This window comes from Lepeophtheirus salmonis, chromosome 1 (genome assembly GCF_016086655.4).
Source record: "Lepeophtheirus salmonis chromosome 1, UVic_Lsal_1.4, whole genome shotgun sequence".
In the NCBI taxonomy this organism is placed as follows: domain Eukaryota; kingdom Metazoa; phylum Arthropoda; class Copepoda; order Siphonostomatoida; family Caligidae; genus Lepeophtheirus; species Lepeophtheirus salmonis.
The window spans coordinates 1199387-1250371 of record NC_052131.2 but is presented as its reverse complement, the minus strand read 5'-3'; the positions used below and the strand labels follow the sequence as shown (position 1 = coordinate 1250371).

Below are 50985 nucleotides of genomic sequence, written 5' to 3'. Positions count from 1 at the left end.
GCTCTTTTCTGATGACAAATTTGTCACCTTTAATGCATTATGAATAAGCAGAAACGCCGCTACATCACAACCGAACACTCAGAAAATGTTTCAATTTCAGTTAGACATGTCTTCCGAATAACCAAATCAGCCGCAACTATTTTCTTGCCCACTGTGGAGTCCTGTTGTTATGGTAAGGAAAGAGGGGTTCAATGTAGATAAATGCATTGTACTTTTAGATAAGAAAGTGCTACCTTGGGCCAGAGAAAAGTTGGGGACGGCATTATTTTCACTCAAGACAGACCTCCGTTTCATCACGCCTCTAAGACCCAGGCTTTCCTGACGTACAACACTCCAGACTTTTGGAACCTCAGCATGTGGCCGCCCTCCTCTCCAGAAGCAAACCACTCAATCTGCGTCTGAATAAAAGAATGTGCTACTCCTTACAGGAGTGTCCAGTCTCTGGAGGCTTCCATCAAGAAGGAGTGAACCAAGCTCGAGTCTGACTACATGGTCAAGGTCTCCAAAGAATTTAGGACTCTTAACGAAATGAAACCAAATATAATGTTTATAGATGCTCTCCTGTTTTTAAAAAGTTTCCATTCCGAAGTAGGCCCCTCCAAAAGAATCTTGCTTGTCGGCACGTTCTATCTTCTATCCTTTCCCGTTTCCATGTTTTCCTTATGTACTTATTCATCTCGGACAAAATTGCACTTTTGGGAACTTCCACCTCCGATTCTTCTTGAATAGTTCTTCCATTCTTAGCAAGCGCATCAGCATATTCATTTCCTCTATAATCCCAATGACTTTTTATCCAAATTATTGTCAAATTCCTTTTCAGACACTTTATTTCTTCTATCACCCTAACTTGATAACCTGTGAAGAAGCCTTCATTTTTTGCAAAAGAACAGCTGAACTGTCCAAATAAAAAATTGATAGGCATTTGAACGAACTTTACCATACTATTCAGAGCACATAATACCTTTAAAATTCAACGTATTGTACAATTTTAAGTTGTCATACCCTTCCATGACACAGGTATCTTCAAAAGTTATACACTACCCATATCCAACCTTGCCATCGATTTTTGAACCATCTCTATAAACCTTGTGATATTTTTGAACTAATCGTTCCTCCTTGCTTTTCTATTTCAAGTGAAATATGTTGCAAAAAAAAGTTCTCAGTAACCTCTATTGGTGCTTTAAAGATATTCAAAATTAATTTCAACTCTTCTTGGATCAGCCAAGCCCCTCCTTTGCTTTTATTTGTAGGGATCCAGATTATACTAAGGTCTTCTTCCATTCTCCTACGGGTTGCTAGTGCTCGTTGTTTTATGCTTAGGTGTAAATGTTCAACATTGAGCAAGATTTCCATAGCTCTAGTTGGTGTAGGTATCATCACACTATAAAACAGTAGGCATGCTAATCTTTTTATACTTCTCAACCTCTCAATCTGGAACTCCTTCGTTATTATACACGGTGCCCATATTCCTGCTAAATCGATTCGACATAGGCCTTACGTATCCATTTAGCATATAGTGATTTTAAAAAAACCCTGCGTCCCAATCATTTTACGGGCAGAGAATAAAGCCCCATTTTGCCTTTTTTATAATGTAATCAAAATACGCTTTGTTCTGTTTATATTTAAGATTGGTGTATTCTCTTTGTGAGACCAAGTACGTAACTTTGATTTTGTTTTATTTTCACTAAACTTAAGATCAATTTATTCTACAGGTCTGCTCATTACATTCACCCATTTTTTTATGATAGAACCCATAGTTGACATATCTATTCCAGTCATTATCACAGCTATATCATCAGCAAATCCAACTGTCAATATTGGTCCAGACTTGGGTAGAATTATATGCTGAAAGCACAGTTCCACACAAATGGGGATACAATTCCTCCTTACGGACATCCTTTCGTTGGAGTAAATGAGGCTTTACATCCCTGTTGAGAACTTTCAACCATTCCATTTTTTTTTTTTTTTTTTTTTTAAGTACTTGTACCATTTGTTTGAACAATCATCAATGCCAAACTTAACAAAAAGCTTCTTCTATAGCTTTAAATGGAAGATTCTCAAAAGCTCCTTCGATATTAATTAAAAAAAACACTATTATTGCATGTTTTTCACGAAGTACTGCGCTTTCAGCCTTATCTACCACTTTTCCTATTGTCAAATCTGTGGGCTTTCTTTTTCGAAATCCGAATTGATTTATCATAGAAACATTCAACTTCAAGGACTCAATATGCCAATAAATTACTCTCTCAATTCCTTTTAATATGGTATTAGTTAGTGTGATTGGTCTATAGGCTTTTGACACACTGCAGTCAATTTTACCGAGCATTACTGCAGTTTTTTGGCACATACGAGAATTTAATTCATAATTTATACAACAAAGCAATTATCTTATAACACTCATCTGGTAAATTTTGGAAAACTACAGGGGCAAGTCCATCTGATCCAGCCTTTTAAAAACTTTTAAACGATTTAAAAACATCCCGAATCAGAGAAACAGTTACATCATTCGTCCATTTTGCGTTAATGTTTTCAAGCAACACATTCGGGCATCCTTTTTTAAATGTTTCATCTGAGCCATGTATAATTGAGTCAACAAAATGCCCTCTCACTAAATCATTTAAGGCATCCATAGCCAAAATCCCCCCATCTTTATTACTTAACATCCCCATACTCGGTCCATTATGGTCATTTTGTCTCTTTATTGAAACTGATATTGCTGTGTAAGAATCCAGCTCCGTGCATCTCCCTCCAATGTCTTCGTCTCTCCGGTTCGATTACCCCCTATATTCTGTTTTATATTTATAATAGTCAACTCTATCGTTACGCCATTGGGTTGTTCTTACTCTTTGCTCAGCTCTCTTAGTTTCGTTTCTCAATCTTGTCAGTTCTTCTGTACACCATGGTGTAACTCGTTCAGATTATTTTTTTTCGACTTTTATGTATTTTATGTATCTTGTTTTCCAATCCAGTTGTAGTAACTTTTTTCAGTTGACGCAGCTTCTTATTATACTCTTTCCATTTGATTAACCTTAAACATTAAATATTTATGGTTAGACATTGATTGTTTTTCGGAAACACGCCACAAAGAGACATTGGGAACCATGTGGTCGTTGTAGTCGTTACATCTATAATCGAGGAACCTTTTCCTTCGATAATTGTAAGCTCTCTCCCCTCGTTGTAGGTATATGTTCAATTCAAGTGATGCACACATCTCTTCTATTTGTTTAACTCTCTCATTTGTAGTTTGAGCACCCCATAATATGCTATGTGCATTAGTATCTATACCTATCGAAATGGGGGTGCGCTCTTCTTTACACTTTTGTAAGAATTTTTCAGACAATGGAAAGGTGCATTCTAATATTATATCCTCGTAATATGATACCACAACAATTCGCTGTTTCTTCAGCTTCAATGTTATTGTCACCATATTTCCATTACAATAATCAACAAAGCTAACCGCCTTTAAACATTTCAAACCCATAATAACCGCCCTTTGCTCGATCCTGTGGAACATTGATGTAAAAAAATTTCATAATAGGGATGATTATGAACCAAACGGCCATTTTTGTTAGGTGGCTCCGTAAGAAATGTCATAGCTATTTAATTTTCATCTACCATCTTACACAGTTCGTAACCTGTCAGGGATATGTTACCCATATTTATCCGTACACAATTAGATCCGAAGACAGTCTGTTTTTCTGTATTATTCGTCTTTTTAATTCGTTTCTTCTCTCCTCCAAGTGTGATTTTTTGTTTCAGTGAACTAATCTTCTCCTACTCATATTTATCTCAAAGTTATCTACATATAATCTGCAGGAATAATATTCCATAGCCATATGAAGTAAAATAGTTTCTTTCACATTCTGTATCATAGTAAAATAGATTTAAACTTGAATCACCGCAACCCTAGCTCTTTTGCACTTTGTGGGACGTTTCTTTACTATCGGGTGATAATCTTGTATCAGGGGATGATCTCTTTGAAACAGACCGTGCTCTAGGTCGTAATGTCAACATATAATCATAATAAATTTTTTTTGGGTTTCTTAAACTTTTCTAAGGCACCATCCTGTTCTATAGCAGCTGTATCCCCCACAACCGGGTTTTTCAAATCAATCCCTGAATCCCAAATTCGATTTTAATTTGGTGTGTCAGATTTTTATTTAGTATCCTGATTTTCATCCCGTAATATGTCTTCCTCTGGAATTTTTATAATTTCCTCTAAGTTTTTTTTCTTTATTTTTTTCTGTACGTTACTTTCCTTCCCAAAGTTTCTTCATCCATTTGAGAGTGACATTCTTCATCGATCCTATTTTTATTTTGATTCATAAGTCAGAGTCTCTGTTGTTAAGTCATCTGCAGGTTTTAATTTAAATCCTTGGCTCCTAACTTCCTTTTAAGTTTCAATCTCCTTGTGTTGATTTGTAGATTCCTCAGGTGTTTTATTAAATTTAATTTGTCCGTTAAGACTAGGAAAGTTTTTGGAATTGACCTCTTCCGTGAAGATGATTATTTGTCCGTTTGCCTGGCGGTGGATCCTACTTTTGATTCACTGCGAATACGCCTTTGGGCCCTTAGTTAATTGCTTACATTTGGTTCTGCCATGTCTAAATTCAAGGCATTTAAAAAATTGCTAGGTCACCCTATCAAATTTTAGTTGATAAATAACTCCATTTATAGGTAGAAAAGAAGGGATATTTTTTTGGGTTTCCTCTTGACAGAATGTTTAAGGATGACGAAATTGTTGAAATACCAAGGAGTTTTTCATATCATGGGCATCCATGGGCTACGGTTGCACCACTTTAAGGCCTTCTACTTTTATGAATTGGGATAGATGGTCAGCCACTTCATCATAGGTCACTGACTCCCACGCATTTTTTAGTCGTATATTGAAGGTTCTATCTCTAGTCAAACTGTCCGAAAATTCCCGACATTCAACTCGTGCTTTGAAATAATTATTTTTCTTATCCTTCAGATCAATAAACAAAGTAAATTTGATTATTTCCCCCAGTGAGTTCCTCTGTTGAGGATTCATCAATATTATTTCAGGTCTATGTGGTGTCTCATGAAATTAAGCTAGCTATGCAGGCAACATTGTAGGAATGAGGCCCTTCTACCATTACTCGCTTCACAGACGAATAATGAGAACTTCAATCAATTATTTTCTGAATTTTGCATCTCCTTTCCATCACATTTAAATGAATAAATTACATTTTTTTCCCTTTCTAATTCGTCCAACCACCTCTGATAATAAGGAGGTCGTCTCAACCTTTTTCTCTTTACCTTCATTCATCACGGTATTTATTTCTCTTATTTCATTTTAAAACTCATTGAATGAGTCGTGACAATCCTCTTGAAAGGTTTTTCCTGGTCGAATTTATCTTTTTGCAGCTCTAAATCCAAAAACTCATCAACCTGATTAGTGAGGTTTCTGGATCCTTCCTCGCCTGTGGGGGGTATCCATCCCCTTTTATATGTATTTAGCCAAAGTACCAAAGATAAATAAATATTTTTTTTAAATGGGAGCGAACTTGATTCCCTTTTACACAATATGTCAAATAGAACCAATAAGCAACGTTTTCCCATTTTATATTTGTTATAATAGTAAAAATATTAATCCAAAAAAGGAAGAAAAACATAAAAAAACAAAGAAGAAAACCCTTCCCAATCCGATTTTCTTATGTGTGTTTATTCAGAGTGCAGTGAGCCAGGAGAAATGAAGAGTGGTTGCATAAAAAGATAGCGACGATCTTTACTGGGCAATATGTCAAAAAGGATTCCTGATAGTAGAAATCCTATGAGATAGATAAAAAAAACTAGTTTAAAAAGCCTCAAATAACACTATACATACACTACTTTTCAGCACTAATTGGAACGATTATAACTTTGGGATTCCAAATATTCACTTTTTCAATTATAAAAAAACAAATATAACCTCACTTTTCAGATTTAATTAAGCACACCTCTTTTTTCTAGCTCAATCAACTTCACGGAGTTGTTATCCAAGAAAAACCGAGACAATTGAAACAAATTCTTTATGGAACTCAGACGTAAAACTTGTTAGAGGAATTCCTTCTGTAATTATTAAAATGATTTGACTTCATAAGGCTAATGCACTTTAAGTACAACAACAAGTGAAGCAATATGAAAAAATATAGTTCTTATTTTTCATCTTTGATGATCTATTTTCGTTGAAAAATAAGTTTTAAATTTAAGCAAAAATAAACCAATATTCATATTTTGTTCATCTTTGATTGCTTACCGATTTATTGATGCTATTTCAATAATATTATCTTTATTCAAAAGTTTTTCTTTAAGTAAAACAATACTTCTAGAGAGAAAATATCTGGTCTGATCCCAATATACGAGTATAGATCATTTCGGTTTAAGTGCTCAAAGATATACTCAACCTACTTTTTACCATACATATTTATTTTCATCAAATACGTCCCTTCCAAGAAAATGTGTGCCACTTCCTGGAGAATACTTGTAATACTTAGATTAACTCTTCTTCAAGATATAAATAAAAACATATTAGTATACGGTTTGAACGTAGTCGGAATCTTTAGCGTTGTATTACTTTAAATAAATTTAATAATAAAAAAATACGACAGCAATTTTAATGGAAGAAATGCGAATCATATCTCCGTTATCAATTAATTATCTTTAGACATAATGGGCTATTCATATAGGAAAATGCTCCTGTGTCGATGAACAAGCCTAATAGAACAGGCAAGAGCAGACATTTCCACTTCGTTATGATCCATTATGCGTCAGAAGAATAGGTTGTTGGTTATGTTTAGGCAAACCAATGAGAAGATTCGGGGAGGCAATCAAAGGTTGAGTCGTAGGAGAGCACAATATCAACCTGAAAGATTCAAACTACATTCGATCCATATAAGTACTACTGTTTTGTATTTATATAATTATAATTAATGAATATTATTAATTAAAAAATATTTTTCAACAAAAGAACACATTAATTTATGTATATGACATATATAGTATACTAGCAAAGGGTTACCCGGCGTTACTCGGCCACTGAGGGAGTGGGACATTACATTGACAATGGTCAAAATAATTGAAAAATCTGCTATAACTGGTTTAGTTTTGCAAATATTGCTAAAATAATAGAACAAAATATTCCCGAAATTGAAAATACTCTATTCAAGACTTTGCATTAACATCTCTTCATGCAAAATGCCTCGTTTGGTGTCATGTTCTCTTAAAAAATAGAAAATTGACGTTTGATGAAAAAAAAAATGAAAAAAAATGAAAAATTATTCAGAAAATTACACTTATTTCAGTTAAACATTAATTTTTATCTCTCAAATTTATATACATATGAATTTCCAGACTAATTTCTACAAACTGTGCTTCATTTACGAATCAATATTTAATTGGAAGTTGTTTTTGCACCTGAAAAAGGGAAATTGCAATTTTAATAGATCAAAATGAAATGATTGTATCATTTAATAGTTGGTGTTAATGACCAATTTTGTAATAAAATAAAATAAATTATTTCACACGAAAAAATTGAAATTTGTGCAATTTACTTATACAAGTTGTAAATTGTACTGACATCACAAGATGTACATAACACATATATACAGAAGATGAAAAGTATCTAATTATCATAGTGTCATTTTAAATTGAATTAAAACAAACTATCGCATATTAATAAATATATCCTTATTTTTTGGTGAAAAATCTGTTTGGCAAATTTTCTTTCGACAATTTTTTTTTTTTTTTTGCCAAATTGTCTTAGAACATCTGATAGCATCTGGAAGAGAAAATTATTTCTGAGAATCGCTTCTATTTTGAATGCATTAGGAGAATTGGGATGGTTTCCTATGACCCAGTCAACTTTAGTTATTCTGGTTTCAAGCTTTCCTCTACTTTTAAACTACAGAGTTCTTCTACTGGCGTTAATTAAGTACAGTGTACAAACAGGAATCTTATTCTTATCCTCAATTCATTTTGAAAGGATGTTGCAAATATGTACTCTTCACTTTTTCATTATTTTTTACATCTCCAATAATATATATATATTTCAAACTTAATTCAGAAAATACTATAATAATAAGTTCTGAAACTTTATAAAGAACTACTTTCAAAACTTCATAGCTGTTCACAAAAAATATTAAAAATAAAATATTTTGAAAAAAAAATTCCAAAACTTAATGTCGAATATATATCTGAGTAAAATTTCAAATATTTTTTTTTTTTTTTTAAATCCAAAAATTAACACCTATTCACAAAAAATTTCCAAAATTAAATTTAAAATATAAAACTTTTTGGGGAAAAAAATTACCCCTATTTTTATATTAAATATTTTCATCCTGGGCAAAAAAGTTTCTAGTTAAGAGTAGAAATTATTTTACTCTATAGGGGATGTAACCTCCCTATACCCCCCACCCCGGTAGATACCCCTCAGTCTTATCTACATATTTTGCATGGATGCAAAATGTCACAAATCAATCAATATTCTTAGTTATTATACTATTAGTATGACATCATAGCAATTATCACGTGATTATAATTTCAGTCCACAGAAATTAAATAGTAATTTATAACAACATAAATCAAAACATGAATAAAAGAAATGAATCCTCCTTTAGAAGGAAAAATTATTAAGAAGGGAAAAACAAAACATAGACATTTATAGCTTGAAATGTCAGGAAATACTGCCGCTTTGGTTGGATTTTCACTTGTGTTTGTGAGTCTTTGCAGAATCATTGGTAAATATATATTCTTTAGATTGATTTATTTTGTTCATTCTTTAATCCCTACATATATACTCAATGATTTTTAGTATAATGGATTTCAATTGTACATAAATTAAGCCTTGACCGATATTATTTTTTGGGACTTTGGAGTGTCAGACGGTTTTAGGATTTTTTCTGAGAAAAAAGTATATACATTTTTTTTCTTAAAATAAAAAAATTAGAAAAAAAATTAAGAGCTCCGCATTTTATTTTCTAAAAGAATATGTGAAATTTATAATAAAACTTCAAAAATTGTTTTCCTATTAAAGTTTATTTTTTCGACAACATTGTTCTCCATAACTTTTTTTCTTTTTGCATGTACGAAAAAAATATCGGTTAATTTGTGTTTCTCTTTACATTGCCAATAAATGTATTTACTACTTTTTCGGCAAAATTAGTGCAAAAAAATGTTTCAATTTGGCAATTTTTTCATAACAATAAAAGATGGACTTCTGATCAAAACAATTTTTTTGTGCATATATGTTATTCAAATTATATAACACAATTTTTTTAATTCACGATAATACAGTAAAAATATTATTCGTCTTTGTCAATTATATTTGATATATTTAGTATCTTGTATTCCGGCTCAATCCTTATAATCATAGCAAGGGAATAAGAATTAGAATTTTCTGGATCTTTTTCGACAATAACCAAAAATTTGTATTATAATTATTAGTATATGTAGTACGTGGAAGTATTTTCTGAAAAATATTTCAATTTCTTTTCAAATATTTCGACCATTGCCAATGTGATATCCCACTCCCTCCTTGGCCCAACCAACACCGGGTACCTTAGTTAGTAACTTATAAATTGTGAATTCAATTTAAATATATTCTTCTTCAGTTTTTTCATAAATAGGATTGGATTCATAACTATGATTAATCATGTATAGTAAATTTTTTGCCCATTAATAATTCCCAAGAATAGAGAATTAATTAATATCTTTGAATGAGTAATTATAGTTATTTTCACGTTAATTCAACATGCATCATATATTGTAACCATAACAGATTAGTTTATCACTGTGGACAAACGTGAAGGTATAATCTTGTTGATTTTGTATATATAGCAGAACCTTTTAACCTATATTAGTTGGAATAAGATAATAATAAATAACTAAGACTCCGTCTACACGTTATTTAAGGAAAATCAGCACTTTATTCGTTTTGGTATTGCATCTACACAAAACCAGCGTTCTACTTCACTTGAACCATCCAGAGTAGAAGAGTCTGACAACGCATTCCGTATCTGTTGACAGTTACTGACGAAAGTTTGAGCCATTTCGGACGCCCAGTTGTTATGTAACAGTCGTCTGAAAGAGTGGATGCAAGTATTTTTTCGGGAGCTAGTTCAGAAATTTGATGACTTTTTTTATAAAGAACAATATGTTCATTATTTCCTCTTAAATTAGCTAGTAGTGAGAGGGAGATAAATTTTAGTCGTCACGTTATCGGCGAGCTATTGTTTTTATGACGTAGAGGTTCTATAAGTACTGATTCTAGAACCAATGAAGTAAAGGGGGCGGGATCAAATTGTCGCCAAAATATTTTTCTACAAAAAACAACACAAAATATACATTTTATAACTTTTTTATTGAAAATCAAAACTATGACGAGAATATAGGTATACAGTAGCCATTCATTTGATATAATCACCGTTGGCATCAATAACGGCCTCAATACGGCCTCTGAACCGGCCGCAGGCTCTCCTGACCATCTCATTGGCCATGTTGCCGAATATCTCATTGATGGAGTCCATCAGACTGGCCTTGGTGCTATGGGGATGTATGTTAGTATATCTCTCGACATAGCCCCAGACAAAATAGTCCAAAGGATTAAGGTCGGAAGAGTTAGGAGGCCACAAATCCTTGGTTACAACGTCATAACAGTTCTCGGTTAACCACTGCATGGAGATTTTGGACACATGGCAGGGTGCTGAGTCCTGTTGCCACACCCAGGGTCTGTCTCCGTCCTTCATGGACCTGGTAGGGTCATCCTCAACCATCTTCTTCACCTTGTCGACAAATTCTGTGTCCCTGACCTTCCTGTCAGCGCCGTCCTCCTTGGGTGCCCTCTTTATGGTGGCATCAACATCCCAGGTGTCCTTTAGCTTCTTACAGATACGCTGAACAGTCCGTAAATTCACTCCTAAGGTTGAAGTAATCGTTGAATTGGAGATTTCACCTCCATTATTAACCAATGCCATGACTACGGCGGACCTCGAAAGCTACTCGTTCCACTTATAGCTCTTTATCTCCTCATATGATGACGGTATGATGCTAACTGAACTACGTATCGTCAGCTGACGAAAATAGCTTTCCTATTTGGTAACCGGTTTTTTTATTTGATAATGTCGTCTTCAAGTTATCAAGGTTTAAAGTAGGCGACAATTTGATCCCCTCTCCCTGTATATTACCGTTTTAAACACGTCTGTGCTCTAGTACCCGTAAACCGAACAAAACTAATTTGTAAAAGTATTATTCGACTTCTTTGTTGTTGTACTGAACCTTAGTTCTTCACACATTCTTATTGTCCTTTTTTACAGAAAAAAAGTAAGAATATGTAAATATCTAAGGAAGGGACTTAAATGAAAAAAAAAACTTTTCTTTTCATCTACTTTTGCAGATTTACTTGTATACCTACATCATTTGCATATTTAAAGGACTTTTTTTTCTACTTTTGAACAAAAACTTGTCAAAATATTCGTCCCTGCTTGACATTAAATGTGTTAAATTAGGTATTTACTTCTCTTTTAAAAAACCTCATTCCTATTCCCTCTGATATTTTAAATACATACATACATTTTTCATAATGATAGTCAGTCGCAACAATTTTGCTTCTGGTTCAATTATCCGGAACTATTTTAAAGTTATATATATATAACTCTGGTTTAAAATTCATTCTCGAAACCAAAATCAAACAACTTGAAAAATATTGATGTATATGATGTTATTAATCATTAAATTTTCAGCAAATGGCTCCGTCTAAAAAAATCGATAGTGAAAAAATACCAGTGATGGAACGATTCCAAAAAAAAATCCCTATCATGATTCTTTAATATTTTGAATAATAGTTAAATAATACAATTTTGCTATCAGGGGCATCCACAGGATTATATTTTATTTTTGGCTTTATCGAATCTTTTTAGAAACACAAATACAAAAATTAAAATTTTATTGGAAAAAAGAAATTTTGTACAAAATTCGCATGTTTCCAAAAAAAAAATTAATCTTTTTTTAGGAAAAAAATTCAAAATCTACAGCCATACACAAAAAATTCCAAAATATACCGCTGCTTACAAAAGATAAAAAATTGTTGAAAAAAATTTCAAAAATCCTTAGTTGCTCTCAAAAAAATTTAAAAATGAAATTTAAAAGCTTTAGGAAAAAAAATATCCTTATAAAACTTTTTTTTTTTTTTCAAAGCTCAATTTTTTTATTTTGGGTGCTTATTTTTCAAAATTTTAGCACTTTTTTTTTTTGCACTTTTCAGCAAAAAAAAATTGCTTAAAAGACATAGACAATAAAGAAAAAGAAAAAATAAACATTACCAGGAAAATTGCAACACTTTTTGCAAATTACTCCTTCATACTAAACACAATAAATCAGGTTTCTCCACAATGAATGTATTTTATACTTTGATGTAGTTATATATCAAATGATATCAAAATAATCAATCATTCAACTCTTAACAGTATTTCATTACGTTATTACAAGAATATCTACTTCTACCGACATCTCAAAGAAAAGTTGGCAAAAACCTTTTTTTTTTATTTATCAATAATCTGGCTTTTATTATACAATTGTGATTTAAATTATGTTATTATAGCTTTTTATAAGCCTTTTTTTAACTCTCCCAATCTACAAAGTTTTTGATTTAGTGAATGTAATTTGATAAATAAAAATATAAATTATTATTTTGGGTATTTTATTGTTCCAAATAAATTGGATCTCGATAATATATGTAATTACGTAACTAAATTTGTATATATTTATAATATATTTTGTTAGTATGTTTATATTTTGATTTAAAAATACCAACATTTTTGCAAACTACTTATGTATTTTGTTAGAAAAGTACTTTAATAAAATATAACTTCTATACTAAAAAGACAAAAATATAATTTGAAATAAAAAAAATATATTAATAACTATTCAACAGCTTTCCTTTCTTTTCAAATAATTTTAGTATCAGACAAGTTTGATGAGACCTTTAAATCACGAATGGGTCAAATTAGTCGGATTTCAGCGACAAGTATATTTGATCTGGGTAAAGAAATGAATGCTGGAGAAACCGAGTTCTCAGATAAATCAAAAATGAAGCCTGTACGAAAGAAAAATAGTCGACTTTTTCGAAATGCCGTTGTAAGTACTCTGTAATAATTTATTATTTTGAATAGATGAATCAATAAGAAATAGCAGAGGGCAAAAAAATTTAACTTGTAAAAAGAAAACTTGTACCAGCGCTATTTAAATATCTGAAACATTAAATTAACAATTTATAGGTACATATGTAATTAAATATATAGTTGTTTTTGTCTTTTGTCTAAGGGAGTACTAACGTATGACCTAGTTGATAAATTTGACTTTAAGAACCAATAATGAGAGAGATCATTTGCGTCTGAGATTGTAATTTAGAGAAATATTTTGCCATCTATCGAAATGCAGTCTTCTTTTTCTGTAACTTATCTTCACTTTAATATAGAAACTCAAGGTGTTCAATTATTCTCCGGTACACAAACCAGACTTATAAACTTATAAAAAAGGTAGTGTTTACACCACCTTACATGAATATTTGGGTATGGAAAAGCTATTTTCCAAATGGGTGCCGTGTTTGCTCAAACCAGAGCAAAAGCAACAACGAGAAGATGATTCCATGAACTGTTTGGAGATGTTCACGCGAAATAAGAAGGAGTTTTTACGTCGGTACATCACAATGGATGAAACATGGATTCACCACTTCACTCCAGAATCAAAATGGTAGTCTCCTGAGTGGTGTGTAGCGGAGAAAGCCACCCAAACACTCAAACATCGGCTAAGAAGGTCAGGGCGTCTGTATTTTGGGATTTGGATGGAATGTTGTTTTCCTGTCAAGGCCCAGGACTTATTGACCGATGTGTTATATATGTATATATATATAAAGACCAACGCTTGGGTAGTTTGTCGAGAGCTGTTGAAGGGATAATTTATCCTTTCCTTGGCTAGAAGACTTTTAAACGTTTATTCAAATATTTCAAATATGAGTGCCTTACATTGTAAGAGTATTTCGGGATGTATAATGCTTGAGGCTTTTTGTTGTGTTTGCAGCCTCTGGGGTTTACCTGGTTGAACCATTTTATGCTGTAACAATATGAAAAGAAGCCACACATTCAATTATAATTTTATATATATATAAACATGCATAATCAAATGCCAAAACCTAGTTCAAAGAGCCCTTGTTTGATTGCATAAGCAACAATCTTTTATCGGAAGTAAAGAAAAATTATTCAGTGAGAGTATTCAATACTGCAACTAACATGTCATCACAATATATGATGAAGAAGAGATGAAGATTTTGGTAGGACAGAGAATACATCCATTTTAATGAGTTTCTTGCTCAGTATCCTTTTAAGGAACAGGGTAAAAATATTAATCACATTATTTTCACAAATTTTTGCATGGAAAGAATGTGCACCTAAGAAGCTTAAACAACTTGAAACTGAAAGTCAAAGCCTGATACTCAAAGTTAAGAAAGCTGTCTGATTTATCATTTAGAAATTTTTATGAGGAGACAACAAAGATACGAGAGCTAAAAGTTACATTTCGTGAAAAAATGAAAGAAAGGTTCAGAAACCGTGCAACTGAAAAAGAAACCTTACCATAAAAAAAGAAGACAAAAAGACTAATGCTTTTCGAAAAGTTGAAAGAGGAAGGCGGTTCTTTTACAAATGTTGTTGAAAATGTTGATTTTGACATGTAATATAGTAAAAAAGATTGAAGAACGAAATAAGAATATAAAAAATAGACGTCTCATTTACAAGAGAATATTCAAAAGTCCTGCCCAAAACTGACCCCCTTTTTAGAATACAAGTGACTCTACTCAGTAAATAAAGGGGGCACTTAACTACTGATGAATACGTAATTGCACTAAAATCATTTGTAGTGAAAATAACAGATCTTATAGAAACTGACATCATTAACAATTCTGTGAAAAAAATATCTTATAGAGTAAGCCTCTTATCCGATAATATTTGTTTAATAACATTTTATGTATGTACCCATTTTAGATAAAACATTTTTCTAACTTTAAAAACTATTTTTAAAGAGCACACAAAATAGATCATACAATTACTATATATTTAATTTCAAATTTAGAAATTTGTAATTTAATGTTTCACATACGTACAGCTTATAAGATAGGTACAATATAGATTTGAAGAAAATAGCAAAATTTGCTTATACTTTCTTTTGAACTTGGTAGAGCCAAAGTTTAAAGTAACCATCCTGCGTTATACATTTTTGGAAAGGGTTTTTTAAGTTTAACAACATAGTACTGGTACAGGAAGGTGATAAAGTATTTTTTTTTTAAAGTTATCACCCAAACCTATTAAAATATAATAATGTAACTATTCAAATTATTTTTTGGGGGAATTATTATTAGGAATGATTTCTAACTTCATTTCTTAATTTGTAAATATAAGAGATCCAAAATACATATATTCATAAATGTACTGTTTTGATTTATAGAGAAGTGCTCGAAAGTTGGATGCAAGTCTTAATCGATGGGAACATCGTGATAAAATCCTTCCGAATGAACCGGATGGATGTGGAAGTCCAGTGTGTATTGTATGGGAGGCACGAATAAAAAGATTTCCCTCCGTTTGTGCTCTTTTCAAATACATGTACGATAATTCAATGCAAAAGACTGTGATCAAAGTACAAAAAGGGGGGTGTGAAGATGCAAGTGAGCTAAACATTTGGATTCATGTAAATTAGACCATATAACGTATTTAATTTACTGGTATGCCAAGTAGCATCTAATTAATTTGAAATTAAGCAACAACAGCTTATCTAATAAATAAACACGGGCGTCCGCAAGATTACATTTTTGGGAAGGGAGAAAGAACTTGGTTTTCATAAATGATTTGAATAAAAAAATCCAAAAATGAAATTTTTATTTCAAAAATGCAAGATTTAAATTTCCAATATTAAATTTTTGGATATATTCTTTTTTTAATCCATATCTATTTAATGAATATAAATTTTTGGTAAAAATTTCAAATATGAAATTTTCTAGTAAAAAGTAAAAATTCTTTCATTTTGGAGGGACTACAACGCCTCCAGCCCAACCATTGTGGATGAATATATATTGATTGTAAATCAAATAAAAAGGTGCATGTGTAGCCCCTCCCATCCCCACCCCCACATTAAGGAATTTTTGCTTTTGTCAAAAGTTGTAGTCAAGAGCAAAAAAATTTCATTATTTTTAGGAAAAACAGGCCTTTCTGTGAATAGCTATTGTTTTTTTTAATTTTTATCAAAGAAATTTAATATTTGAAATATTTTTCAAAAAATTTAAATATTGAAATATTTTTCAAAAAATTAAATATTTGAAATATTTTTCAAAAAATTAAATATTTGAAATTTTTGTCCAAAAAATTTAATTTCTGTGAATAACTATTATTTTTTGTAATTTTTCTCGAAAAAATTGAATTTCTGTGAATAACTATTATTTTTTGAAATTTTTCTCCAAAAAACTAATATTTGAAATTTAATTCTTTAGATTTTTTTTAAATTTAATTTTTTTGCAAACAGCTGTAGATTTTTGAACTTTTTTTCGAAAAAGTTTATTTTTAAAAACCAAGCCCCCTCCCCTCCCAAAAATATATATAATTATATAATCCTGCGGACGTCCCTGAAGAGATAACTCAAATCAGCTAATCAATGATCAGAGTACTTATAAAACAGGGGGAAGACAAAAAATCAACAGCTGACAATAAAATGCAACTATTTATTTCTTTTAATGAGATTTAGTGTGTTTAACAAAATAACCAACAAGGCAGGTACATTTTCACTAGTTTGTTGGCTCGACGTCACGTGAAAATGCTCTATTGATTCAATTAAGACCTTCTTTCACTCTGAATGGAAAATATGTATATTACTTTAAGCTCTATATAATCTTATCTACGAATAAAACAGAGAAAAATTAACAACCTTTCCCTCTCTTCACAGAGTTTCTTAATTACTATCTAATCGAGCAGAAAAAAATATTTGTTTGTGACAATTTAAAATGTAACATACATACTTAATTCTGGGTTGTTATTGTTACATGCTCTAATGCGAAAATAGGGACTAATACATTATATATAGGATGAAAAAGTTTCAAACTTTTTAATAAATTTGTTCAAAAATAAAATTATGTTGTCAAAATGTATTTAAAAACAACTAAATAAAAAATTGAAATATGTATACAAGACCAATGGAAAAATAAACTTTTTCCATTTGATTTTTTAACAAAGGAAATTAAAATTTATTAAAAATCATCAAAATAATAAATTAGTCTAAAAAGTGTCAAATAAAAGAAATAAAAAAACTAGATTTATAAAAAATACGAGAAGCTTACACCTTTCCTATTCATTGTCATAAAAACAGGGGCCCAACTTTTAGGATGCAAGAGTATCTTTTAAGGACTCTAGAGAAAAATATTTTTCAATTTCCGGCCTTACTGGAAAATTACTATCTTGCATGCGTATTTTTTAATCTATTTTCAAAGTATTAAGAAAAATCTTACAAATGTCGGGATCATTAAAGTATTTTTATGCTAAAAGCAATAATTAAATAATATTTTCAGTTTATAAAGCATATTATTAAGGTCTTATAAAATGTCGAAGGTCACAAAAAAGGTCAACTTCTTCTAAATTTTTATTTTAGCGTCTGTACTAGGGTGTCTTGTTAATTCAATCTTTTTTTGTATTTCATTGGAAAAGTTACATTTGTAAAGTTTCAGTCTTCAAAGAGCGTTTTTTAACCTCTATAGCCATTTTAAAAGGACTTTTTGTCCACAACTTTTCGTCTTGAATAAAAATAAACTGTAGCCCAAGAAAATATTTCGGATACTCAAACGATCCAAGCCACTGGAAATTATTTTTATTTTTCAGAGTGCTAAAAAGATCCTCTTTCATTGAAAAGTTGGCTTAAAATTTAATTTGCTCCTTTTCATGAATTAACCCCCCCCCCCAATGAAAATACCCTGTCTAACGGTAAAACTGGGCCTTATGATACACATATGAGTCTAAAGTATACATAATTATATTTATAGTTGAAGGAAAGAGATATGACGCCACCTGGGGACAAGTATCTCATCAATGTCAGTATTGCTCCAAAGACAATAAATATGGTTGTAATCAAAAAGTCTGCATTCATATCGAAAATGCAGCAAGGACCTTTGACAACGTTTGCGATGCAATGACATGGCTTGGCCCAAAGACGAATGTGGTAAAGATTGCAGTTGGATTGGGGGATTGTAAAACGCTGTATTCTCGTAAGGAATTTATTAAATTGATAATTTCATAATCTAACCCTTTTCTATTAAAAAATTATATGTTTTTTTAAAACATTATAATGTAGACATTACATATTAATATAATTGTTTTTTGGGATATCTTTATATATTACATCCGAATGTCTGTGTGAGTGTTTGTCCTTCAATCACGGCCATATCAATGCATGGATTTTTCTAAAAAAATTATATAGATTTTTAAGGGTCTAGATACGTTTCTGGTAATAATTTTTAAGGCCTTAACAGGCATAGCGGTCTTAAAATAGTATTTTCCTAAAAAACGATTTTTTTGACTAACAAACGACTTTTTCCTATAAAACCAAAAATAAATACCGTAAATTTTAAGAATTTTTCTCGCTGCATGTTGTTTTTGACCACTTTTTTAAAAGAAAATTATAAGGTAAAGGAAGAAAAAAAGAAGAGAAAATAAAACGAAAGGTTTTTGACAATAATCTAAAAGATGAGCGAACGACAGTTGAACATGAATATAACGTTAAATAATTGAAATTAATTCATATTTTGATATATTAAAGCATAAACAATTAGTTACAAAAAAACTTGAGTTCTCTAGCTTACGTACAAGTTAAGAAACTGACCCTTGAACGTGATTGGTGAATTTCTATAACGCTTACCCAGCAGTTAGGCGTCGCCAGGACCACCGCCTACACCGTCAGCAAGTCTGACACTTTGGAGAGGAAGAAGGTATCTGCCAAAAAGGCGAAACTAGATAACTTAAAGAAATGAGTCCAGGTCAATTCCCTCCATTCCAAGAGGGTCCATGCAAGAGATCTCGGGGTTTCACACCATACTTTCTAGAGAGCTATCAAGAAATAGGTGGAAAGAAAACATATTTCCTCAGTTGCAAGACTCTTTTGAATGATTTTTTTATGAGTCTTTTGAGTTCTTTTTTTTCTTTTCTTTTTTCATTATTGGCCCCTCTACAGGCCTAATGCCCCCCCCCCTCGACTACAACTTTTAGAAGCATGTCATGGAAAAGACCTGCAGTGTCCGTCACCCAAACACCAAGGCCTCAAATCCACTGTCACTCAGTTTGTGTTGACGAGAAACACATCAACATGCTATCAACTTATTCCAAAACACTGATATCTCCAAAACAATTTTTAATCAAATTATTATAAAAGAGTTCAGAACTTATAACCTTATAGAATTATCTATTTATCAGAAATTGCATTTGCAATATTTTTTTAGCCCACTAAATTTGATTTAGATCAGGCTTTCAAAAAAAATGAGCGCAAATTTCTGGAAGAAATGACGTATTCTTGGATATAAACAATTATGCAAAAGACTGGTATATTTTTTGTAAGATATCAAAATATTTTGTATTTGTTCATGGGATTTACTTTGATCCATTTTATTTTTTTCAGGAGGTTGTTTTTTTCTAAATGTATATGAAGTGGAAACTCTTTCTCATAACTAAAGAATAGTTTTGAGGAGAAACTTCCCCAGGATGTAAGATTCTTGAATATTGGAATTGAGCATTTTCATGTATTGTCATTAATCGGAAAGTAATTTCAGAATCTTTGAAATTAATCAGATTAAAAACTTTGAGGTTGACGTTACTTCATAATGAATTTTTCATAGAAACCCTTTCCGTATTGGTAAAAAACTAGGAGAACTAATTTTCACAGGGTCTTATTGAAGCCAAATTTGTACCACTGGTACTAGGTCATATATAGGATACGGTGGTAGTCATTTGGTGCCATGTCCGGACTGTAGGGTGGATGCTTAACAACTTCCCATCCGAGCCCCCGGAACGTCATCAAAGAGGTGTGCGGCCTGGCATTGTCTTGATGATGTCTTTTTGTCTCCGATTTATCAAAATACGAAATTACTTTTTTCCAATCCTAATATAGTAAAAACTAAGCATTAAAGGTGCAGATTGTGATAGACAGTCTGGTTTCAGTCATTTTATTAGTTCGTCCTTTTGACATCCAAATACAAAGTAATAGTTCACTTTTTCCATAATATTAGGCCCTCAAAATGACTGACATCAACAAGGCTGACGTCACATAAAAGTGTTTTTAGATATGTGGTAATTCTCAAAAACTAAAACACGACCAAACTCCACAATCTTAGCTCTAATCCAAAACGATTAAATATTTGTACAAACTTAATCAAGTATCATTTTAATTAGACTTGCTTTCACCCATCAGCTATAAAAATTATATAAATACTGTATTAGTTAACTAAATCAATTTAATGCTTCATTAGTCATCATAAATTAAACTACTGTACAATTTATGTTAAAATGAAATCTCCAATACTTGAAAAGAAAGTCAATATATATTTTCTTTCTGTCCACTTTTTGATTAATTATAGTTGAATTGATGAACGATATACATATTATGTGTACTCTTAATTGAACGTTTACTGAACAATAACCAATGTGCATTTATGTTAAGACACATATTATCACCTCTAGTCTATCTCTTTTTAATTCATCTGAAGCAAAAAAAAAAATATAGGGCCCGACATCTTTAGTAGCGGACCTGGATCCATAAACTACCCCACCCCTTCCCTCTTTTATCTACACCAACTGGTGCCTAAAACCCCTTTTCCTGATCTATAAGGAGATCTTAGGTATTTAGAACTGTTGTAGTTATGGAAGATTATTTATCTTAAGGATGAAATCGTTGTATAACTACCTGTTTACAAATAGGTTTCACTCATGGATTTGGCAACAATAGTGCTACACTTTGTTCAAATAGATTAGAAAGTTATTTTTATATTCACTTAACCTCTCATAAAGAAAAATAACTCTTATTCCTTCAAATAAAAATTTGTACAGAGTGACAATAATTCATTTTAACTTTCTTCAAGTACGTAACTATATAAAATAAAGAAGTTCCTTATTAATAATAATGAATAACAAAATAAGTTACTAAATGACGGATGCCATGTCTTGGGTTGTATTATTCCACCTGATTTACATATTTGTACAAGTTCAGGACACAAGTAAAAAGTAATAGCCATGAGCTTTTCTTTTATCATTATTGCTCAGGTGTACAAACTCAAATTAGAATTTGGCTTTCTCTTGTTGTCGCTATTGCCGTTGTAATAAAGTTCCTTCATTTTTGGATATCATTTATTATCGATTATTTATTATTATATGAAGTTTACAATATGAAATAATTAAATTCGTGATTTTTCCATAAAATAAATACTTTGCAGGAATTCCCTGATGGTGTAAATCCTTTAGAAAATAGGAGAAAAATTATAATATATTACATATTATACTTCATCATACTGTGATCAAGACTGTCTATCTTTTAAATTAAAGTCTATATTTATGTTGAGCAAGATTTACTGTTATGTCGAGCTCAAATCTTTTACAAACTAAGTACGGAACTTATTTTTCCCATAAATTAAAGATGGTGACATCCTTTTTTTTTTTAAATGTTACAAAAACGAAAATTTTAAAGTCTATTTTTAAACGTATAATCTTTTTCAATGAGTTTCTAACTTTTACATACTCCTTAAAGCTTTAATGTAAATATGGATTATCTCTAATTAAAGTCCCTTTATCTATGGTTAAAGAATGATCATTTGTAACATATTTGCATTATTGATGCAATTACTTTTTTTAACGTTAACCATTTTTTTAAATATTTTTGTATACATATAAAAAATTATACTCCTTCTCAATTTTATCTTTAAAAAGTTGTTGATAGTACCCCTGCAATGTTTTTTGGCTACCAAAGAACATATTTTTGTTTCTATCATATAAATTTTGTTAGACAAAATGTATTCCTAAAATATTGGTATTATCATATGGCAACATTGCCTTTCTACGACCAAATGTCGAACAGTGATATAATTATTATACTCATAGATGTGAATATCCTCATGAATCGGATAAATACATGTTACAATGTGTTTAGAATTCACAAATTGTCCTGTAAAACTCTGTATAGTAAAAATTTCAAACTTAAGCAATTCTCCTAAACGAAATGAAAATTTTATATTAAATAACTTCTTTATTTTAAAAAGGAAAATCGTTGAGGTTAGAAAGTTTTAATATATATAGTGCTATGAAAAAAATCGTCCATTTGTTTGTTCCAAAATTATTTTCGGTCGTAGCGTTTACTTATTCGATAGATGTGGGAACTTACTTTAATGTTTAACTGAGTTTTTTGGGTTGTTTTAATATCTCGGGTTACATTTATTAATAGTGTTGGATATGAAAAACTTTGGTTACCTCGTAACAGATACTAATTACACTATGAAAAAAAAATTTAGGTCTTGAAACGCTCGCCGATTAAAAACCACATAGTTGTTTAAGGCATAAAACACGAAAATGATGACTTAAGCCTTCAACAGCAAGTAGATTTAGTCTTTCAAGCCTCATAATATAAATTATAATCTAAAACGTGATTTAAAGGGGAACAAAGGTTTTAAGAGTCATTTAATTGTTTTATGGCTTTTATACCAATAATTAACGTGGTTTTTAGCTGGTGGGATAAAAAAATGTTGCAAAGTATTATGCCTAATTATATTAGGAAAAAGTCCTTAATTATTGAAGAGGAAACCTAGAATATTTTAGCGTATAAAAAAGAATTGAAATCTCATTAGATAATCTATATTGCGTCTATAAACTGGTTTTTTTTCGAGAAAAAAAAATGAAAGATCCATATACAGGGTTCAGAAGCAAAACGTGGACTGAATGACTGATTTTAGAAAAATGTCAATAATTTTTTTTTTGAAAAACAATTTTGAAATTTTTTTACAAAACTTTTGGACACGACCATCGTGAACCTGTTCACTCAATATGGTCGTCCTCAGAAGCAATCACATCCTCCACACAGCGGTGGAAAGGCTTGCAGGAGTTGATGATTAATTTCTCGGACAAGTTATTCCACTCCTTCACAATGGCGGCCTTCAGGCAGTCCACGTTCGGATGAGAAGTCTGGCTAGTCTCCCTCTCCAAAGAGTCCCACACAGCAAAGTCCAACGGCTTCATATCCGGCAAAGATGATGACAACATGTCCTTGGGCCAAAAATCAACCATATAGTCGGCGCAGAACTTCTGGCATTTGGTCGATGTGTGTGACGGTGCACCATCTTGGGTCCACACATAGTTGTCCTCTGGGTAGGTGGCCTTGAGCCATGGCAGTATGGTGAAGCTCAGCACTTTGTAGTAGACCTCCTGACCGATTTTCTCCCAAGCCTTAAAAAAGAAGGGAGGTAACTTCTTTCAGTCGGACGCCACGAACCCCAGGACCATTGTTTTGGCCGGATGTTTTGTACAGAACACCCCGTTTACCTCCTCCGGTGATCCCCCAAGTCAGCGGTCGTTCCGACGGTTGTAGTCCTGGTCCACGGTGAACATCTTCTCGTAAGAGAAATGTTTACTGTGGATCCATTTGCACGAACTTTCTTTCACCTTTGCAGTCTCCTTTCCTTCAGAGTGTCCGTCAACAGGTGGCGTGGGATCTTTGTATAAGAGGACAACCCCAAGTCCTCTTTCACAGCCCTCCTGATTGTCTCCTAGTCTACGTCAAACTCCTTAAGAGGCGACTCATGGTTTTTGTGGCGTCCTCCTTGATCTTCTTCTACAGGTGCCCCAGAAAATCAGAATCTCTTTTCAAGTTGTGTCCCCCACTTCCTTCTATCCTTGAGAGGTTTTTTCCATCCTTTTTCATATTGGCCACCTTGAAAATGAGGCTCCTTGAGCACTTCACAATGTTCATAATCTCTGCCACCTCAATTTTGGCTTCCTGGAGAAATGTTTGTTATTATTTACTTATGCAAAAAGGACAGGAGATTTGGAATATGCAGGAATAAATCACAAAACCTCTCTATTTTAATTACATAATTAGCATTTATTAACAGTCCACGTTTTGCTTCCGAACCCTGTATATTAAACTGTTTGAAAATGCGGTAGCTGATATATTGACCTCGGAACTTTATGGCCATTTTAGTAGTAGAAGTACTTGTTTATTTACATTTTTTATAAATTAACGATTATCCAACTTGTGTTAAAGTTGTATCTTTATTTTGAATTATAATAATCGGTCAATAAATAAAGGAAATAAGAGTGAAATGTCTTTTTCATATCTTGCAATTCATAAATCTTTTGCCTTAATGCCCTCTTTCAATATCTACATCTCAGAAATTTAAAATATCTATCTTTTCTTAAACTGATTTAAATACAAAGACTATTCTGTTCTCCATTTAAAATTATATAGTGAAGGTATTTTAAAACAGTTTAATGTTCATTCATGTACAGGGGGGACAACAAAAATCCGTAATAACTTTAAAAGCTAATTATGAGACTTGTATAGGTTAAGTGATAAAAAAGTTAATGGTTGCGAATAGCTATATGTGTTAGCTATTGAATTTAATAACAAGGTTTTTTGAGTATATCGTCGTTCAAACATGGAAAAAGTCAGGAGAATTACGATCATCGAAGCTTGCCGCGCGGTACACTCTACTCAAGAGATAATTTCCTTCTTCAAATATCCAAAATCAAAAGTTTACGACATGACGAAGGGCTTTGACGAGGAGGGAAAGACTGAGAGAGCAGCTAATTCAACAAGATTTAACAAAATCTGGACTAAAAGGTTCATAGCTGGCTTGAAATGTTCAATTGACACTCATCTAGACACCCCAATTGCTAAGCTGGCCAAGCAGCGTAACATGAGCAAAGGGACCATCAAAAATACCATCAGGATTGACCTGGGTTACTTGTGGAGGGTCAGAACCTCAAAGCATCTGCTAACAGTGTAGAATCAGACAGACAGAATCAGCAAAGGTAAAATTCTTATTAACCAAAATGAAGTACAAAGGTGGTTACGTGCGTTTTTTTTCGCACAAGAAAATATTTACCAATGACACCAACGATAGATGGATCTGTTTAGACCCTGATGAGGTCCAACCAGTCATATCAGCACAGAAGGACAAGTTATGTCCCCCCCCCCTCCCACTTCTTCCAAGAAGGGCTAGAAGGTGACCAAGGAGGTATACAAGGACACTCTTAAGGACATGGTCATCCCGTAGCTGAATGAGGTAACTGATGGGAAGCCATATATATTCCAGCAAGACTCAGCACCTGCCCATAAGGCCAAGATTGTCCAAGAGTTATTAGGACAAAATGTGCCGTATTTTTGGCTTCCATTTTATTGGCCAGCCAACAACCCAGAGATCCCATTTTATTTCAATGTTGTTACCCTCAGCTTGAACCACTCTCTCCACATGGTTCCAGAGGCAAGGGGCCTTCATCCAACTTACTGCATTCCTCCTTGATGGTATTAATGATAGAATTCTTGTTGGCATGGACATTGGGCAGGTGTATTGTTTCTTGCCTCCAACAAGGACCAGAGAAGTTATTTACAATCAGGGGAGATGCATGGGGATATGTCTTCCGAGATTAATTTTTACACTCATCAGTGAACCGACCTTTGTTTGACTTTCATCAACTTATATCATAAATAAATAAAACCCAACAAAAATTATTTAATATTATATTCTTTTCAAATTGTATTTCATAATTACATGTTAATCATATATGAAATACCTATGAACTTAAATTGTGGTCTATTTTTAGAATGTATTTACACAGATTGGTTTGATCTTGAGGACCCTTGTCACAAAGGAGACTATGAACATTACGAAGGTGAATGATACATATTAATTTACCAAAAATTCATATTGTTAAAGACATACTAATGTAATTTTCTTTTCTTTCTTTGTCGAATTACTTAATATAGCCATTAAGAACATGTTCATTGACACTGGAAATGGTATACAAAATTTTTGTCCAAAAGGTTTTTTAGAGGGTTCACTCCAAGGAGTAACACTGGATGGAATCGCTTATCCAAAAAATGTTACATTTCAGATTTACCAAAGTGACTTAGCCCTCCAATGCTTAAATGATGTTCAGCCAGCAAGAGCTAGTCCACCATACTATTGGAATAATGAAGAGGTTCGTTGTAGGGATTTCAAAATACGATTTTGTTGTAGATTGCTCTATGGAACACCAGCTGCTCTTTGTAAGGATTGTTTCATTTTATCAGTAATAATATTAAGGTGCAAAATTGAATTACTAGAATTAACAGATTTAAGTACATAATTTGTACATTTTTAAACATAAACTTAAGGAATCTTTAATTTTCATGTTTATTTCAAATATATTTAGTTAGCGAAAACAAAGTGGAGGCTCTGAGTTTAGATTCGCCTGAGCTATCAGGAAAGACATTGTTTGATAATTGTGAATGGCGAAGTTTTATATCTTCTGATTATGCAGTTAAAAGAGGGGATATTGAAACTCGAGCAGTTCATGTGAGATATCGAAAAACCTCCGCATGTGGAAGCTCTACTAGATCATATGCAATGATCATTGACGCAAGGCTACGATCGAATGACACTCCAGCAGACGAAACAGGGGAGATAATTACAAAATACACTCCATGGTTCGGGTTTTATTGCGATCATATTAATAATAAACCCTATGGTAAAAGGTGTAGTGACTACAAAGTTCGCTATTGTTGTTCGAAAAGGGTACAAGAGGCTGCGCAATGGGGAGATTGGACAGACTATTCAAAGTGTTCAAAATCCTGTGGGGGTGGTCACCAAACTCGAACAAGGAGTTGCATCAAAAAAAGAGGCAACAAACAAAATTGCTTCGGAATCCTTCAGGAAAAATTTTCCAATCAAAAAAGAGATTGTAACATAATTCCTTGTCCAAAACAATTTCACTGGACGGATTGGACGGCTTGGACACAATGTTCAGCTTCATGTGGAGATGGTACAAGACATCGAGCAAGAGGCTGCTATCCATCAAACAATGGTGGAGAGGACTGTCCACCCAAAGGTGACAAAAGGTATAAAGAAGTCCAAGAGTGTAGTACAGAGAAATGTCCTGGTAGGTTTGGATATTATATATTCCCATTATTTGCCTGGCTAAATTATTATATTAGATCCTCAATGGATCAAATGGCAAAACTGGGCAAGCTGCTCTAAAACTTGTGGTACGGGAATGAGAACAAGGGAAAGAATTTGCATCGACATCAATAACTATAATAAACCATCAAATAATTGTCCAGGACCGCAGGAGCATGAAGAAGCTTGTTTTGAGCACCACTGTCCAAGTAATATTCCTAACTTTGATCCTATTAATCATAGCATTGCTTTAAAGCCAAATTGGAATAAATGAAACTTTGGAAAAGTTGAGATTTGATTAGTTTTATTATAACTAAATATCAAATCAGCTCTAGTTCTGCATTAGATTAAAGTTGAAGACCTAAATAGAGGTTAAGGAGGAGATGATCAAAGTCTTTTTAAGTACATTCTATATTTTAATTACTTTGATTTTTATGTGATTTTTTTGTTTATTACAGTATTTAAACAAGTTATTTTATAGCTAGTTTTTTATTTGTTTGTTTAAAAACTTACCTTATCTCAACTATATGGTTCTTTTGGATCATCAATATATTAAAATCACTTGACATATTATTAGTTTGAATAATAAAATTGGTATATATAAGGATTTGACTTTAACTTTTTCAAACTTACCATAGATAAAGTACTCTATTCAAAAAATTGAAGTCAAACAACTGATTTCGATCAAATCAGAGATGAAGCTTCTACATAATTATAAAAGTTAAGTCGTAATATTTCATCATTAAAAAAAAGTCATTCATTACAATTTGGCTTTAAAAGAAAGATTTGTCATTTATGCATTTTTTTCAAGTTCAGTAGAGCTCAGAATAATTAATGAATCCAAATCATAATTAATCATCAACTTATCATAATGGAATAATAGAACAAAAAGTTGATGTAACTATGTATTCATTTTTTTACTCGTAACAATTAATCTGTCCATAGAGATATATTTTAAGTATTTAAGAGCCAGTATTCGAAAATGTTCAGTTTTCCTAATTTAAAGCAAAACATTAAAAAAAATTTCAAATATATATATAAATTACATTGACTTTACTTTTGAGTCAAAAACGTTGCCTACTGTAGGGTTAGGCTATTTATAACTATTAAAACGTTGACTTACAACTTCCTTTTCATTCATAAAACCATTGTCAAATGAGATATACTTAAAAGGGATGCAATAGTAAAAAAAAATATTTATAATGAACCTATCCATTTTGATATGCTTTTTGATCAGAAGTAGAATCTCTTTAGTCAAACTGTCTCTGCTGATTACTTTACCAAACATAATCCCTCTTTCCTCTATCAAAGCTTACAAAAGAATATAAAAAACATTTTTCAAGCAATGGTGTTTACTTTGTTACAGAAACTATAACCAAATCTGCATTCTCTTTTCATTTTTTATTTACTTAGACTTCCAGCTCCATTTGCTGAGTAGTAGCATCAGCATTCTTAAATTGATTGTTTCCTGAATTTATAATTAATGTTTGGAGGATACCCTTTTCCAAATGTCAAAAGTCTAATGGATCCTATCATATTGTATGGCCTTTATCTATTTATCTCTCCTTGAGATTCGATGAAAACTTATGTAAAGATTATTTATTCTTTAATTTTTCATAACCCAGATGACCTGTTTGACATCCCGGGGCAATACCGTGTGGTCCATTGAAATCTGAACACTTACTAGTTCAGTAATTAATCAAGGTTGATTCATTAAAATTAATTCATATATCGATATACAGGGATGTGTCGGTAAATTATGACATTTTTTAGTGGGCAACTTTTTTTTAACTCTTGAAATTTTACAAAAACTTTTTGTCTAAAATTTGTTCATCCATCGAGGGAGAAAATGATTATTCGATGGTTCCGTCGTTAGAGGTGATGGCCTTTGTTGAGGCAGGTACGGAAGGAGGGGCAACATGAGACGATGTGTACGGGACTTACATTGCCCCAGTACTTCAAGATCGATTTGTTGAGTTTGGCCAAACTGGTGTGGGGCCTTGAGCAGACTTGTTTCTCTAACTCCCAGATTTTGACGTTTTCCTCATTGGCAAGTTGAGGTTCTTCTAGGCCTTGTGAGCGGGGAATGAGTCCTGCTGGAAATTGAACTCGTTTCCCTCATCATTGACTTTCATCCAAGTGATGACTTTGTCCTTCAGTACCTCAAAGTACTTGTCAGCATCGACCCACTCTTTTTGGTTGAAGAAGATCGGTGGCATTACCGTCCTGTTGCACCCGATGGTCCCCAACGTCATAAACGAGACCGGGAACTTGGATGTGTAGACTATGGGGACCTTGTTTTTCTTGTGAGCCTAAATGTGGTCGTTTTGGATGTTGTATACCATGTTTATGGTCAAAATCTTCTCGTCACGGAAAAAAGCTACAGGACGACTCTTGAAGATGTACAATAATTTGGGGGTCCTGGGCAACCAGGCTTCCATCATCTTCGATGTCAAAATGTGCCACTTTGAGTTGCTGTATGAGTACTGCAGGTCAGTCTTTACCGCACTCTGGATGGGTTTGCCTTAATCAATCGTTTGAGGCTCGCCAGAAACGTGGGATTTCTCTTCTTGTTAGGACTTCCGTTTAGACTGGAAAGTTATATTTCAATTGTTGCACATCCTGTAAAACCGTCTACGTGGGGTACGATAGTGTCTTGGTGATTGCGGGATGCTTGTGTCGGTGCAAATTATATTGACAGCGGCAGACCTTCATCGAAACTTGGTGAGCTTGAAATGCACACACAACCTCACATTTTTTGCATATAAAAATCCTATAAAATTAAAATTTTCAAATGTTTATGACACACTAAAAAATGTCCCAATTTACCTTATTATTGCATAAGCAATTAGTTATAAAAAAGATTAACCTGAGCTCTCTAGCTTACATACATGTTAAGAAAATGATACTTGAACGTGATAGTCAAATTTCCATTAGCGAAATCCATGCGGTTGAGTGTCTCCAAGACCAACCATCTACGCCGTAAGAAGTCTGAAGCATTGAAGTCCATGAGGACCCATGCAAGAGATCTCGAGTTTCCCAATAGACTGTCCAGAAAGCTATCAAAAAAGTGGGTGGAAATAGCCTTGTGAGGGTGGAGAGGCCACTTTTGACTCCAGCAATGAATAAAATCCCTCTCCTCCGTTGCAAGACTCTTTTGAATGACTTGACTACATCTTTTGTGTCTATATCGAGGGGAAGGTCATCAAACACCGAGGCCCTGAAATCAACTGTCAACCAGCAATGGACACAATGACAGAGGACTACATCGGAAGCGGGTAATAGACCTTCCACTACCACCTGGAATCTATCATTGCCACTAAGAGCGGCTAAATTTATGATTGAAAATGCTCAGACACACATTCATTTATAGTATTAACTTTCCTGAAATTAGATTGTTAATTAATAAATTAATTTTAATTTAAAAATTTAAAGTTTTCAAATTTTAATGGACCACTCTGTAAATACAATGTGTCAATCTTTTTATGTTTACAAGATCATAATCACTTTTTTATAGTTGACAATTAAATTCTTATTTTTAATAATATAATATATCTAGCTACTAATAAAACTCAAGGTAGGAGAGATTTTCAATATAATCTTATCAATCAATCATAACGATGACGGGGATACGTAACTCATCTTCAACCCCAAAAAAACACCTATTATTTTGATGACATAGAATATTAATCTATTTCTTTTAAGAAAAAATACAAAAAATAATCTTCTCTGTAAAATAATTAAAACATATTTTTATACCACTTATGATGAGACTATAACATATTTCGTCATTTTCATTTATGTTGTGTTTAATTTTTTTTAGCCTTCGTAGAGTTTAACTTGTTAATTATATAGTAGCGGTACACGAAACAGGACTATCATGAATTAATGCCTAAATATTATCACACAATTTTTGTAGCAGGTGGTTCATTGAAATCTGAGCACTTACTTATTCAATAATTAGTGAAGGTGGAGTCATTGATATCAATAATTATTTCATTATATTAAAGCAAAAAAAGTTTAAAATAACCGACGAATCTCCATACGCACACTCTCTAGTGGTTGTGTGTCTCAGGGTCAACTGTCTACACCATTAGAAAGTACAAACTTTCGAACAAGAAGTGCTCTGGCAAAAAGGCCAAACTGGACCCTGAGGAGTCAAAGAAAACAGCTAGGTCAATCCCTTGAATCCATGAATAAGATCTCGGTCTTTAACACCAGACTATCCATAGGGCTATCAAAAAAGTGGGTGGAAATAGCCTTGTGAGGGTGGAGAGGTCACTTTTGATACCAGCAATGAAATAAACCAACCCCTTCGAGTACACCGTTTGGGGCTATGTCGGCCTGCATTGTCCGTCATCCATACTCCGAGGCCAAAAAAAACACTATCAGCCAGCACTGGGACGCCATGACAGAGTACTTCATCTGCAATGGGTGCCAGGCCTTCCGCCGCCATGCCTGGAAGCCATCATTACCGCATAGGGCAGCTACATTACTGATTAAGAGAGCTCAGGCACAATTCTACTATAATTTTTATATTATAGTAGGTTTTTGTATGTTTGTCCGCTCATAAAAACGCATGACCAGAGTACTTATTTAACAAACGGAGATAGATACAGTCCTTAAATATAGAATAAAAGAAGTTCAGAATTATGACTTACGTACCTATTGCTATCTTTTATTCCGGTCAAACCAGATTCCTAGACTCTCGAGAGCAAGTTTGTTTTTTGGAAAATAAGTCTCAAAAAAAATTTAAGGTTATGGGTTGTAAATTCGAAAAGGCTTCAAAAAATTAGAAATCCAAAAAACCATAAAAGGGAAAACGTACGTATAATAAATACGAATTAAAAAGGGAGATAGAAATAGGATTAGCGAAATTGTCTTGGTATAAATTAATAAAATAATTTGAAATAAAATCTAAATACGGGTACATCCAAGTCTACATCCATGTATAATAAACTAGTATTGGACGATTAAAAAAACAAATCATTAATGGCTATTTTACTGACTACTTAACACTCCCAATGATCTTTAGACTATTTTACACCATATCATATTTTTACTCACCTAAAACAGTCACTGGTTAGAGCATTTTAAGTACAAAAAGAGCAATACTGCTTCACAGACTTGTTGATCGACCTAGGTTACAGCACTACTAGCCAGTCTAAAAGGTATTCTACTACAATAAAATGATCATACACGTTTAGAAACGTTCGGTCCGGTCCCAGACATAAGGCACAATGCATCATTTTCACAAAAATTATTGAACTAAAATAACAAATGCTGGAGCATTTTATACTTTATAAAATAAATAATAATACATAAGAACCAGAATATGAGAGTTGGAAACTGCACCTTATTTTCCCAATTCTAATTAATCGCCCATCACGATTAGAAACGATTGAAAAGATATGAAAGTAAGACAAAAAAATATTATTTTATTCAAGATAAGTGATAAATTAAGATCTTCATTTTACATGTTTTTTGCATGCGTATTAATCTGCATACGCTTATTATACGTAATATTTTACTGTTATACTAATAGTTTTTTTATTGGAAAAAATATATCCTATATATTGGCAAAATTATGTATTTCCTTTAATTAAAAAAGAGTTATGGAGATTACAAACACAAAGTAAGCTGTTACTAATGTAGGTATGTGATATATTTCCTCATTTTATTATTTACATAACACATCATATGCCTAAGCATATATATATTAAAGATGTTCGTCCCATTTTATATTATTCCAAAGACAAGCTATTTCGTTCACTTGTATTAAATGAACTACGGAACTTGTTATTTCAATATTACCAACTAAACCTCGTGAATTATTTATGTACATCAAAGTCTTACCAATGAGCCCTACTAGTATATGAAGTAGACCCAGACTCAATCACTTAACCTCATGTTCGAGGAAGTGTAGTTTTTATGCTTAAAAATCAAATGGCAAAACCTAATTAACTTTATACAATATAACTCTCTTTTTATTTAATCAGCATCAGAAAATTTTATATGAAGTCATGTGCTACAATTAAGATCTCTGCCACAAAGACAACATATTTGAAATGGAATAAAAAAGTTTTTGATTTAAAAAAACTTGCATAGATTAAGGGTTTCAACCTGGGATTGCACCAGATATTACATTTAACATTTTTTTACAAGTCAATTAAAAAAAATGAATTTAGATCGGGCATTTTATCCGTTAAAGTTAGGAATGATCTCATTAGCAATAGTTGTACAATATGTATAATGTAAATCTTAAATACATAATTAAAAAGAGAGAGGATCAAATAGATGATGGAATGATTATTAATAATATTAATATTATAGTAGACAATATTGTTAGAGGGATATTTTCATTTATTCACTTGAGTATTAGTAATTAATTTTAATTTATATACTAATAACATAATTATTATGTATCTTGGGCTGATTCTAAATATTTTATTATCTTATGTATACAGGGTAGCCCAGCAAAACGTGAATTCGAGAGAGGGATTTAGAAATATATCATAAAATTTTATATTGTCAATAATAGGGAAAAAAATAATGTTAACAAAATATGTAACAAGGTTATTGCAAAACTTTTTTCACTCAATATGGTCACACAGCCTTTACAAGTCACTTGAAATCCATGCAGGAGTTGATGACAAATTCATTTGAAAGGGTGTCCCATGTACCCACTATGGAAGACTTCAATGAGTCCACATTTAAATGTGAGGTCCTGTTAGTTTTTTCTCCAAAGTACCCCATATAGAAAAGTCCAGTGGCTTCAAATCTGGTATGGAAGGGGGTCATTAAAAAATAAAGGAGGTTTCTTCTTTCCATCAGAGGCCACAACGCCGAAGACCATTGTTTGAGCCCGATATTTGGGGTGGTAAACCCCTTGGACCTCTTCCTTTGTTTCCGCAAGCCAGTGGTTGTTTATTTATATTTTTATAAGATAATTTTTCGGAACATTAAAAATAGAATGATTTCATTAAGTATTATTACGGAGTGGTCTATTAAAATCTGAACACTTTCAATTTTAAACTAAAATTATTAATTAACAATAGAAGTTCAATAAAACTAATAGCGTAAATAGATGTGTGCCTGAGCTCTCTTAATCTTGAATTTATTCGACACTAACAGAAATGATAGCTTCCAGGCTGTGGTGGAAGGCCTACCACCCAATGCAGATGTAGTCATCTGTCATGGCGTCCCGATCCTGGCTGACAGTGGCTTTTAGGGCCACGGTGTTTGGATGAAGGGTTATGCAGGCCTTTCCCTCGACATGCACCCAAAAGGTATAGTTAAGGTGTTAGGCATCAGGGATGTAGGGGGGAGATCAAAGTATCAAAAAAGAGTTTAAAAATACTCAAAAGAGTCCTATAACGGAGGAGATGGGTTTTATTTTTAAATTTATAGTGTCAAAAGTGGCCTTTCCATCCCCACAAGGGTATTTACACCCACTTTTCCAGACTGCTCTCTGGACAATCTGGTGTGAAACGCCGAGATCTCTTACATACCCCCATGGACTTGAGGGGATTGGCCAAGGCTGGCCTCTTTGATGGAGCCCTTCTTCCTTTCCAACGTTTTGTACTTGCTGATGGCGTTGACGGTGGTTATAGAGACGCTTAACTGGTTGGAGTGCGCGAATGGAAATTTGACAATCACGTTTAAGTGTCATTTTCTTTACTAGTACGTATGCTAGTGAGCTCAAGATTGTTTTGTTTTGTAGCTAAATGTTTATGCGTTAATACATCCAAATATAAATTAATTTCAATCTCTCCACCTACATTAATTATTGAATTAGTAAGTGTTCATATTTTAATGGACAACTAGGGAACACGGAAGATTTTATAAAGTGTTTCAAAAATGGTTGGTGGGATTTATTTGTAAAATAATAGCAATCCAAACACTACTTAATAAAAAAGATACGAAACATCCTCTAACAAAAATTATTTCCAAGATTTACTTCGTAAAATTTAATTGACTCAAACATTTCATTGAGTATTCTATACAAAATTATAAGTGTTTTATAAAAAAACATTATTTTTATTGAAAAAATAATGTTAGAACTAAGCTTATCGGAAACTTCATATTTAATTTTGGAATGTGAAACTGGTACATTAGCTACATTGCAGTGTGAATGTGAAAAGTAATTATAAATTACTTTTCACTTTCATCACAGACAGAATGAATTTTTCCACTGCACTACTAATTATGCTCTTATTATATAGAGAAACCTTAATGAATCATACTCAGTGATGAAATTAAAATGGCACGAATACAATACTGTCTAATATAATATTAATACTATAAATCAATTAATCATCATTCAATCTTCTTTCTTTCTTAAATCTGTCTTAAAGTTTTACGTTATATATATTTTACATCCTTTGCCAAAAAGTTAGTTCCTAACTTTAACGGAAAAATCTTCGATCTAAAAGTTATTTTTGTTAATTTTTTTGTAATTCACTTGCACAAAATTTCAATGTAATATAGGCACAACTTCTAGGTTGAAACATGTACTCTACCCACGTTTTTTTAATCAAAACTTTTTTTTTTTTTATTGTTCAAAATGTTGTCTTCCATTGAAAAGATCTTAATTATAGCACATGACTTCACTACACTCAATATGCGATATTTGTATAGACAGTTTTCCTTGATTTATACATATTCCATAACAAAATTGGACCCAAATTATCAACTATTTATTAATTTCAGGGACTTCCGCATGATTTTATTGTAGGGGACGTTTTTTGTTTTTTTGAAGAGACAAAAAACTTTTTGCAGGAGACTAAATAGCGATAAAAATTTGGGAGGGGACGCCCCTAAATTCATATGTGGATTGTAACTAGGAGATTGTGCAATTGGTTAAAAAACTGTAGTTGTTCTCCTAAGAGACTTTATAGAAACTCATTAGAAATTGTAATTGATTAGAAACTCACTAGGGGAAAGTACAACAAATCTCAATATTTTATGAGGTTTAGTGATTCCATGTAATACGAAATCGACTCAAGTTGAATCGAACCGAGTCGACACAACACAAATATACATAAGTTGAACTTGTTATTATAAGTGCATATATTAATTTTATGTTTGATTTTTATAAAGTTGATGGAGGATGGTCCACATGGCAAAATTGGGGAGAATGTAATAGGGCATGTGGCGAGGGAGGAAAAAGACCCAAGCGTAGGTATTGTATTCATCCCTTTCCAGAAAATGGAGGGAAAGATTGTAGTGGAAATGGAGTTGAATATGGCCCATGTGAAGTACTAAAGCCCTGTCCAGGTAATATAAACGACACGTATAAAGATGAAATATGATATGTCTGATAAATCAATTAATTTGAATCTTAATTGGACTGCATCTAATATGTATCCAATCTACAAGAGTAGCTTAATTACATTTATATTATTCGATATTATTCAACTCTCAGTGCACTGCCTTTATTCGGAATGGGGTGTTTGGTCCCCCTGCTCAGTCTCGTGTGGAAATGGACCCGGAGTAGGAACAGTTGAGAGAAATCGTCACATATATCAAGAAGCAAAATATGGTGGGATCAAATGTGGTGGAATCAAAAGGGAAATCAAGAATTGTATTCATTGTAATTACACAAAAAATATTCAAATGGAGGATATCCAAAATTGCATTCCTTATTGTCCAAGTAGGATTATTATTATTTTATATCGTGAATTGTATTTATACGTGGATAGTACCTAATAGTCGTTTGTCTTCAACTTTTCAATCCAGTTGCAAAGAGGAAAAAAAAAGATCCTTCATTTTAGTATTTATCGTTTATTTTTTAGTCGATTGTGTATGGGAAGAATGGGGTCAAATCACTGGAAAATGTGTCATATGTTGGGGAAATCAGGCAGGACAATTCCCTAAAGCTGTTGCCAAATTACGTTCCCGAAAAAAAATACGATTCGTGCATATTCCTCCAGGTAATGGCGGAAAGGAATGCATTCTCTCTGACGGACAAAATCGACAAAAAGATCAATTTTATGAGGAAGCTGTTCTTCCTTGTAAAGTGAGCGAGGAAATTGAGAGACCACAAAAGAATGAACACTTTGACACTTATAAGTGTAAATCCACTATGGTGCAAGGTAAACCCTTTTTTGAATCTTGGACCATGTGGAGTGGATGTACAGCTGTTTGTGGAAGAGATGGAATTCAAAAAAGAACTCGTGTCTGCGTTGGAGGCTCCTCAAAGGAATGTGAATCTTATACTAAATTCAAATCAGAAGAGACGATGCCTTGTCCCTCAGTCTGTGCTCCTCGTAAGTAACCCAAGAGAAATTTATAGACTAAATGATAATTATAAGTAGCTATTTGCTCTAGCTGAATGGACGATGTGGGAAAATTGGAGCAAATGTGAAGTTACTTGTGGAATTGGTCAAGTTGCAAGAAGGCGAACGTGTATGGCGGATAATAGAGATAAAAAGTTCCGCAAAGAAGCCATTACTTGTATTGGTATACAGAGAGAACAAAAAAAATGCGATATGGGAGCATGTGGATCAAAGCATGATATTGATTATGAAGGAGAAGATTCTACTGGGATTTCCGGCCAATGGCCCTCTGACTATAAATTAGTAGAAGCTAATCATGAAACAGTGAATCTTAATTCAACAAAGCAAGATGAGGACTCATTACTCGTTCAGAACCTAGAGCAGCAACAACCATATGATACAAAACAACACCAAACAAACAATCGGATCGTAAAATCTGAGCCAGATGTAGTCATTAAAGATTCAACAAATTCCATTCCACCTCATCTAAACCTCAGACCAAAAGATACAATGAAACCTATTGAGTCCTTTAGAGGTCTTTCGAGTAATGGAAATAAGTCCATTGGAGTAGGAGAGAGGGCGGAGGATTTTTCTTATGATGCATATGAATCAGGTGAGACAAGTAGGAATACATTTGACTCCAAAACAGATGAATATTCATCCTGGGTTCAGGAATAAATATGTACATCCATAGTATGTGATGATTCCTTAGCATTAATTCATTGTCATCAATATCCACAAATGTTCATATAATTTACCATTAATAAAACCAAATCATATTTATGAGTTTTTCTTTGAAAATCTTATTTAAGGATATCCTTATTTTATTGACCATCAAGATTTCTCAGATACTGCATTCTCTTTGATTGTATCTACTATTAATGATGGCCTATTCTTTTAAAGGTGTAAAGTCCAAACGAAGATATCGTCAAATATATTCAAAGCTGAGTGAATTAAATGATTTTATAAATGAAATGACTCAGTCATCCGGATCTATTTTAAACAATGATAACCAATGGAAATTTCCCAAGAAAATCAAAGAATGATATTTTGAGGAATTAGATGTAGAGAGGTCTTTATGTCCCAGCTCATATAAATCTAGATTATAGTTAAAATCAATAAAATTCGAATTAAAGAAATAACGACAGTTTTTTATGGAAAGTGTTAATCATATTTAATCACAAAGCAAATCAAGGACGATAAATAAACAAATATGAACCTTCTGAGAGTTGTGTGGGCCGGTTTTAGTCTAAGTGGAGCCTGTGACCCTTTTCTTTGTTCGTTTTTTCTTTTTATAATAAAAATGTTGGCCAGTAATTTTTAGTAAGATTTATGGAGTGAGGTTTAAAGAAGGTTTTATTACATTTTATGACTGATCTTTCCTTTCAAGGACCAGGCCTTTTTATGGCATTTTCATATGAATGATTCAATACTTCATTTAATATATTTTTTAGAAAATACTTTCCTTTCTATTTTTGTAATGACCTTTTTTAATAAAAGGTCACTTTTTCATTAAAAAAAAGAAATTCAATCCTTTTTCAATAAAAAAATATTTTTGGTATGTGTCTTTAAATTATTTTCTGTGTAGGGCCCCCAAGAAACGACCTAAGTATTGTAGCTGGACCCCAGGAGGAATATATATAGTTTTGGTGGTAGATTTTCTGGCTATTGTATACTATTAGATATATTATAAATTATCTAACTAATATTATCCTGTGTTGCTAGAGTGAAGATGTCATTTTTCCTCGCTGCATAAAGTGATTTAAATTAGTGGAATTAGAGGCTGTTTCTAACTTTGAAATGGTCTCTACTTATCAGTGAAATAGCAAGTTGTTATTTGAGTGCTCTTATATAGTGTTAAGTGCTTTAGATTGGACATTAATAAGGATGATTGTATATCATCCGATAGGACTATATAGGGAAAGATCCTCTTCTTCTTCATGATTGTTAAGCGTTCTCACTCCCTAAAGGTGTAATTTATCACACCACACCGTATCAGGAGAAAAGATAAAGAACAGGCCTTTTATTTTTCTCAAGAAGAATAAATGTACTCCCCCTGATAAAACCCTTGACGGACAAGTAGAAGAAGGGAAAAGTGAGTCTGAAGGAAGTTCAGAAAATAAAAGTAATTCAGTAAATAAACAAAATAAAAGAAAAGAAGAGTTTGATACTTCAGCCTCTTACTCCAGCAAAATAAAATGAATCGTCGTAATAATGTCATCATCACTGATCCAATATGGAATAAAATATACCTGGACTGAAAATGCAAGGAGAATAAAAGCATCAAAGGATTCGTTCCTAAAATTAAACATAACAAAAATATATTTGATGCACTATCCATTGACGATTGTAAAAGTGGAGCAGGGTTCATTGTTATAACATTCAAGAATCCCCTGAACGTTATCCGGAAACCATGGGAAAAGAAAAATGATTGGATGAAGAAAATTGGAGAAATGTAAAGAGTCACTGATTAAGGTGTAAGAAAATTGGTGGAGTAGTCGTGAAAGAAGTTTTGAAATCTTTGTTTTAAAAAACTAGGACTTGAATAACTTGCTCCAATAATTTTTAAGAATTTGTCAGACGAATACTATAATAAACAGATTATCCTTGAAGTTTTCTTATGTTCCCAAGATATGGAGTGAATCAAAAGTTTTCTTTATACCAAAACCAAATAAAGATTATTATTCAAATCCGAAATCATTTCGGCCCATAACATTGGCAAATACAACAGCTAAAGAAATGGAGAGACTCCTTTATTGGCATATGGAATCCTTATAACTAAAGGTTCCAATGACCAATCAGGAGAAGGAGCATTTGACAACCTCCCATTCGACATAATTGAAAAACATTTGGAACAAAATGGTATTGACTTGTCCACATTTTAATGCTACAAACATTTTTTTAAAGAGCAGGGATTTTTTTTTGTGCAACAGAGAATAAAGATGAATTTCACTCCTACCAAGGGCTGTCCTCATGGAGGGATTTTTCCCCCATTTGTATGGAATTGTAGAATTCAGCATTTAATCAGGCCTGAGCCTGGTAAATTGCTTACAATTGGAATGTCTGAAGACATAGTCATTATTATCACAGGGATATACATACGGTCTATGGCTGATATAATCCAAAAGACGGGTAAATGAAATGACACATTAAAACTCTTAAATTGACCTAAAATTTAGAGAGTCAAAAACAAAAGGAATGGTATCCACCCGAGGCCGCAAAGGGATATACCCAAACATTAAAATCAATGAGAGACCAATAGAATGGGTAGAGCAATAGAAATATCTTGGATTTATTATAGACTTCAGACTTAGATGGGCAGCCCATGGTGAATATATTTTATAAAAAGCCAAAATAAGTTTTATTTGCAGTCAGGAATTTGATTGGACAAAAGTGGGGCTTACGGCCTTACTATATTCCATGGATTTGGAATGCCTGCCTGGAGCCTATTATTTGTTATGGAGCTGGGATATGGGCTCGAGAATTGACAGGCTTGCATGTCTTTGGATGTGTCGAAGAGTGAAGTCTACTCCTACAAAAGCCATGGAAGTTATGTTCGAAATGGAACCACTATATTTAAGCATAAAAAAGAATACACTTAGGGCCAGGCTAAAAACGATGGATGATGTTCCAATATCGTGGATGACCCACTCCATATCTAAAGGAGCGGTAGAAACCCCCCAAAAAGAATTAAGAATATGCCTCAGGAAATTTAGATTTCCAATAAAAAATAAATTTCATTAAGCTTCTCCGGTTGTATTGATAACAAATGATGGACTCTTGGACTGCATTGCCTAAATGTTTTTACAGATAGATCGAAGATTTCCGACAAAGTTGGTTATGGATGGTGCATTTCCATAGAAGACGAATGTTTATTCGACGGATACGAAAATCTGAGCTGGTTTAATACTTTTTTTCAGGCTGAGTTGGAAGGTATTTATCAAGTAATATGTGCCCTAAATGATATGGATGAATACTTCAAATCCCCTGTCATTTTTCACATTGACAGTATGGCAGATATCGAATGTTTAAAAAGGAAAAAAGGATCCTTCGCAGAACAACAACGATGTATTTTAGAAGGCATTGGAATTTCAAAACGACACATAAGTATAAAATGGGTAATGGATCATGACGTCAACACTGGTAACGAACTTGTGGATGCACTAGCTAAAATGGGGTGCCAAATGACTTATCAATCGCATATAGAAGTTCCACAGACAACGTTGGTGGTAGAAACTAAAAAATTTGTAACCTCTAAATTGGAACAAGAATGGTAGATTGATACAAGTTGCCGTCAAAACGAAACGGTTCTTTTCATGTACTAATCATGGATGGAAATTGCAATACTAATAACATAATAATACTAAGTGCATACTAATAACTTAGTTGATAAAGACTATGTAAAGAAGGATCAGGGTTTCCTATCCATTTCCTGACAGAATGCAACGCCCTTGCCAGGGAAAGAAGAAGCCAGTGGGGAAATTGTGAGGGCTCGTTTGAGTAAAAGGGATATACAAAGTTTCATCAAAATTATATCGGGCACTAAACACTTTTAAGAAGTTTTTTCAAGACGATGCCTGCTTGTTACCTCCACCATAATAACTGTTTGTTTGTTTTTGTTTTTTTATAATCAAATATAATTTACCTTCATTTTTCTTTACTTTATTATATTTTGTTTTTATGGATGGTCGACATTTTTATTGTATTTCTGTTTTATTAATGTGCCTTTATTGTTGTGTACAAGATGATTAAAATGTTTAACTGAAATATATCCCACCTAAATGGTATACGCATCACGAGTTGCTGTATTAAATTGCAGTTTCCGTGATCCATGGAGGGTGCCGTGTGTTTATGCTCCTTGGGAAATTAGAATGGAAAAAAAAAACTTGTCTAACTAGATATTTGCTAAAATAGTGGAATACAGCTATGAGTTATATCAGAATACACATTATATTATTTGTTAATTTAAATTAACAAGTTTTATTATTACTTAAAAAAAAGTCTACGAAATCCAGAATTGATCATACTAAAGAGTGATTCTCACATTTCTGCACTAGCAAATAAATGAAGCTGTCCTTCAAACAACATGGGATGATATTTGAGGTTGGCAGAGCATGGACAATGACATCAAGTCTTTTTGAAGTTTCTATGAGAATATTCTTAAAAATTATTACTGAATATATGTTCCTTGTTTGTTAATAATTTATTTCTTTTTCATATCTACATATACAATATAAAGTTTTGATTACTGGTCCATAAACTTAAAAGTTCAAAAGACTGACGTAACATTACATGTACGAATACTTGTTTTTGTGCATGAAAGAATTGATTGCATCTCAATAGTTGTATTTGAAATAAAACTTTTTTATACGACGTTAATGGAATTCGGTCTCTTATATGAAGGCTTGGATCCGTTAACACCATTTTCGTTCATCTGTTCTTTTCTAGAAAATATCCGTTCAGGCGTTCATTAGTTTCGTTTTTCTTTCTTTTTTAAAAGAAACTACCGCCCTATGAGCAATTTATGTACTAATTTATTTGACTAACCAAATAACTTTTGAATGTCATTTTCACCTTTTTTTAGTCGTATTCCATTGCCAGAATTCATATGGTGTATTTGTGGCAGTGGTGCAGTTATGAGGGCGGTCCCAGAAGTACCCGCCCCAACAAAACATTCAATTGAAACTTCAGCACAAAGCTTTTTCAAGTCTAAATTTTTAGAATAATATGTAATGTACCTATTAATGTCTTTTCTCCTAAAATATTTATTACTTATTATAATTAGTCAAATAATCCGCTTAATTATAGTTAATTTTGGAACATACAGAAGCAATCTTTCATTGCTTAAGTATTATATATTGCTTAAGAAACTCAAAGTTAAAATTTAAAAAATGAATCAAAATCAATTTTTAGATACGGCAAAATCTTTTAGAGATTTATTCTTTAGTTTTAAGTGTGATATAAAACAATTTAAAAAAATATTAACTTCCAAATAATATCCTTCATTTTTCTTGACTTTTGATATAATAAAATATATTATATTTGAACTATAATTAAGAAAACATAATAATTTATAAGTTTTTCAAATGTTCCAATGTTTTGTATCAATCGATTTTAACTTTTATTTTCATTTATTTAGTTGTTGTTGTTGTTGTTTTTCTTAAAAATATGCCTCTGAATCGAAATTATACTCTAAAGACGTAATTTTAAAAAAAAATAGTGTATACAGACCAAACATATGTCGATTGAATGTTTTATTTGGTAATTATTATATTTTACAACTTTAATAAGAAAAAAGAATGTGGACTTCAGGTTGGGGAAAAAAAGTGATATTTTAGATTATTTATGGGTGCATGTCAATTTTTTTTTTTTTAAAGGTCATTTGAAATTTATTCCCTTAAAATATACATAAAAAGCCCTACATTTTATATTTGAATTGTTATATTTGAAAAAAAAAGATTCTAAATTTATTTTCTAAAACATAAATCAAAATTAAATAAATAAAAGAAAAGGGACTCGCTCACAGTAAACCCGGTCCTGGCCCGGAGAAAAGTTGATTTAAAGAAAAATAAAAGAAAAGTGAACAAATGAACGTCTTAATGGCCCCTGTTCAAAGATTTTTTCCCCATTCAAGAGCTTAAAAAATGAACTGAAAGTATGGACGGTGTTCATATTTTTCTCAATCTCGAAGCCTTTTTTTTTTTTTTTTAATACAAAATCATTTTACTTAGACACAAAATAAATAAATATAATTTAGCTGAATAACAATATAATTCACTGTTTTATTTCAACATGTTCAGTATAAAAAAAGGTTAAATAATATTTTGAGATACACAAAAGGATATTAAATTTATTTTTTGTTTAAAAGGCCTAAGGATTAGTTTATTGTAGATATTTAATGGTGAGACATGAGGCAAGTAAAAGAACAATACATGAATAGCTACTTGAAGCTCCACTTTGAATAAGAGATGGATAATCAAAGTCATTTGGAAGGGTTTTTGGATTTCTAGGCTGTTTAGTCATGTCTTTCTTTATTTCTTCTTCTGGTTCTTTCTCTTCTTCTGGTTTTTTCTCTTCTTCCTCTTCATTTGATTCTTGTGGAGTATTTTTATTAATTAATTCATCATCTTTCTCAAGAGGGATTTTGGCAGAACAAACGATTTTAAAGGTGGCATCTTCGTCCTTGTCAAGATTATACCCAGTTTTTATTTCATTGGGACAATACGTTTCAGAGTGTGTTGTAATGGAAAAATGTTGAGACCTGGGTCCGTCAGAGTTAATCATCCATCCATCCATTGGTAATCCTAAAAACAAGACAAATTTACTTAAGAAGCTCTTGAATGAACTTTAATTATTATCTTACCGGTTTTTCTATAGAATAAGAAGCTTTCAATGTCACGATACTGCTTGTAATACATGGGATAGCCATTGTGCTTTCCTTTCATGACATATTCACCCAAATGAGCACCTTGAACCTTTGAAATTATTGAAGAACTTGACACCTTTACTTTGGGACAGCAATCCACTTTTACTTTTTCAGAATGACAAGCAATGTTGAAAGTTGTATCCAGAGTAATATCTCTATCATATGCTCCATTAATCCCTTCTGGACAAACTGGAGCAGAGTTACGGGTGACAATGTTAAAGGAGTTTCCATCCAGGATTCCAATTGTCCAGCCATTTGTGCCGTGTTCGTATTGGCCTAATATGAAGTATTATAGATTAAGGTGAAAATAGTGATGAAATACAGGAATTGTATTTGAATAAAAACAAAGATTTGATAAAATGACATTAAAATACAAGTTAGACCACACATTTGCTTTGTAAAGACCATAGAATCTAATCTAGGAAAAAGGGGTATTATCATACATATCTATGGTTGTATGAATGTGCATTATATATGTACCTATATTTCAAATCATGATTAAAATTTAATAGTCTTTAGCTCAGGCTATTGAACTTTCTTTTTCTAGATACAAAGCCCTCATTTCTCCTTGGCAAATAAATATACTCGTACATATATAGGTAGTGGTGTCCAGACTCGGTCTAGCACCGAATTTTTTTTCCGGTTCGGTCTTACATTAGCTTTTCTAGACAGATTTGAACCGATTGTTTTGGTCTCACTTTTCAACAGCCAATCTTTCTGCCACTGTATCAATGAAGTCTTATCTAAGTAATTTCCCTTATATTTTTATTGATATTGTAGATTTTTTTTCTGTCCCCTTGAGTCCTTTAGTTGTACGTATGTATCTTGAAACCACAAAACCTGTAGCAAATCATGTATTGACAGGATTTCATTCAATGTATATATTGTATATAGTCAAAAACACACACCTCCACAATTTATAAATTATTATATAATACTATAACGTAAACGTTTTTAGACATAAGCTAACTTGATTTGTTTAGAGTGGGAGGCAGGGGTATGTGGGGGACATAACTAATCAGAGATACTTTGAAGCAAAATACTACTAAAAATGGTATTGACGAGTATATATGAGTATATTGTGTACAAATTGTCACTACTATAAGTAGATTGTACAAGTTTAATTACGTCATCAGTCATTTTAATTAACAACTACTATTTGAGGTTATCATGTAAAATGTACAACAGATTACTTGTCGATTAATAGAAGTGGGGCTGGGACTCCAGACTTGGAACTCATTTGGTCTCACAATCAAAGACTTGAGTAGATATATATATGTAACTTACCATTAACTCTATAGTATAAATAATAGGGTTCGCCATTGACCAATTTTTTATAGATTAAATTTTTCCTTTGGTCAACTCCATCCAAGACGTATTTCCCAAGAAGAGAGCCTTGAGTGTCTGCGAGGATTCCTTTTGAAGCAACAAATAGATTTGAACAACAATTTACTCCATTGTCCTCTTCTTTTTCATCTTTTTCATGATCATCATGCCCTAAAATTAGATAAGAATTATTTTAAAACTGTAAAGTTGTCTAGCGGTGACATATTAAGGGGACCTCCAATGGTAATTAGAGATCTATCTTACGAAAAAGTATTAAGGAAATATTTTGTGTCTTTTAAGAGGAAAAAATTACAATAAGAGTTGTCAACGTGGCTCAAAGATAATGGGATATAAATGTCACAATATCATTTCTGGAGTTGTAACCTCAACAGGGCGTCCACAACGGTCAGCAACACTTCTGCTCAAATGGGCACTCTGAAAATTTTGAAAACAAATATAAACTGCTCTAATTGAAGATGCATAGTCCCCATAACGTTCATCAAGCTTATTTTTAGTCTCTTCATACAGTAATGTTTCATCAACACACGAAAGTCTTTTTCGTACATTTTTTGAAAATCAATCCACTTCCGCCATTCAAACGAATGCCAAAGAGAAAGATATATACCGATCTGGGGGAAAGTTGGAAGGGTGTTCTTCCAAGAGATGCTACTAACCAAACATAGCTCGTAGCGCCATCTCTCGGACTTTGCACGGTTTTTCAAATGACCCACGTAAATGTTACTGTGAATCTAGGTGCATATATATTCTAGTTGACATTAAGTTGATCTCCAATATTAGTTACGAAATACTATTAAGGAAATATTTTTTGTGTTTTATGATAAAAAATTCACAATAGCTAGTTGTCAACGTGAGCCTAAAATGTTTCGTAACAGGATGCATGTAAATACCAGAATTTTTTTTGCAGGATGAAAAAAATATTACACCAAAATAGGGCTAAAATTTTTTTTTAAAAGATTTATTTTCTTTAAAAAAAAAACATTCCGGCAACTTATCCAGCAGAGCAAATAATTTACTATTTGATTTTTTTCTAAAAATTCAAAATTTGTGAATAGCTTTAGTTTTTTAGAAATTTTTTTCATAATTATTTTATTTTTTCCACAAAAAAAAAATTTGCTGTGAATTTTTGACTTATTTTTTTCTAACATCTTTAATTTTTATTATTTTTTTCTAACATTTTAATTTTTATTATTTTTTTCTAACATCTTTAATTTTTATTATTTTTTTCTAAAAAAATAATTTCTTTTGAATTTTATTTTTGAAATTTTCTTTCCAAGAAATTGAAATTTTGTGAATAGCTATGGATTTTTTGAACTTTTTTTCTGAAACATTTTATTTTTTAAATTTTTGTCAATATCTTTGGATATTTGACTTATCTTTTCCCCCCAAAAAAATTAATTCTTGCTAATTTTTTATCATAAAAAAATAATTTCTTATGAATAGATATGGATTTTTGAAAATAAATTTCCGAAACATTTTATTTTTGAAATTTTTTGTGAATAGCTGTATAGGATTTTTGATTTATTTTTTTTTCCAAAAAAAAATTAATTTTTATAATTATTTTCCAAAACAAATAATTTCTTGTAAATAGATATGGATTTTTGAAAAAATTTTATATTTGATTGTTTTTTTTTTCAGAAACCAAATATATATATATTTATAATTCTGCGGACCCCCCTGTTTTTGTTTATTAATATTTGTTGTTTTTACAATGAGCTGAGTCATCTAAGTGCCTCATTTACTTAAACTTAAAAAACGTTTCATAAAAGAACGTACATAAATAAAGGACCCTTTTTTTCTTAATAAATTATGGGCACAAGAATTTTTATCATTAACTTGGGAAAGGGGAGGGGGGAGTTAAAACAATATATATATATATATATTAATGGACTATTAAATATATTTATCCACTAAATTACGTATTTATTAATATATGTGGAGAATCGTCAATAAGAACTAATTGCATTTGAATAAACAAAAAGAAATTAGCAAAATAATAGATATGTATAAATTTACAAAAGGTTAAAAAACTTTCTAAGTACAAAAGCTAGAATATTCTCTTTTCTACATACAACAATATGTTTGGGGGTGAGTGACGAAGTAATAAAACAGGGACTTCTGGAGGGGCTGTAGCCAATCAACCACCCCCATCCCCCCCTCCAAAAAAAATCATCTTGATTTTTACACGAAAATTTAATATCTAAAATATACTTTTATTTTTCAAATTTTTTACAAAAAAAAAAAATTATTTGAATAATTTTTGAAATTTATCTCCTAAATATGTAATATTTGATTTTTTTTATTTGACATAAAAAATATAATTTTTGAAATTTGTTTCCAAAAATGTTTATTTTCAGTGAACAGATGGGGATTTTAGAAAAAAAAAATTCTAAATTTTTTTTTATTTTTTGCAAATAGTTGTGGATTTTTGAATTTTTTCCCAAAAAAGGTTTTTTTGAGAATATTTGCGGATTTTTGAGTTTTTTTCTCCAAAAAAAAAAATTGAATTTTTTGAGAATAGCTATGGATGTTTGATTTTTTTTTAATAGTTATGGAAGTTTAAAAAAAAAAAAAAAAAATTAATATTGAAATTTTCTTTTCAAAAAGTTAGCATTTGAAAGTTAATATTTTAATTTTTTCCAAAAATAAAGCCCCGGACACCCCAAAAAAATATATATTTTTATTAGTCCTGTAGACGGCCATAGAAAATATTGAAATACTTGCAGTACACAAATAATAGATTTCGATTAACTCACCTCTAACGACATAAAAGGTCGTGGATAAAAGGAGCAGCCCCAGGAACTCCTTTGACAACAACATGATTCAAACAAATTCAGCAAAATGTCACTTTCTATGAACAACGCACTTTTTGAAGTGAAGTTAAACTTAAGTTGTATTTATATTTTTTATTCTCAAAATGCTACAATTTTTTATGTGAGCGTGTGAGAAGAGATATTGTTATTAGCATTTGATACACTCACTCACACATAGGTAGATACATTGAGATACGCAGAATATTGGGCGGTACTTACAGGATGAGAATGATTAATGAGTAAACTCATTCTATTTTTGAATCAAATGATGCTAATAAATTTGTAAAAATGTTCTCTAATTAGAAATCATTTGACAACAAAGAACACAAAGAAATTTTTTTTTTAATCAAAAAATTATTTTTTTTTGTTTCAAAAATTTCAAAAATGCAAAGTTGTACATAATTTTTTTCATTTTTTCACAAAAAAATTTTTTTTTTGGAAAAATATTTAAATTATCCAGACCTGTTTACAAAATATGAGATTTTAAATATTTAATTTATTGGAAAGGGAATTTCAAATATCCATAGTTTTTCTCAAAAAAAAATTCAATTATTCCAACTATATACATAAAATTAAATTTTTTGAATTTTTTTTTTTTTAAATCCAGTTATTCTTCCAAAAATGAATATTTTTTAAACAAATTTCAATTATTCACAGCTGTTTACAAAATATTATATTTTGGAAAAAAATTTCAAAAATTAAATTTAGAAATTTTGTTTCTTTTGGGGAAAAAAGTTCAATATCCATAGTTCATCTCATAGAAATAAATTTTTGAAAAATATTTCACGTATCCATAATAATTTACATAATGTTAATTTGTTTGGAAAAAAATTCAAAAATCTTTAACTATTCTCATAAAAATTAAATTTTTTGGAAAAAAAAATTCAAAAATCTACAGCTGTTCACAAAAATTTAAATTTTCTAGTAAAAATTAACTGAATTTGGGGGGAGCTACATCCCCTCCAGTCCACTCCTTGCGGACACCCCTGGATTGATATTGTATTGTTTTGTTCTTGTTTAAAAAAATGGTGAGCCAATGGGTGTTAGCTTGGTTTGAATGCATAGGTGTATTAAGTATTACTTATTATAACGGGTTTCAACCATATAAGTGTGTAAATTGTATTACGTTCTTGTTTAAAGGATGAATCACCTTTTATTACTATTTTAAAAGAGATTGTATTTGGCACGGCGTTATTTTTATTGTATCACGCAACTTTTGCTCCAAAAAGAAACATAAAATGACCAAAATCCTTTGGAGGTAAGCAAAATAAGTCAGTCATACCAACTCTTAAGTAATCCCAGACTATCATTCTCATATTATTTCTCCACGATTTTTAAAATGAATTGTTTATATTCATAATATTAAAATCCTACATAGTATTTTATTGGATGCTGTATTATAATATTGCTAAGTAAGGGATCAACAAAAAATTGTAATCCTGTTCTTTCGGAAATAGAGCAAAAGTAAAGTATGACTTATTAAAAAAATATTATGAAATAGCCGTGATATATAGGTAAGGATGTTTTCGAACGAAGGTTTAAAAAAAGTTATTTGAAATAAAGGTGTTGACGTTATTAGTAGGGAAATATTCATTGATTATGTCTTAATTGTTGTGAATTTTGGCTCATACTAAGCAGACCTACTCCATATTCGAATAGTTTATTATTATCTGCAGGGATGTAGTTAAAATATATGGATATATACCCCTCACTGTGTCATCAATAACAAACTTAACATACATTAAACAGCAACATCAGACAAGAAACTTTAAAATATTCAGACATTAAGAAAGACTACGGGTTTGAGACTTACGGACAAACATTTTTTATTTCAAATAATTATTTTTTCTGATAAAATTAATTAGATTCCAAACGTGAAATTTTTAGAAACAAATGCCAAAATTCATAGCCATTCAC

At 31.9% G+C, this 50985-nt stretch overlaps 2 protein-coding genes across 2 annotated transcripts; one reads left to right on the top strand and one right to left on the bottom strand.

The window, feature by feature from the left end:
- Positions 1-8579: 8579 nt before the first annotated feature.
- On the top strand, positions 8580-38268 carry LOC121113610 (uncharacterized). The gene is made up of 12 exons (XM_040707443.2): positions 8580-8738; positions 12956-13131; positions 15493-15709; positions 18065-18286; positions 25872-25940; positions 26035-26316; positions 26463-27188; positions 27244-27414; positions 36308-36484; positions 36633-36860; positions 37003-37476; positions 37538-38268. Exons 1-12 carry the CDS (start codon positions 8672-8674, stop codon positions 38161-38163), a joined length of 3435 nt encoding a protein of 1144 aa, XP_040563377.1. The 5' UTR covers positions 8580-8671; the 3' UTR covers positions 38164-38268.
- Positions 38269-44237: 5969 nt separating this feature from the next.
- On the bottom strand, positions 44238-50062 carry LOC121113602 (uncharacterized). Its single transcript, XM_040707432.2, has 4 exons — positions 49012-50062; positions 46199-46408; positions 44849-45187; positions 44238-44789 (listed from the first exon to the last, which is right to left on the bottom strand). Exons 1-4 carry the CDS (start codon positions 49073-49075, stop codon positions 44368-44370), a joined length of 1035 nt encoding a protein of 344 aa, XP_040563366.1. The 5' UTR covers positions 49076-50062; the 3' UTR covers positions 44238-44367.
- Positions 50063-50985: the final 923 nt, after the last annotated feature.

Bases quoted from the DNA above. Each gene is read 5' to 3' on its own strand.
- LOC121113610 (XM_040707443.2), top strand. From the start codon at position 8,672: ATGTCAGGAAATACTGCCGCTTTGGTTGGATTTTCACTTGTGTTTGTG. The intron at 13,132-15,492 runs GTAAGTACTCTG...TTTGATTTATAG, and splicing joins GACTTTTTCGAAATGCCGTT to AGAAGTGCTCGAAAGTTGGA. The intron at 36,485-36,632 runs GTAATATAAACG...TTCAACTCTCAG, and splicing joins AGTACTAAAGCCCTGTCCAG to TGCACTGCCTTTATTCGGAA.
- LOC121113602 (XM_040707432.2), bottom strand. From the start codon at position 49,075: ATGTTGTTGTCAAAGGAGTTCCTGGGGCTGCTCCTTTTATCCACGACC. The intron at 46,409-49,011 runs GTGAGTTAATCG...ATCTAATTTTAG, and splicing joins GACCTTTTATGTCGTTAGAG to GGCATGATGATCATGAAAAA. The intron at 45,188-46,198 runs GTAAGTTACATA...ACTTCATATTAG, and splicing joins TTTATACTATAGAGTTAATG to GCCAATACGAACACGGCACA.